This window comes from Pipistrellus kuhlii, unplaced genomic scaffold, assembly GCF_014108245.1.
Source record: "Pipistrellus kuhlii isolate mPipKuh1 unplaced genomic scaffold, mPipKuh1.p scaffold_m20_p_15, whole genome shotgun sequence".
In the NCBI taxonomy this organism is placed as follows: Eukaryota; Metazoa; Chordata; class Mammalia; order Chiroptera; family Vespertilionidae; genus Pipistrellus; species Pipistrellus kuhlii.
The window spans coordinates 14,436,298-14,508,386 of NW_023425460.1; positions in this window are offsets into that span (position 1 = coordinate 14,436,298).

Genomic DNA, 72,089 nt, shown 5'->3' on the forward strand with positions numbered 1-72,089 from the left:
AGAAAGTTAAAAAACCAAATGTGACATAAGAAACAAAATGAATATACATTTTAATAATCCCATAGAATGTTTTAAAAGTTGTCTTACTTTATTTTTAAATACTCATATTCATAAATTTTATTTCTCACTTTGCTAGGAGAAAATAGGATAATTTTGTTTATTTTTCACCTTTTGTAGAATCAGTAACATACCCTTGTTTCAAGATTGCACCAGCTCTTTAGTCCTACACAATCTTTCAAACGCAGTTTATTAAGTCAATCCATTGTGCTTTTCCTTCATGATTACCCTGCCTTTTAAAACTGTATAAGCTTCAATAGTCCAAGTATTTTTAACCTATTTCTTATAATAGATAGCTGGCCATGCTTTTATTATATTTTAATCATACAGATTACTCTTCTTCATCTTCTTTTCCAAGGAAGATATAAAAAGTTAAGAATCCATCATTTTAATATTGCCATTATTTCCATGAATCTCCTCAATTAGAAACCAGGCTACTTGTCCTTTTGGCAGAGTAAACATTTCAAAGTTGTTCATTATTCTCATCTATTTTTATTTTATTTTATTTCATTGTTACCTTTTGACAAAGAGCATTCTTAGCTATACAAGTATGTTTTTATCTTCCGTAGATTTCTGACATTCATGTGGCAATATTCACTATCAATTCTCAAGTGTTCATTAATAATCCAAGGCAACACCATCAATCTATTTGTTCCTAGAGAGATTTTTCTACCAAAAATAAAGCAGCGATCATACTGGGAGGGTTTAATCATTAAAAATATCTCTACTTAAATTTCTAGGAAGGGAAAGACAACAAAGTTCAGAAAGAAAAACTGGAGATATTAGTAAGATGATTTGGACTTCCTAGAAAGATTCAACAAATGAGATTTTTTGTTTGTATTGTATCGCAATGTAATACCCTGGCTCTGCTCTGAGCAACTTTTTGTGTCCAACCCCATGGTGCACGTGGCAATTCCTAACAGATAGTCGGCTCTCAATAAATAGAATGAAAAGAATCTAAGTGCTTACACAGCAACAGTAAGAACAGGAACTTCTTCACAAAAACAATAGTTGAAGAAACTCAGATAATCTCCCTTTCTTAAAGTCAATTGTGATATGATCTAATCATATGGTAAAATTCATTAGATACACAGACCTAGAAAATTTGCAGGTGTTTATACCATGGGGTGGGTGGGTGTAATCAGGTCTGCCCAAGAATTCTATCATCCATACAGTTTCCTCCTTATAAACTGGGGGGAGTGGGGGGGGAGAAACCACAGCATTTATTACTATGTAATCTTATGGTAAGTAATAATGGTGTGCTTTTTGCAGTGTCTGGTAGTTAGTATACAATAAAAAGTTTTTAATATTTTTATAAACGCCCTATAGGTCTGGTGCACAAAAATATGTGCATTGGGGGTGAGGAGGCCTCAGCTTGGCCTGCCCCCTCTCTCAATCTAGGAGCCCTCAGGGATGTCCTACTGATGGCTTAGGCCCGCTCCAGTGAGTGGGACTAAGTTGCAGTCTGGCCTCCCTCTGTGGGGGGTGTCCAGGCCAATTAGGGGAAGGTGCCACCCCTATCACCCTGCTGGTGTTGCCACTGCTAGATGCCATGGCTGCTGGCCCTCATTGGCCCTCACAGCCACTGTGACTTTGTCCAGAAGGACATTTGGTCTATTTGGTCTAATTAGCATGTTACCCTTTTATTAATATAGAAATTAGTATATTATCCTTTTATTAGTATAGATTATATCAATAGTATATATCCATGGTTGGCAAACTGCAACTTGGCTCTTTGGCTCCTTGGGTGTTGCTCATCCACAAAATACCATGGCCTGGGCAAGTCTATTTTGAAGAAGTGGCGTCAGAAGAAGTTTGTTTAAAAAATTTGGCTCTCAAAAGAAATTTTAATTTTATTGTTGATATTTGGCTCTATTGATTAATGAGTTTGCAGACCATTGGTATAGATGAAAGATGGTTAAAAAAAAAAAATCCATAGGTTTTTTGGAAAGTTTCTCTTGCTTCCTCAAAGACTCAATTTTATATAAGCATTGGTATCCTGAAAAGGGTGAAGCAAGTCGTTATAAGCTCCTGGTGTGTATTTTAGAGTCTGTATTAAATAATTCAGTGATGTCCCTAGCACACAAGCTCACAAAAAGAGTATATAAAAGACTGGCTTATTTCCTCTCTGAAGTGCAGACAACTAAACAGTTGAGACCAGGAGCTAAATCTAGACTGGCAGAAGCCTTAGCAGCCTTTTCCCTATTCCATTTCACACAGGGCTCTGTTAACCCAGTGGAGGCTTTCTTTATGGAACTTAGGCCCTTGTCTTCATTTGCTTGTTTGTCTTTGCTTCCTGATGTTCTTCCTTAAGCTAGAGATCCTTATGAGAATGGCTCACATTTGCCCAAACATGAGACATTTAGGAGATAATAAACTATTGGTGCACACATAACAGAAAAAGCCTTTCTCTCCTTAGGCAATCAAGAGGGGATTTCAAAATGTCAGAAAACAGAAGTCTGCTTATAGAACCAGAAAACTTTTGATTACATCCTAGCTAATTTAACACATTAATCCATACTATAATCTAATTATATTTTATGCCAACGCCTATGCTGGTATGGAAATTATCTTTCAACACAGTCCAAAATATTTTACTCAAAGATGACATTAAATTAGAAGGAAGTAGGGATGGTACATCTTGAAATCAAAATATAAAGAATGATTTCTCAACTCAAACTAGTATGTTGTCTCTGACATTATTAAAATATATTTGTAAAAAACACGAAAGAGATCTTTGTCTTACATTTAATTAGATACTCTTAATGGTTCTCATGATTTTCCACATTAGATACACATGCACATGATGGAAACCACCTTGTCCTTTTCCATAATTTCTGGATATTCAACAAAGTCTATTGTGTGAGCAACTCCTGGTGTAGTAGCCAGAATACCACTATTTCCACTATCTTATACTTAATGATAATACAAGTGTATCCATATATCTAAATTAGAAAAAAAAACTATTTTTGCCCTGGCCTGTGTGGTTCAAGTGGTTGGAGTGCCATCCCATGGACCAAAAAGGTCGTGCATTCAATTTCGCATCAGAACACACAGCTAAGTTGTGGGTTCCATGCCCAGGTGGGGTGCTACAGGAGGCAACTAATCAATGTTTCTCTCTCATATTGATGTTTCTCTATCACTCTCTCCCCTCTTCTCTCTCTAAAATCAATAAAAAATATATCCTCAGGTAAGGATTAAATATAAGTAGATAAATAAACAAACAAGCTATATTTTCTTTTCTAGGGCAATGATCCATAGGAAAATAATCTCTCTAGACAGATTTCATTCAAATAAGACCTCAGTAAAGAAAATAAAAATTCAAGGTGCCAGATAACCAGAAATAATTGACTCAGTACATGATTACAGAGATGATTAAGAGTTGGAAACATTATCACAATTAACTTTATTATATAAACCTTCATTAGACTAGAGGAATAAAATAATTAAAGCTGACTTGGGCAGCCAACACCTGAATGAATTCTATAGTAACCAATTACTTTGCTGCTTTTAAAGGCTTTTTCTGATTGTAATCTACTCAAACATTATATTCACCATGTATCCTTACTCAAAAAGTGATAGAGCGTCACCTGGTTTCTCACATATGATGTTCACTTCTGATAATTGTTTCCCAAAGATAAACATAGGTTTGGAATAAGTCATGTGCAATTTATACTCCATTCTAGTTATAGATTTATAGTATAACCAGGGAAAGATGTTAATGGCTGAAAACATGTAAAACTTAACGTATCATGGAGAAGGTTTTGATTTTACCAGTATGTTTACAAATCTGGTTACAGGGAACATTTTCCTTAATGAATGCTGAACAAAATGGGCTGTGTCTTCTGTATAACAGCAGTGCATGTGAACAACTGAAAATACATTATATCTGACATGCATCTGAAGTTATGGCTCTGAATCTCATGTAAGAGCATCCTTCCTAAAGGACATCTTCTTATTTGCAGAAAACGAGGTTCCATGAATAGTGGCCTGTCATTCGCCGAACATCTCATGGTCACAGCTTCTTGTCTAGTGCTAATTCTAACAATATTAGTGAGAAAATAAGCCATTTTCTTCCTTATTCTTTATTTAAAGGTAAAGCATGAAGGGCTCTGCTAACTTTTAAGCCAACCATAGTCATTTATAGTGTGATGAGAATGGCTCTATTTTTCTCCTTAAATCACATTGGTAGTGAACAGAATGTTAGTCTATGAACATTAACCCCAAATGTTTGAAAAAAAGTGAAGTAGAAAAAATATGTAATGGCTTATTCAAAAACATAAAAAATGACATGCTGAATTAATTCCTTATTCTTAAGTTTTTAATTGTTATTTCTCTTTTTATTTATTATTAACTCTTATTAAATAATATTGTCCCTTAGCCCACTAAACCAGGGCCTTTCCAAAGATGAGATGTGAAGCTGGTAACCCTTCAGGAATTCATTATTGGTTTGTTTCCATAAAGGAATTCATAAATGGATTGTCTTTGCTATTTCTATGTTGTTACCAATATTTTTTAGGTTGTTACATTGGTAGAATGGAAAAATATTAAACCTGGTAGTTTCTTCAGCTGATCATTCTGCAAATTTGTCACTTAACATTTCTACCCCAAAATTTCATCTGTAAAATTTAGCAATTGAAAACTATATAACAATCAAAATGCTTGCACTAAAACTATATGTATGAACATAAATTTATTTCAAAAGCATAATGTTGAGCTAAGAAGGGAGGGAAAGAAGGAGGGAGGAAGACAGTATGTAAAAAATGAATGACATCACTTCCCTAGATTATAAAAGTATAAGACACACCATGCATGAAAATATATACATGTGGGTTCATAACCACTGGGTAATTGGAGAGAAGAATGGAATTGACGTCACAGATAACTACAATTAATTTTTTTCAACAGAAAAAAATTGTGATACAAACATAACTAAGTCTTAAATATTTTAAAACCTGTGTACTATATTTAAAAATAATGGAATTTCATATTATTGAGAATACCAGTATACTAATGTAGGATTTTAATATTACTGTTTTAATTCATATTAAACAGCCACATTGTTTCTGTATTATCTCATATAGCCATGAAAAAAAAAATTTGCAAGTTATTTCTTTCTTTGGCACTTGGTTAATTTACTAAATGTGCCTGTCATAGGAAACAACCTGAGACAATTATATGGCCAGCGGCTCATAAAAAATTGAGCTGTGGTTTTATGAAGAGTGTGCTCATTTTCTTCTAAAGAAAACAAGACCAGCATTCAGCACCAGTTTCTCCTAATGTTACAGTAGTTAGTCAGTAGTTAGTTAGTTAATTAGTTCGTTATTAACAAAGGAAGGGAGCCAATGGAATAAGAAATTAAGACTAATTAACCCAGAGGCTATAACTAGGAAGCTTCAACCCAGAGGACTATTGCACCTTAAAGGCACAGACCTTAACCCCAAAGCAGACAGGAAAAACCAGTTTTCCAGTCTTCCCAAGGAACAAATAGGGCCCATTCCTCCAGATTCACAGGGGTGAGGGGAGAGAAACAGTGATGGGGAAATTCCTCTGCTGAGGCAGGAACAGTAGAAGTCAAATGCAGAAGCACAACTATGAGGCAGGCTCAGTAGAAGCCAAAAGGGTGATCAGAAAGGGGAGGAGTCTAGCCTGGGAAAAAGGATCCAATAGGATTAGGGCGCCTTTACCATAAATGGACAAGTTCAAGGTCCACCAATTAAAACTTGCCCCACCAACACTTCCACAAACCTGTTCCCCTTAACTGCTAAAAACTGCTTAACCTAGTCCAGCTAGCAAGATGGTTTGGAGGCATGGCTAAGCCTCCCATCTTCTTGCTTGGCCCCTCCTGATCAATAAACCTTTCCATACCCCCAAACTCTGACAGTTTGAGTTGGGCTTTTCACAGTGTCAGACTTACAAACCAGAATTCAGTAACAGGTTCAGTCTCTTCTTTTGCCTGAAGTTAAAGGAAATGACATAGCAAAGTATAAGAACTTAAGGAGATAAGCACCACTGGGAAATATCAGAAGAAAATTCAAACTGTCTCAGAATATATGACATTTTCTTAATTACTTCAAACTAAGGTTTCCCATAATTTTCATCATGAGAAGATCTCCTAGATGCCAATGTAAGAATGTGGTGGTATGTTTTCTTATTTTCTTGTATTTATGTAGTAGAGCACTTTCATATAATTTGCTGAGTTTAAAACCACTGCCTTACCTTTACCCTCCCTCAAAATTCTGTAAGGATAGTTTTTAAGCATCTTTCTGGTAATGTGACTCTGACTCCTGACTCAGCTGTCAGGGCTTCTGACCAAGCTGAGCCAATATGAGTGCCTTCTCTGAGAATTTCAAATGAGAGTAAAAGACAGAATTACATTTACACCATAGACCCAGAATAAAGCATGTTAACTTGGGGACCATCGGTAACCATTTACCCTCTATTGCTGGACCTCAGGCCCAGAGAAAGCCAGGCTGCTAGGGAAAACAAGAGAAGCAGTTGTAAATGGGCAGAAAGAAGACAAGGTCAGAGTATGAGAGAGCTACCTGCTTCCCAATTGTCTCTGATGTGACCCAGCTGCATTCCTCAAAAATGCTGGTTCTGCAGGGTAACATATTTCTGCAAGTAATGATGTCAACTAATTGTTTCTTAAGCTTAGCTTATATTGATTTCAGTTACTTGTAACAATGGCCTCAATGGAATATTAACCTACCAAAGTGTAGGGCAAAGCAGTCTCAACCAATCATTTTGTGATCTCAATAAGAATTCTCACAGATAGATATCTAGATTGGGTGAGCCATACTTGAGCATTGGAGTTAAAATCCTAGCACTCCTTTAGCCCATGTTGTCTAACTAATATCTATTTTTGTCTTTATCCAACATATTTCACTCTTACGGAAATGTAGTTTAAGAACATTTCAGGCTATACTCTGAGAACTCTAGATTACAAGTGCTATTAGCTATTACCGCCAAGTAAGTCTGTGGACAAGTAAAACAGAGATCCCTGTGAAATACAGGAAGGCTATCATTTCCTCCTGATTTAAAGCATGACCCCAGAAGGCCTCTGGAAGGCAGGAAAGTTAACTTTTATTTAAAAAAATAAATATTTTATTGATTTTTTTACAGAGAGGAAGGGAGAGGGATAGAGAGTTAGAAACATTGATAAAAGAGAAACATCCATCAGCTGCCTTTTGCACACTCCCTACTGGGAATGTGCCGGCAGCTAAGGTACATGCTCTTGACTGAAATTGAACTTGGGACTCTTGAGTCTGCAGGCCAACGCTCTAGAGTAGGGGTGTCGAACTCAATCAGAGAAGGGGCCAAAATCTAAAATCCAGCCTAAATCGCGGGCCGAATGGTTTACTGAACAGTCATAAACTGTCATTGTGATGGAAACGCAGCAGAGTGCAGTGATGACAGCGCGGTGCGGGCCACATTGCAAGGCCTGGCGGGACGGATTTGGCCCGCGGGCCTTGTGTTTGACACATGTGCTCTAGAGCCAAACTGGTTAGGGCAGGAAAGTTAACTTTTATTAAGAGGCCAAGAATTGCTTTCTAGATATTACAATAATAATTTTATAGACTGAATGTTTGTGACCCCGACCCAGCCTCCCCAAATTCATATACTGCATTCCTAATTCACAATGTGAAGGTAAAGGAGATAGGGTTTTTGGAAGGTAATTAACTCATGAGGGCTCCATCTTCATGAATGGAATTAGTGCTCTTATAAAAAGGAGTCTTCAGAGAGCTCTTTAGCCTTTATTCTGCCACGTGAAAACACAGAAAGCAGACTATCAGTAGACACCCAATCTGTTGGGGCCTGGATCTTGGATTCCCCAGTGTCCAGAACCATGAGAAATAAATATTTGTTTATTTACCCGCCCAATTTGTTATAGCAGCCTGAACTGATTAGGATAACTATCATGCAAATAACAAAGCTACTTTGGGGCAGTACTTAAAAAAAAATTCTTTATGTGTATTCTGGTTATAGCTGTTAAAGGAAAAAATGAAGAAAACCCTGGTAATTCAAATGCAATTGAAGTCCATGACAAAAGACAGACAGACAGAGAGAGACAGAGAGAGAGAGAGAGAGAGAGAGAGAGACAGACAGACAGACAGACTATTGCAATATACCTATCAACATGGAACACTGAACTTAAAACTCAGGAAAATATCTTTAATCTAGGCATCTATCATTCTGGCTGATCTATCATTCTGGCTGTAATACACAAAAACTGAGAATAATGTGGTATTAACCAAGTTAGTAAAATTTCTAAATAACCAATAAGCTGTTCAAGAGAAAATAAAACCCTATGTAAATGTAGAGTTTAATAATCACTCTAGCTTAGGGAAATGCAAAGAGAAGGGGTGAAGCATACCCATGCTATGAATTTCTGGGGAACAGGCACTGGTATTAGCAATTGGAGGAAACAAGCTACAATTATGAAGCTCACCATCCGTATCAGAAGCAGAGCTCTGTGGCCAGATGCCTGTTTCAAATCAAGGTCCATATCTTGGCTGTTTCATAATTAAGGCACAGTACACTGTCTCTCACAGCCTGTTTCATCCTCTAGAAAGCCATGTTCATGGTAATTATATTACTGAGAATTTTTTACTGATCACCTGAAAGTACATGTAATGTGTTTACTGTAATATGTGGAAAATAACAATTGCCCATGGATGTGAGCTATTAACAGCCTCGTGCTTGGCTCTTTACCACTGTTGAAATAATATAAAGCAGTTCTCTTTAGCTCTTTAGGAATATAACCACCCTATTAAAAAAACAAGCCAATATATTTGACATGAAGGAAAATTAGTGGTGAACAAAAAAAAAAAAAAAAAAAGGAAAGGCTGAGCAACAAAACACATTTTTTCTCTCATGCAGTTTTAAAAATAGGTGATAAGAAATCAAATGTAACACTATATGCAGTGATTCAAAGTTTATATTCATAAGTAATTAACTTTGATTACATGATTTACAACAGTTGATGGTTTTTGCTTTCTATTTTCAAGATTCATAGAAAGTGTGTGTGTGTGTGGAGAGGTGGAGGCAGGAAAAGAGGAAAAAAGTAAGCAAAGAAGAACCTTAGGGACATTTTCATGTTAAAATCATCCCACTGGAATCACTTCTTACCCTCTTTTACTTTTTTTTCTTTTGTAAAGAATGGAAAACACATTCTAAAAAAGGAATAAAAGGTACAGGTGAAATCCATTGCCCCAGAATTTACCTTCCTATGAGCACAAATATGCCTCATTTCAAGTAATACTTCAGATTTCAAGCCATCTTGAACTCAATTAGCAGGATGTCTAGTATTTTCCCAGAAACCCCTCCTATCTTCTTATAGCATTCTCAAAAATCTTAAGAATGGTCACTTCAAATCTCTACAAGTCTCCAAATCCCAATTAGAATGTGTTTTTTCCTCTCTAAGATGGAGGAGCAGAAAGATGGAAAGATCCTGGATCCCTAAACACATCAATGAGCCATTCAGTCTTGAACTTTAGAACCCTAGACTACTCATTGTGCTGGTCCAACAACCTTTTCTTATTTGTCAGGTTTTTCTATTGTTTGCTGTCAAGGACCTTTCTAATAGGCAGAGCCTTGAGTGAAAACATGTATTCTTTCACGCCAGAAACCTCTCCTTTCCAAAAAGAGTAGCTCAGTCAGGTGGATGTTCAATCACATGGTCCCAGCAGAAGTCAAGGTATGGTTAAGCACAGCTCAACCAGTTTGTTTCCAGAGAACATTCCAGGCCAGGATCTGGGCCTGAGTCAGTCTGCCATACTGCTTTCCTCACTTGAGGAAATTTTCTGATAAATCTCAACTATCCCTCTAACAAATGCTGTCATCTAGGACTGCACTTATATTAAAACAGATTTTTATAAATGAGTCACAAATCTGAAAAATATTCAAGAAGCATCCTATGAGATTCTGAGGAATATTACTGGGTAGCTGTTTTAAGGATTCCTGAACCTCCCATCTTACATAAGCCGTTTTCCAAGTTTCTCAGGTAGTATTATTGGCTTGTCTCCTACAAACACAAAAGATTTAGGGGTAGTGTTAAATGACCTACCCAGACCAGTCCATCAGAATTTCAGTGTTGATCTTGCCTAATGCTATTGCATCAAGTAGTCTTCTAGGACTGGTAAGATGGGGAAAGGCAGATAAATACATTATTAGAAAAATGTTTTTATTATAAGATTCCACATATTTTTCCATTCACAGATTTTCATTATTTTATAATTTTATAATTATGGTTATAGCAATGCGGTTTGCTTATATTTGATTTCACTTAATGTTCTAAGTTCTACACATTTTTTTACAGATGAGATTTGTTTATCTAGATTAATACCTTTACCTTTGAAAATGAAAAGGGTATGATTGAATATAAACAGTAAACTTTTTAAACAGCCACTTTCAACCTTTAATTTCTTCCTCTAAAAAAAAAAAAAAAATACCCTCACAGAGTCACAGAGTCTCCCCTGCACCATTCCCCTCCCCCCTCATTTTCTTATACAAGTGATCAGATGTTCCATTGCTCAGATAGTTGGATTTTAAACTTGTGAAAAATCACAAAAAGTCACCAGCCCAGAGGGAAAGGGGGGTGGAAGAGATAGAAGAGGGTATAGGAAGGATAAATGGTGATGAAAGGAGATTTGGCTTGATGGTGAAAACACAGTGTAATAAGGAACATGACTAGAGGCCTGATGCATGAAATTCGTGCAAGAGTAGGCCTTTGCAGCCACAGGTAGCTGCCTACATCCCCTCTGCTGCAGCCCCAGCTTCATCCCGGAAGGACATCAGGAAGAACATCTGGTTTAATTAGCATATTACACTTTTATTATCATAGATGTATTATAGAATTGTACACCTAATATATATATTTTTTTATTAACCAATGTCACCTCAATGCATTAAATTAAAAAAACAAATAATAACCTTTAATTTTAAATATAATGTTAGACTCCCAGGCTCCAAATTAAGGTGAATTATGTTAATGTCATTATTATAGTGGTTTCAATATGGTATCAGTCAATATTAATAATAAAATGCAAAACTGTCAAAGTACTTGAGTTTGAACAAAAGAAAGGCAGACATTTCTTGAGTTCTTCTGTTGCACATTGTGCACTGAAAAACAGCACCTATTAAATTGGGCAGGGCTCCTACTGACTTCTGCATGAACATTCTGCTTTAAACAGAGGTAATTAGTCAGAGATTAAGAGTAATTAGTGCAAAGGAAAATGGCTTTTGTTTGTAGAAGAGCTGCCAATCCAGAAAAAAAGGAAGACTTAAGAGAAAACTTCTTTGAAAAAAAAAATCTAAAGTTTTAAGGTTAATTGATTCCAAAGTTATAAGTTCAAATCTATCAGCACAAAAGTACAAAAAAAGGCAGCGAAGTACACCGTTCCGTGTGTGGTTCCCACTGTGTGGGCCCATCTTCCTCACGTCCTCACTTGCCTGTGTCCTCATCCTTCAGGTGTAGGATTCACACATGCCTTCTCTTCAGATTGTCCTGGCTCAAGTAGATGGCAACTCTGTACTCTGCTTTCTCTGACTCCTGGTGTTTAACGGAATCTGAATCTGTATAATGATGCATTTTCTTTTTGGTTCATTGTTTCTGCCACTCGAATGCAAATTTCTTGAGGACAGAGTGTCTATCATGTCCCCAGCTCTATCTCCAGGACTTCAGTGCCTGACACACATTTGGTGGTCAGTGACACACCTGCTGACAAATGAACACCTGAGACCTGAAGGAGCTCCTTTGTTCACAAGATCCCTTTACACAGCTGTCTGAGTTTTTCAGGGAATTCTGAAAATAACGTTTAGAATCAATGTGTACTATTTACTTGAATCTTCATTAATATGCCCAAATGAAACTCCTCTCAAAAGACTTCCTGTTGCACATAATTCATCAATTCCTCAGCTGTGATCTGAAAGACATTTATTTGTGTCTTTTTGAATAGTAAACATATCAGTGTCCAATTCACTTTTAATGTGACCTTTTTTAAATTTTAAAAAGAAAAACTGTATAATGTAGGGGTACAACATAATTTTATATACATATGCATAGTATAATAATTACTATAGTGGAGAAAATTGATACAAATTCTTACATGGTTATTGTGTGTGTGTGTGTGTGTGTGTGTGTGTGTGTGTGTGTGTGTAATGAGAGCACCCTTAATCTACTGTATCATCAAATTTCCACTATTCAATACAGTACACTCTTGGTGGGAATGTAAATTGGTACAGCCATTATGGAAAACAATTCATCTTTTGTAATTCCCTCAGTACCTACTATTGCATGCAATATCAGATGCAATACCAGTGCCTAAGAATCACATTGGAAGAATAACTCAAAACATCACAGGATGCAAACTCTCTTCCCAGGAAGACATTCTTCTTTCAGGTATTTATTGTATTTATTTATTTTTGTTTAAAGTATTACAAATAATAGTGCATATGTGTTTAATGAAGACATCTGTCTAACAGTAATGTTGTTCTAACCTGAAAACCAAGTTCCTTAATATGCCACACCTTACCTTATGGCCCACTGCATAAACACATCTACACTGGATAACCAATGCAGTTAGAGTACTTTCACAATACCGTTTGTAAATTAGCAGTTGACACCTACTATATTTGCTGTCTTTTTATAAGTGTTTCTTGCTCCTACTGTCCCCAAACCAATCTAGGTAATAAAAATTATCTGGAGAGCATTGGTGAACCACTAGAAACTGCAATAATTTCCCTTCTGTCTGCCTGTCCTACTATTCTAAGCAAACAACTTTATTTCCCAGTAGACCTCAGAAGATGACACTTGTATAAAGATCTAGCAAAATCCAAACCCTTAATTAATTATGAAAACAAACCAAATCCTATGATTTTTATTGAGTTTAATATCTTCTCATAGCTATATTGTTACAAATCTGAAACAGTCACTATAATTAATAACCCTTTGCACTCCGCTGTCCCCTCTCAGGGGACATCGGAATTCTAGCATATCACTCGGATGACCCCTCTCAGGGGACATTGCAGTTTATTAGTGATTAAGGGGAATTGAGTTAATTCAACGCACGTTTTCGCTGTTAGCGTCGAGTAGCTGGTAGCCAATGTTCAGAATGGTTCGGAGTGCAAAGGGTTTTAATCTCCCACCATGACTTGCACCTCATATTAAATATTTTTAGATCATAGATGAAAATGCACTTTTTATAGTGAAGCAATTTCACATTTATAGTGTATGCCAGAACTATAGAAGAAAAGTTGGAGATAAAGTTTTCATAGATATTTGTTAATGTATAGGAGACATATTTGTATTTACTTCCTAAAAGCCACATACCTATTCTGTTTAGTGCTTAACTTTTAATTAACTTCCAATTTTTGAGAGAGAAAAAAAATGAACTCTTTCTAATTACTCAAAGCAATATTGTAAGTATATTACTGAATACATAAAGAATGTTTTTCCTAAAATTACTATTTAGAAATAAAAGAAACCACCTTTTGTTCATATTCATTTAAATACCTCCCACATAAATATTCTCACATTATAGGGACATGATCAAGTTATTACTATATTTTGAATAATATAATACTATCAGAAGAAATATTAATCTAAAAAACCTCTATTAAATCACAGTTAGGTGATTATAGAAATTTTATGTGTAATAAAACAAAAAAGTAAAAATAAATACAGCATAGAAATTTAAAACATATAATAGTAAGAGGTTTTTTAATTTTTTCAATTTCAAATGCTATATATGGTTACAGGCAAACATTTTTATTCAACTTTAAAGCAGTGTAGGACGATGGGTGCTATGCAGATCAGGGAATTTTTAAAGTCCAATTTAACATCCACTCACAAAACAACCATGGCCATACTTGACATCAGATTCACTTAGAAAGATATGGCACAGGTAGACAGAATGTCACAATACAGTGACAGACATTCAAAACCAGTGACCAATGCAGTGCACACAGTCCACAAGATTTGTGAGGGAAGACTCACCTTGGTCAAATGCAAGAGGGAGCCTGGCTTAAAAGCCTCATGCCCCACAGGAAACAATATCTCTTGTTAACAACTAATAGGCATGACATATAGCAACCCTAGAAGCACATGTCCAATTACAATAATCACCATGCTTAGGTAAGCCCCCAAAATGTAATGTCCTTATCATTAATTTATAGGTCATTAACAGTTCCCCCTCATATAAATGCTATTTGCCAACCTGTGGTCATTTTTTATCATAAACCATCTTGCTAATAATACAGTTATTCTATCTCTATCAAGTTCCTAGGAGAAAAACTTGATAAATTGAATCATAATTCAAACAGAAAAAATCAGAGAATGAAATTCTATACGTAAAATGCCCTCTGTTCTTCCACAAATAGATCATAAGGAAAATAAAGAATTATAGATTGAAAAAGGATCAAGACTAAAGTAGAATCTAGGGAATGCACACTTTTTTGATAAAGCATCAAGAAATGTGAAGTTACTGATAACTTTAAATGCCAGGATTATGGTTAAGTTTGGGGAGATACAGGTTTGCCATTGGGTTAGAACACATAAATGGGTTTCTAGGATGACTGAAAAAGTACCATTTCCTTTCTTTTGGTAAAAATATATAACAAAAATTATTATATTAAAAAATTGATTTCTGCCAAAACCGGTTTGGCTCAGTGGATAGAGCGTTGGCCTGCGGACTGAAAGATCCCAGGTTCGATTCCGGTCAAGGGCATGTACCTTGGTTGCGGGCACATCCCTGGTGTGGGGTGTGCAGGAGGCAGCTGGTCGATGTCTCTCTCTCATTGATGTTTCTAGCTCTCTCTCTCTCTCTCCTCTCCCTTCCTCTCTGTAAAAAATCAATAAAATATATATTTTTAAAAAATTGATTTCAGAGAGGAAGGTTTAGGAAGAGAAAGAGAATGAAATATCAATGAGAGAGAATCATTGACTGGCTGCCTCCTGCATGCCCCCTTTTGGGGTTGGAGCCCACAGCTCAAGCATGTGCCCTTGACCAGAAACAAACCTGGGACCTTCCAGTCCCCAGGCTGATGCTTTATCCACTGAGCCAAATCAGCTAGTGCTATTTCAACCATTTTCAAAGATACAGTTCAGAAGCATTAAGTATATTCATGCTATTGTAACGTAAACACTACTATCCACTTCTATAATTTATTATTCCAAACTATATAAAACTCTGCACCCATTAAACAATTACTTCCCATGCTCCCTCTCCCCACCCGCAGGTAACCACCATTCTACTTTCCATCTCTGTGAACCTGGCTATGTACCTTATTTAAGTGGAATCATACAGTATTTGTCCTTTTGTGTCTGGCTTGTTTCACAAAGCATCATGTCTTTAAGGTTATTCATGCTGTAGTTTGTATCATAATTACATTATTTTAAAGACTGAATAATATTCCCTTGTATGGATATACCTATTTTGTTCATTTGTCCATTGATATACACGGGTTGCTTCCATATTTTAGCTCCTGTAAATAATGCTGCTGTGCATGCTGCTTGCATAAATATCTGTCCAAATCCCTGTTCTAAATTCTTTTGGATATGCACTCAGAAGTGCAATTTCTGGATCATATGGTAATTCAAAGTTTGACGTTTTAGAGGCTGCCATGTTGTTTTTGAAAAATGCTATTTCTTGACCTGGATTTTAGTTATAAGGAGTGTCAGATGAAATTATCTTGCAGCTAGACTGGGAAAGCTTTATCAACATCTCCCGGGACACCTGGCAGTATGGTACAAAGTCTTGCCCTAGATGGTGTAGGCTAATAATTTATGAGGACAACTTAAAGTTGTAACTCGCCAGTTCACACAAGGACCAGCTTCTTGATGACTTACATTTGGTTTAACTGCTTGAACAGCTTGAGCATTCCTACAACCAAAATTATTCATGTACATCTTGGAGTTTCATAATCTAAAAGCAAAGTGTGCTCTTTGTAACTAAGACATGACCCTGGGAAACTGCACCTAAAGCCACATGGGTCCTGATATTTCTCTGCACTTACCTTCTCCTACCCTACAGTATGTTTGCCTTTCATGAGTGGGCTCAATAGTCTTGAGTCCTTTCAATTATCCAACCCTGTATAGGCACTGAAAAAGAATACTTGCTATATATCCCCTTGTGTAATCTTATTGATATGGTTTGCTAAAAAAAAAAAAAAAAAAAAAAAAAAAAAAATTGATTTAAAACAGAATATTTCCACTAACTGGAATTCCTTATCCCACATTCTCTCTCAATCACTTCTCCCATAAACGTTAGACTTGGTCATTACGTCTGTACCTATTGATTAGATGTGCTGATTTCTAAATCTTATATATGGAATCATAAAAAATGTACTCTTATGTCTTGCATCATGAATATTTCATGAAAACTCCTGCTGTACAGTATTCAGTTATGTGAATATGAGAAAATATATTCACCTATTCTACTGCTGATAAACATTTGTGTTTTTCCCAGTTTTAGGCTATTATGAATAGTGCTGATATGAACTGTACATATCAATTGGTAACATTTGTATACATTTTTGTTACATATAAACTTAGGCTCACAGTTGCTGGATCAAAGATATGCATGTATATTCTGCTTTTTTAATATCCTATTTAAGAAACCTTTGCCTATATTGAAATTATTTTCCTTTGTATTCTTCTAAAAGCTTTTTGTAATTCCTTTTACATTAAGATCTCAACCTATCTGAAATTGATATGAGATGAAATTCAAGATACATTTACTTTTCTGTATGGATATTTAATTGACCCAAAAGAACTTAGTGAAAGACTACCGTTTCCCACTGCATTTTTATGATACTTTTGTAAAAATCAAGGATAGATAGAAATAGAGATAAATCATAGGTAGAAAGATGGATAAAGATAGAGAGATAGATTATAGAATATATGGGATAATAAAATAGCTATAGATACAGATATAAACACAGATAGATATAGACTATTTCTAAAATTTTTATTCTGTTCTACTGTTCCAAATATTGCATTATCTTAATTACTAGAGGCCCGGTGCATGAAATCCATGTACAGGCATGTGTGTCCCTCAGCTCAACCTGCACCCTCTCCAATCTTGGAACCCTTGAGGGATGTCCAACTGCCCATTTATTATCCTGGGATTGGGTCTAAACCGACAGTTGGACATCCCTCTCACAATCCAGGACTGCTGGCTCCCAACTCCTCACCTAACTCCTACCCAATTGCTCCTAACGGCTTCTGCCTGCTAGTCTGATCAACTACAAACCACTCCCCTGCCAGCCTGATCGAAACCTGTTTCCCTGCTGGCCCAATTGCCCTTAACTGCCCTCCCCTGCTGACTTGGTCACCCCTAACTGCCCTCCCCTGTAGGCCTAGTCACCCCCAACTGCCCTCCCCTGCTGGCCTAATTGTCCACAACTGCCCTCCCTTGCAGGCCTGGTCCCTTCCAACTTCCCTCCCCTGCTGGACATCTTGTGGTGGCCATCTTGTGTCCACATAGAGGCAGACATCTTGTGTGCTGGAGAGATGGTCAATTTGCATATTACCTCTTTATTATATAGAACTAGAGGACTGGTACACAAAATTCATGCACGATGGGTGGGGGTATGTGCCTGCCTTTTTCCCAGAACCTTGTTCCTTATATCTTGGATCCTCTAATAATTCCAAATATGAATATTTCACTCTATGGACCTATGGTATCATTTAAAGCTCTTCTGGTTTTTCTGGTCCTTAGCCTCTCTGTCCATGTTCTCAGCCTTCTGAGTGGTGCCATGAATTGGCAGATGCCCTGAGAGAATAACTACATTCAGAACATTAGATTTGCCTTGTTTGGGATTGCCAGCTAAAACTCAGAATTCCTGCAACATCTGCGACATTCTTATCCTTATGAATTGTTCATTCTTTATCTGAAACTCAAATGTAGTGGGGCATCCAATATTTTTATTTGCAAAATCTGTACATCCCTTTTTATAGAAAATGAGTCCTTAAGATATAGCTTCCTCAGCAGTTCTCTGATGCCATCAAACCAATGGTGTTTTCTCTTACACATGTTAATTTTATATCTCCTTCCCAGTTGTTATGAGCAGAGGTATTAGTCTTAAACAAGCTATTCTATCATAGCTAGAATTGGTAACTAATAATGTATGCTAAAATAGGAATACGGGAAACTTTATGTACTTAACATTCAGTATTTGGGAAGATGATTATTAATTTACATAAAAGGATACTAATAAATGGATGTAGAAAATATTTCCCAGCCCCTATACAGGATCCTGTTATTACAAATTTAGTAACTGAAATCTTAACACATGTTCTTGAGTTAATAGTATATTTGATTTTTGTGTGTATGTGTAATCTAATTTTGGGACAATGAATATATATTGCTCACATAATAAATTAATTCTAATTACAGAAAATACAAAAAGAAAGCATTACTGAAGCATTTTCAGTTTATCAAACGTGCAATGTACTTATTCAGCTTCAGGGACTTACTGATTTATTCTCATTGTTTTCTAATCTAGAGCCCTTTTTTAATTATTGATTTCAAAAAGGAAGGGAAAGGGAGATATATAAATATCAATGAAGAGAGAGAATCATTGGCCCTCTTGCATGCCCTACATGGGGAACCAAGCCCACAACCTGGGCATATATATGCTCTGACCAGGAATCAAACTGTAACCTCCTGGTTTATAGGTCAGCACTCAGCCATTGAGCCATGCCAGCCAGGTCCCATAGCCCTTTTATTACCCTCCCTTGGTCACTTACTCTATCAGATGACATACTTCCAGGGATGCTTTCGCTGAAATCCCAGTTTGTATTAGTTGGGTATATATTTTAGTTTAGTTTAATGGATCATATATTTTTCAATAAAACCCTGACCTTTGCCTTAATGCTTCCAAATTACTTAAGGTTGACTAATATATTCCACATAATCGATGTTTAATATTTAGTAAATATTTATCAATAAGTATTTGTTGAATGAATAGTATGAGTTTATTATTTAATGAAAGAAAAAGAAAGTCTGAATAGTCAAGACTGTTTATCATTCAGAAAATTCCCCATAAAAATTATTTCTTTCAATCCACACTTTGATACATATTAACTGGCAGGGAGATGGAGGTTCTGAGAAATTCCAGAAGAGCAGTTATTTTATTTTGCCATTTCAGTTTCGACTTCATGTTTTAGCAAACTGTGTTCCCAAGGGCAGGATTGATAAAGGTTTATAAGCGTTAAAGGGCTTTACACACATCTAAGTAGAAGGTCACCCAGTGAGACATGACATATTTATGTTTTTTTTTCTTTGTCTGTCTTGTCATGCCTATTACTCATTTCTGGTGTTTCGTTTTTTAATTTAACTTATTCATAAGAGCTCTCTCAGTATATGTGGTACACTTCCTTCTTAATATATTAATTACTGATTTTTTTTTTTTCAGTTTGCTACTTGAATGGAAATATATTAAATTGGTTCTTTAAAAATCAGCTTTAAATAAAGGGCATTTAGAAAGAGAAAAAGCATGTATTTTAAAATATTGATTGATTTCATATTAATATGAACACAAATACTATGTGTTTGGCAATGGGAGGAAATGACAAAGAGGGGTATAGCTCCTGTGCTTACATTAAAAAAAAAAAAAAAACAGTATAGGTTTAATACACATTTCTTAGAAAACATTTTGTACTCTGCAATTATACTTGGGAGAATATTCCTATATGTCTGTAAGCTACAAATACTAAAAAAAATACATTATTTTTACAGAGAGGAAGGGAAAGAGAGACAAACAAACAAAAGAAAGAGGTAGAGAGAGAAACTTTGATGTGAGAGAGTAACATAGATCAGTTGCTTCCCATATATACCTCATGCCCAACTGTGTATGTGCCCTGACTGCGAATTGAACCACAATATTTTGGTGCATGGGACCATGCTCCAACCAACCAACCCAGGCTAGCCAGGGCTTTTAATTGTTTTCTTTTTCTTTTTCTTTTTTTTGTGGGGAGAGGGGCTTTGCTTTAAAATTTGGGCTATATTTAAATATATAAAATAATAAATTATTTAATATGTGAATTTTATATTTACTATCAACACTGCCCTGAAATATCAGTATGAACATGCATGTATTAAATGACTTGCACCTATTTAAAATTATCCTGTCCAAAATGAGACCTTCAATAAAATTTACACGATATTTCGGATTCCTCAAGGGAACACTTCAAAAGAATCAAAGAATTAAGATTCAGATTCCATATTCACGGCCTATTCAACATGAATTTTTAAAAGGCAAAGACACATCTTTAAAGGAATGTTAAGAGAGTAGGAGAAATGAAATGTGCTCAACTTCAATAACATTATTGGAAAACACTATTTCAAAAACAGCTTATCTGTTGGAACCTGACAAACCACCATGACTTTGGTTGCTGTAAGCAATTTTAAAACTAAAAAAATAATTCAATTAATTTCAGCCACAAAGTAAGACTCATCATCTTTTCCAAATGGAGTATCTTCTGCAATATAGTTCCCAGTACTTTGTATTAGTGATAGGAATTTGTGAGCAAATACTGAATTCCTGCCTTGACAAGTTAATCATTAGATTTTGACTGATACCTGGATTTTATTTATCCTATCTTTTGACCTTCAGCAGAACTGGGCACCCACCTACACACATACACACAGGTGTCAATAGAAAATCTCCCTGTACTGTTATTCATACAATAGTCTTATTTGTCATTATAGGACTATAATTTTCCTAAGTAGCAACATATATACATATAAAAGCTAGTTCTAAAATAGCTTAATTTTTTCTATCTCATTTAGGGGAATGAAATGAGATACTGCTACCCATTTTATTTCTCCAATCAAGTTCATGCCCTTTTTAAAAATATACAATTTATTGATTTCAGCAAGGAAGGGGAGGGAGAGAGTTTAGAAACATCAATGATGAAAAAGAATCATCTGCCTCCTGCATGCCCAGGAATCAAATCGTGACCTCATGGCTCATAGGTCAACGCTCAACCACTGAGCCAACCTGGCCCGCCAAGCTCATGCCTTTAAAACAAGTTTTGTAAGCCTAGAATTCTGGAGGATAGGATGCTGAATAGAGTGGTTATGAGTAAGCCTCAGCAGAGAATAACGCAAACAGTGGGGAATTAATGAGAGAGCCACCAAAAAGCAGTTGCTCCTTAACTCCAGAGACTTTTGCCGCATAAGAACTTAAGCTCAGAGCTGCCTGTTTGTTTGTGTGTTGTTTTTTTTTAATATATAAATTTATGCAAAACCTCCAAATGTGTAAACACTATGCCAAATAAGACACACATGTGTTCCACCTGACCCAAGTTCACAACTTCTCCTTTAAAGTGAATCAAGAAGTGGGTAAGTCTGCTTCAAATTGAGTAATCTCTTGATCTTGTCTTTGCTGTATTCTTAACCTCTTAAAATCAAATATTGTAAACCTTATCAGTATAGCTAACCAAAAACACTGCATACTTAAAAGTCTTCAGTGAAATTAGAGATGTGTTACAAATAACAGAATAAAATGAGAAAAGTAACTAACCAAAAAGATATTTTTTTACATATTGAAGATAACTAGGATCATGTAAATGACATAATCAATCCCCTTAGAAAATGAGGGAATGCTAGCCCAAGATAGTAACAAATTGTCATGTTTTAATAAGGAACAATACTTTATACACTGACTGAGGTATGTGGAAGCTATAGTAACTAACAGAATCTTTTGATGATAAAAATTATTGCAGTTTTTTCCTCAAGGCTGTTAGTGAATCCACTCAAAAAACATACTTGAAAGTGTGTTTGCTTGTTTGCTGTTTTGTCGGATCAACTTTAAAAGTTCTGTCTCCGGCACTGCTTTAGGGAAGCTACCAGACCTAAAAAAATCAATCCAGTGATTCATTGTTTCCTGGAACCTCTACGCACTTCCAGAGCTAATATCACAGCAAATGATTACTGACTGTTTCTGTGATAAAGAGAAATTTGAGGGAAATGGACAGCAGGTGAAAATAAGATCTACTAGTTTGAAAAGGACAATATCCTTGATAAGTGAAGAGACATACTATTCCATGTACCATGACACAGATATGTAGGTGCCCCTTACATACCAGTTTGCCTGTGATCTTTAGAAAGTCTTCTATAAGATATATATGTTCTTCATGTTTTACAAAGATATTATGTACCAAAAATTTTATTTCACAACAGAACTTTTGAAATATTTCTTACTTTTTTCGAGTATTTTTATGCTATGTAACTAAGAGATATCTACCATAACCTCTTAATGCTGAGATAAAAACAAAGAAATATAATAAATAAAATCATGACCAGAGATCAGGGACTCTTAGAGATAAAAGTAGAACTGCATTTCCAAACAGTAAACTAAATTCCTTTTCCATGAATAACTCAAGTGTCTCTTCTTAGCAATTACTTATTAATGCTTAACATCAGACCAAAAACATGACTTCTTAAAAAGTAATAAATAAGTAAATTGTGATTAAGATCTAGAATATGTAAAAACTACTGAAGTCAATATTTTAAAAAAGCAATGAGTTAAAGATAAAACATGCTTTTCAAAAAAGAAAGAGAAATAACCAATAAACAAAATAACAGATTTAAATAGCAGAATTTAGAAAACAAGCAATAAAACCAAAATGTATTATTTTATACCCACCAATTTTTCAAAATAAAAATTTTAAAAGATTCTTCTAAAAGTCAGAAATTCATTGAATTTACAGTTATAAAATCAACTTGGATGTATTATATTTCAGCAATATTATATTGAGCAATAAAGTAATTTTTAGTTTGTATAAATTATTGTCCTAAGAAAAAATTATTTTTTCACTTATGCTTGGATATCAAAAACAAATGAACAAAAAACCTTTGTGCACATAAATTATTTTGCCCTTCATTTAAATATTAAAAGCTAATACTTTAGGATAAAAAAAAGTAAAGATATGCCTTAAACTTAAAAATATGCATTTCATTCAAAATCATAAATCCTAATTATGAGATGAGAAGAGTTTGATCACCTGCAAACTTCTGGAACCCTAAATGTTATTTCTAGGATGTAGAGAGCAATCACTGTTACTTTTTTTAAAAGTATATTAATTTTAAAAAATATATATATTTTATTGATTTTTAGGAAGAGAGAGGGATAGAGCACTAGAAACATTGATGAGAGAGAAACATCAATCTGTTACCTCCCGCACAAACTATACTGGGGATGTGCCTCAATCAAGGTTCATGCCCTTGACCTTAATAGTACCTGGGACTCCAGTTTACAGGTCAATGCTCTATCCATTGAGTCAAACCGGTCAGGGCAAAAATATATGAACTTTTTATTGATTCCATAGAGAAGGAAGAGGGAGAGGTAGAGGTAGAAACATCAATGATGAGAGAGAATCATTGATTGGCTGCCTCTTGCATGCCTCCTACTGGGGATGGAGCCCAATATGTGGGCATGTGCCCTTGACCAGAAATGAATCTGGAACCCTTCCGGTGCACAAGTCTATGCTCTATCCACTGAGCCAAACTAGCTAGGGCATCACTGTGTTTCTATATGTCATATTACTCAGTGATTTTTTTTTTTTTTCCAATTTGGAGAGTTACTTTGACAACCCAATCACTGATTCCTATTCTGCACCTTGATTTATTTCCAACCTCAATACTATTCTAAAAATTGTTTTACTTACAATACTAAAGATTACTCTTTAATTAAAATTGTAACCCTTTACCCCTTTCCAAATATCTTAGGAGCATTTCCTATATTATAACCAATTCATAATAAAAGTTTTTGTTTTTTTAATAATTGCAAATGTTTTAATGGAATTATTTCCTCAAATGTGTTTTTAAAATCATATATTCATATATTAGTGGAACTTGGCCTCACCCTGAAGTACATTTGTGTAAATTAATTTGCAACCATGGAATGTTATTTATATTGACTGAATATGGTTAACCTGAACAAATTTAAAATATAAGCTTAACAAATAAATACAACATGACTCCCCTTGACATCTAAAAAATTCCTCATTACTTGTTTTTCTCTTAATCAGCTTTACAAATTCCCAATTTCTTAGACATGCACAAAAGTTGAAAAGAAAAATGAAAATAAGCTATGTTATGCAAGTGTGTATGATGAAAATGCCAACAGTTTAAAAAAAAAAAACACATTCCAGTAATCAGCCCAGAAGGGAACAGCATGATTACTATTTCTTAGAGGTAGCTGCGAATCATTTTTTAAAAAGAGTTTTAAAATTTAAGTCAAGTATTGCAGAGTCCGAACATTAGATGGGATGTAAGCAGATAAGTCATCTATACTAATAAAAGGGTAATATGCTAATTACAATGGGTCAACTGGCCATCTTCCAGACTTCCTTCTGGACAAAGCCACGCTGGTGGGGGCTGAGGCAGAGGCAGTTAGGGGCGAAATCAGGCTGACATTGAGTTAGGGGCAATCAGGCCAGCAGGGGAGGACAGTTGGGGGCAACCAGGCCAGCAGGGAAGGGTAGTTGGGGATGACCAGGCCAGCAGGGAAGGGTAGTTGGGGATGACCAGGCCAGCAGGCAGAGGCAGTTAGGGGCCACCAGGCATGCAGGAAGAGGTGGTTAGGGGTGATCAGGAAGACAGAAGAGCAGTTAGGGGCATTAGGCACACAGGCAGGTGAGTGGTTAGGAGCCAATGGTCTTGGATTGCTAGAGGGATGTCTGACTGCCAGTTTAGACAGTAGGACATACCTGCAGGGTCTCAGATTGAAGAATGTGCAGGCCAGGCTGAGAGGACCCTCTGCTCCTGCCCGTACATGAATTTTGTGCACCAGGCCCAGCCTCTAGTTTCATATAAAGATTACACTGTGGGTCACAAATGAATTTCATCTGTTTTCCCCAAAATTAGTTTAAAAATTCATTTTTAACTATCAGCATATGTAAATATAAAGTTCTGCTCCCCCAGTTACTACTTTTTTTTAACAGCAGGAATGGCATGACTTTGCTAAAAAAAAAAAAAAAAGTCAAGTCTCTGCTCACCACCTGCACACGCTTCGAAAACACAGGAGACCCAGACCCACCTGCCCCACCCCCAACAAATCCCTCCTGGTGGGGGGCACAGCCTGAGGTTCCCCTGCCCGGTGCTTGGGTGGAGGGTGCAGCCTGAGGTCCCCTAGCCTGGAGCCAGGGTGGGAGGTGCTGCCTGAGATCCCTCGCCTCGGCCAGGTGCCATGCAGTCTCAGATGCCTGATGTTTGGTCATGATGTTATAGTGTCCCAGCTAATTTGCACATTCCTCTATTATATAGATAGATGGTTTACATAGGAACCTGAATAAACCCCGTAGAAGCCTAATCTGCTAGAAAAGCACTGCTTATGAAATAGAAAAAAATTTAGATGATGCAAAAATAAATAGTGAATATGACACTACATGTTAAGCAGCATCCCATTTTTTCACCTGTGCTTTTCTACTTAATTCTCAAAATAGCCATGGCGTGAAGAATTTGATATCATATATTACAAATACATAATGGAAATGAAATTTTGAGGGGAGAGGGGTGGGAAGTAACATACCTGAGGCGTTTAGTTACTGAAGGTCATAGCAGGTATTATAATTCCAAACGGATGAAAAAAGTAAACATCCTACAATCAAACAAAAATAGGTGAGTTGATAATAAATCTAGTAAGTTAAAATTCCAGTTTCACTTATGCAAAACAGATTGTTTACTCTGACCCCAGGCTTCCTCCTATAATTACAATAAATTTAATTTTAACCATGTAAAAAAGTTAGTATTCAGAGTCATACAATTGTGCAATTTTAGTACAAATGGTGAGAACTCTGGGGGCAAGTGTTAAATGGTAGGCAGAGATGAGACCTCAGGGGCTTGGATGTGAGTTCTGCATTCCCGTTGCCAGAACACTCTGTCTAAAGCCACTGCTCCATAAAAAGAAATTCTAGATGGAGCAAGTAGATGAGTCAACACACATAAGATCCTAGATTCTGTCCTTGTGGAAATTAAGCTTATGGGAGGAGAAAGCGACAAATGGAATCAGCAAACAAATAAATATGTAATTAGAAATAGAGAAATGTCTTGCAAGTTCTTCTGATCGAGAATTCTGGAGGGGGGGGGGGAAGGGCTCCACATAGATGAGTTTATCACAAGATCTATCTGAGATCACAATCAGAAAGCATGAAAGGAGGGGCTGGTCATGTAAAGAACTCAGGGCAAAGCATTTTGAACACATAAACAAGGTGTGAAACAGCTTTAGGCAAGAAAAACTTTGAGATTTTCATAAAGCTGAAAATATTTCTCTGAGACTGAAGGTTAGAGAGACTTAATGGAAATAATATTTTAAAGGTAAAGAGTGTTAAGGTTATACAAGCCTTTATGATTGAGAAAACAGAAGGCCAATGGTCAAGTGAACTGTCTAAATTCAAAATAGCTAGATACAAAATAAATTCTACTACAGGTCTCCGAATTTGTCTTTCAGAACTTCTATTTCCTACTAGAGGCCTGGTACACAAAATTTGTGCACTGGAGGGATGTCCCTCACCCCATCCTGCACCCTCTCCAATCTGGGATATGCCTCTCACAATCCGGGACTGCTGGCTCCTAACTACTGGCCTGCCTGCCTAATTGCCCCTAACCACTCTGCCTGACAGCTTGATTGCCCCCTAACTGCTCCCTTGCTGGCCTGGTTGCCCCAATTGCCCTCCCCAGGGGAGTGTCTGGGATGCAGGGGAATAGAATTCCTGGCTGGCATGCTGCTGACAGCAAGCTGACCAACAACCAATTCCACAAGGAATGGGGCTCCCTCCTGTCAGGGTCCATTTGAAGGACAGTCATACCCCTGATCACACAAAACCCAGAGTGCCAGACGGGGTCCAGAGCTCCCTCCCGCAGCTCCCTAGCCTGCTGTTCAGTCATCCGCCCAGTAGTTTAGAACGTGACAGCACCTTTTTATATATTAGGATATTTCATAGGTCCTAGACATAGACCGTGATACCTAAAATATATTTAGAAAGAGCAGAAACTATTCAAGGGCTGATCTTTGCCTGGTTATGCTGATAACCAAGTGTTCAACACAAAAGTTGGGATCTAATTAAACTGTGGTTATATAATGATCAGTGTTTTCCAGTTGGCATCTTGACTCTTTCAATAATTTAAACTCACTAATAATGTTAGAGCCATTTAATTTCCTTAATATCAGTGTTCTTCAATTCATAAATACAACATCCGAAATAAAATAAAAATCTGTCCATTTTGATGTTAGTAACCAAGAACACAAGGACCATTACATTTGTAACAATATGCTGTAACTTTTCATTATACTTGTGCAATATCAATCAACTAGCAAGAGGCAATAGAAAAAAATCCATGCCCTTCCAGAATTTGTATTTAATCAGCTTAACAAAGCAACTAAAAAGCACTATGAGAAATTGAACTCTGTTCACATTTGCTATTCTGGTAATTCTAGTCCTCTATCAGGCTGAGAGAACCCTAGTGAACCTCAATTTTCAGGCCCTTACACCAAAACTTCAACAAGAAGAAATTGGTAGAAGAGAATTTGTCACAGAAGACTGAATAAATGTTGAGGTTCCAGGAACAGTTCAATGGTTTGGTTCTTGGACATCATCCATTCCCACTACCCGTTAAAGCATGGGAAGTCTGACATGCGTATTTCAGGTACATGGATGATATAGCTGTCTATTTTATAAAATGCTCCAATTCCCAGTGATTTTATTTTCGTATTTAGCTCTTGCTAAATATATCTTTGGAGATATAGAATTACTTACTTCTTACCAGGAGAATAAGACCTGAATTGATTTGATACTATGCCCCTGGGTCACTAAACAACCTTGAGTAAGTCATTTTTCTTCTCCAATGTTCAATTCCATTATTTTTTAAAATAGGATATTAATCTCTGTAATTCAAAGATATTTTGAGAATTATATAAAAGATCACAGGGGAAGAAACCGAACATAATTCTTGACAACTGCAGCTGCTTTCTGAAAGGCACTATTTTTGCTTTGTCTCTCAGCCTTCCATTTGGCTTGATTTGTTGCTTATAAAAGAGAGCAGCACCAACCACAGAAGTCTCCTGCCAGACAGTTTTCATTACCGTGATTTTCTGCACAGTCACAATCGCGCCATGATGCCTCAATTTTAATTTGTGCTCCAAATAACCTATTACTCAAAATATCTGTAGGGGAAATAATATATATGTGTATGGTATGTGGTAAAGTTAAACAATGGACACTGCTGCTCATTTAATTAAATTAGCACCAGAGTAAAACAATACCATGTGATTTCACAATAAGGGAGATCAGGGGAGCATTTAAATTATTTTCCATGAAAAATGGACTCAGGTGCCAACAATGTTTATATCTTTAATATTATGTAACATAAAACATTATTTAAATGTAGAATTAAAAGATACATGTTCATTGTTGATTTCTGAGAAATGAAAATCAGTATTTCGCTATGGTTTAAATTGCAATCATTTTGATTACTGCAGAGGTTAAAGATATTTTCATACATTTTATAATTTACATTTTTTCTGTTTGAATGTATGTTCATACTCTATTTTTTGGGGGGTGTTTTTAAAATTTTTTCTGATTTATAAGTCTATTCTTATTATAGTAAATACAGAAAAGGCAAACATTTTGGCATTATGAGTATAGCTCTGTTAATTTTATTATTTGTATTTTGATAAATAAATTATTAATTTTTATTTGCTAGGATATAAAATACTGTGATCTTGCTAATTTCACTTATATAGTTTAGAATATAGTTTTAGAATGTTTTATAGATTCCTTAGGATTTTTTACATATATAATCATGTGACCTATAAATTATAACATTTTAAATTTTTATGCAATTACTGATAGCACAACTGAAATACAGAAAAACTTCCTGAGTAATCAATGGAAAACTCACAGCAGAGAACCCTGACACACTTTTTATCTTCTTTTTATAGTTTATTACTAGGAACTCCAAACAATACTGAATATAAGTGATGAAAAAATATTTTTGTGGTTTTCCTGATTTTTGGGAAAAGAGGTTTCTCTCTTACCACTTAATAAATGTGACTTTTACATATGACTTTTATCGGGTTGATGAAATCCCCTTCTATTCCTATTTTTTGGAAATGTATATCAAAATTGAAATTGAATATTTATTTTTCTCCTTCCATTGAAATGTCCAAAATTTTCCTCTCTTGTTCTGTGAAGCTTTGCAATGAAGGCTTTGTGGTTATTAATTAACCATGGATTCCTCTTGAATATGATATAGTATTCTTCTATATGTTGAAATTAATTTACTACATTTTGTTGAGGATGTTTTCCCATATATAGCTGTATTTTTAAATTTTTTGTCATCAGGTTTTGGTATTAGGGTTATTGTAGCCTAATAAAATGTGTTAAGGCAAGTTCCCTCCTTTGTTTTTGGAAAGACTTATGCAATTTTGGTATTATTTCATCATTAAATGCTTAATAGAATTTAGGAGCAAAACCATCTATGAAAAACATTTTTTTTTTTTGGTGTCAAACACTATCCTTTTTTAATTTTTATCTTTAAGAAAAAGGATTTTAAATATAATAATGTTATATGCAATAAACATTAATATCTCAAGAAAACCAGTCTCTATGTGGTCTCCACATTCAGTCCTTGGGTGTCAGGGTTCTCTGCTGTGAGTTTTCCATTGATTACTCAGGAAGTTTTTCTGTATTTCAGTTGTGCTATCAGTTTGTTCCTGGGAGCATGTCTGTGCAGCATCCACTTACTCTGTTGTCTTTTTTTTTAAATATATTTTATTGATTTTTTTACAGAGAGGAAGAGAGAGGGATAGAGAGTTAGAAATATTGATGAGAGAGAGACATCCATCAGTTGCCTCCTGCAAACCCCCTATTGGAGATATGCCTGCAACCAAGGTGCATGCCCTTGACTAAAATCGAACCTGGGATCTTTCAGTCCACAGGCCGATGCTCTATCCACTGAGCCAAACCGGTTTTGGCTCTGTCACCATTTTTAATCCTCTCCAAAAATTTTTAATTAATTAATCATGTCCTGAATGCAAATTTTCTCAACAAAATTTATCTTCCAATTACCTGTAAATATTGTGGCTTTGCCTTTACTTTTAGAGTATATTTTTTACTGGATATACAAAGCTTAATTATAATATAGTATGTTGGGGGTTTTTATGTTAGAGATGTCTTATAATTGTTTGTTGTCCCCCATTTTTTCTGATATGTTTTATTTATTTTTGATAGTGTGATTGTTTTTGAAATATATTTTTACTGAATATAGAGAAACTGCCCACCCAGATAACCTACTATCTAGATGACCATTTTTCATACTGTATGACACTTTTATTACCTCTTTTATTCCACCTCAACCCTTACTGGTGTATGGTACAAATGATGGTCCATGACCTAAGGTCAGCAAATCCATAGGCTTTCAAGAAACCTTCATGAAGTTATAAATGAAAAGTGAGGAGAAAGTGTAGACAATGGATGTTTGGGGAGTCCAGTGGTAGTATAGACAGGAGAAAAATATACCATAAAGTGGAATCAAAGTCTTAGCTAGTCAAAATTCATGTGCAAGCTGAGCCATGAATGCAAAAGGAAAATATAGTAAAAGTTGTAATGAATGCTATCGTTGTATAGTGATTAAATGTTTTCAGCAACTGTTCTACATTAAACATATTAGTTGATATAATCTACAAAACAACCAAAGTAGTTTGTTTCTACTAATAGGCCCATTTACAGAAACCAAGACACTAGCTGTTCAAAATCACATAAGCAGGGATTTTAATTTTAGGCATTATATTTGGTTGAACTTTAGGGTATTGCCCACACTTTATTTATTTATTTTTTTTACAATAAGAAGTGTTTTTATATGATTTCATTGAAAAACCTCAAAGTTGATGCTGTCTCTTAAAGGCACAGAAAGAAAGCCATTTATTGAGGAGAGATTTGGAAGCCTGGAGGAAACATCCATGTGCCTGAACTCTATTTCCAGTGACTCCCATTTCACTGAGATTACCATCTGAAAATTCCAGAGTCCTTTTTGTATTCTTATGACAAACTCCACTTTGCTAGCTGATTGAAGTGGTCTTTTTCCTCCAATAAATAGATTCCTAACCAAAAAGAAAAAAAAAATTGAATAAATAGGAAATTCATAAGCGATGGTGAAACAGATAGTAGGGATGTTTTGCAGAAACAAACAACCCATATATTATGTGCTAGAGAACAGGAGTAAGAAGAAAAAAAGAGAAGACAGCTGTATTAGGATTAAAGGATACAAAGTAATCCAAAATCTAGACCGAGAAAAGCCTTCCTTGAGCGAAGCAGACTCTATTTAGATCCTAAATTTTGGTGTCTCTAAAGGAAGTGATCAAAGATTTGTAAGTGATCAAAGATATGCCCAGATTTTATCCTCCTTTACATTGAGATCCCTTCATTGGAACCAGATATGACCTTTCATTTAAAACAATCTAAAGTAATGAGTGAACTTAATTATTTTTTGCTCTGCTCGAAGTACATACCTGATCATTTTTGTTTATTATTTGGCAAACAAGTACATTTTAAGATGTAAAGTAGCATACTATCCTTTTCCACAGACTGTGTCAGGATGATGAATAGCAGCACCATGTAATAGGAAGTATACAGAATTAGGAGCTGGCAAAGCCAGCTTTGAGCTTAGATAGTGTTTTCTGGCAAAACTAGCAGAAACATTTCTGAAAGTAAGGCTATATTGCTGAATTTCCACACCTTTGCTCTTAAATTTCCAGGGATAATCAGACAAAGTGAATGACTATTAGTAACTAAAATAAAACAAAGAACACAAATTTTAAATATTTACAGTAAGTAATTACTTACTCAAGTTCAGAATATTCTAAGCCTGCCTGAACTTTTCAACATTTAGGCAAAATTATAGTTGATGTATTATAGAATTTTACACCTGAAACCTATATAATTTTATTAACCAATGTCACCCCAATAGATTAAATTAAAACAAAAGAATATTTAGGCAAATTTACTTGGTTAGGTAAATTATAATCAGTAAGTTCTTTTTTTTTTAAATATATTTTATTGATTTTGTACAGAGAGGAAGGGAGAGAGACAGAGAGTTAGAAACATCAATGAGAGAGAGTCATCGATCAGCTGCCTCTTGCACACCCCCTACTGAGGATATGCCCTCAACCAAGATACATGGCCTTGATCGGAATCAAACCCAGGACCCTTCAGTCCCCAAGCCGACGCTCTATCCATTGAGCCAAACCAGTCTCGGCTACGTAAGTTCTTTTTGAACATAAAATAAGGAAAGTAATATGGATGGAATATATATTGACATTACACTAAGATGATCTCATTATCCCTCTCATAATTTGGATAGTTTTATCACTCAGGATGAAGTACTTAACTCCATCTACTAAAATTCTACAATATGAATCTACTTACCTCACTAAGTTTGACCTTGTTCACAAAACAGTAACAGTTCAATGATTAAGATTTTCCTGAACATAAATATTGTTTATCTTTATGTCTAGTCTTTTTCCAAGTTCCCATCCTGACAATCCCTTAATAACCACTTCTAATTGATACATGTTTTATGTAGATATCATAATTTATTTTAAAAATTTACAGTAAAGTTCTAATTGACAAAGAGCAAATATATATGCATAATTTTCATATATGTGCTTTGACCCATAATTTTTTTATTCCGATGATGAACCAAAAGAACAGAGAGCCTTACGAAAGGCTCACCTAATAGGAGGTTTTTTGGGGGGTTGGGTATCATGGACACAGTTTAGAATCATGGAGCTCATAATAATAATAATTGGAATGAAATTTAGCTAATTTTATAATTGTTTTTCAATTATGTACTGACAATGCAAGACACCCTGAGATGGCTGCTCCCATCACTCCACTCTTACTGTATCACTGGCTGATTCTTCTATTATGATCATTATTTTAATTTCACTCTCTTTTCTTTATGAGAACTCTCCACATTTAGCCATACTATTCATATGTAATTCTATCTGCCAGGACTCTGTCAGGAAATGAGCAGTCACTTTATGCACTTGGGATTAACACAGAATTAGGGACTTGCACAGTAATAGGATACGTTGAGGAAGTCAGGAAGTTTCACCAAAGGTCAGGAAAGCTGGCATGAAGGTCAGATAGTCCATGTGAAGAACTCGGTCAGAACACTGGAATGTGGGCAAGGAAGCCTGAACCCGGAAGAGTCTGAAAATACGCATGTGCCTATGAAGTCAGAGCTGATGGAACATCTGTGATGGAGGGCACGATGACTGATGAAGCCGCTGTGGTTGATCCACACAGCCTGCCCAGAATGCTGGCTCTACTTCTTTCTGCTTCAACTCTCATCCAGTTCCTCTTGACAAATAAAAATCCTCTGGTAGGAAAGGGGATTCTGGCAAACACAGTTCCAAGCCCTAGATCAGTAGTGGGGTGGTGCCCAGCTGATAGCAAGGTCCAGCACAGTCATTTAAAATAAAATATATGAAAGCTATTGTCAGCTCTGTATTCGGTTATTTTTCCCTAAGGTATTAAGGTAAACAATTCTTAGAAAGCGTGGCTAAGGGAAACGTTTTGTAGATTTTAGACCCAATTTTACTTGAGTCTCTAATTGTAACTTCAAAGCACTTATTGTTGAACTCATAGTTATCGTTACATACTTGCTTAAAATTTCAGTTAGAAAAAAGAAACTTAATTTTCTTTTTCCTCTTCCTCTTTATCTTTTATCTCATTCCTTCTTATCTATCTCCCACTCTTATGTTGCCTCATCTAATCATTATCTACCTGAGGTATAAAATGTTCACAATATGATATGTTTTAGTTTGTATGTTTCTCTGTATTTTCATAAAGGAACTAGAGGCCTGGTGCCTGGATTTTTGCTCCAGTGGGGTCCCTCCACATGGCCTGCAGGGATCGGGTAGAAACCAGCAGTCCAAAGCCACCATCTTAGACCTGCTGTACCAGCCCTGAGCTCGCACCCAATCAATCCCTATCTGGAGAGGCTCTCGCTGCTGCAGAGGCACTCACCAGCTGTGAGCCCTGCCTCTGGCACCCACTGGTCCGGTGAGCTGTGCTCCTACTGTGGTAGTGCACTGACCACCAGGGGTAGCTCCGGCTTTGAGCATCTGCCCGCTGATGGTCAGTGCACATCACAATGACCAGTCGATGGTTCTTTCAGTCATTTGGTTGCTTAGGCTTTTACATATTTATATATAGACAGATAGATTAAATATTTAAGTATGATATATAATATCTACATATAACATATAAATGTGCATACTAGTATAAATACAAAAGTTATATATTTGTTTCATAAAACTCTATTTTATACTATAGTTCTCTGTATCTTGCTTTTCTTTAGCAACTTTGTATCCAAGCCAGCTATTATTGATCTATACCATTCATAGTAATGACCTCAATATTCCATGATATGAACAGACTACAAAATATTTAAGATAATCCCTATTACAAAACAGTTACCTTCCTTTTTTTGTGACTACAAACATTACAAAGACATCGACATCCAGTGACATATGCTGATACATGTTGGTGTTTTCATTCTAGAAATATTCTGATCATGTTCTTTCTTCCTTCCTTCCTTCTTTCCTTCCTTCCTTCCTTCCTTCCTTCCTTCCTTCCTTCCTTCCTTCCTTCCTTCCTTCCTTCCTTCCTTCCTTCATCTTTCTTTTATGTTTAAGTTCTAGAGATCATCTTTACAATAATTCAGTGCTATGATTTTTATACTTTTTTTTCTCTCACAAATATAGCTGAAGTGAAATCTCCCCCAGAAGCCCAGCATATAAAACAAAAAGTCAAAAATTGTTCTGATTAAAGAAGGTAAGGTTTGGAGTCTGTAACTTCATTCATTATACTTCCCTCTCCTTTTATTGTAGGTGGAGAGAGGAGATTTTCAAAATTCCTTTGGAATATAGCACTGAACCTTTATTTTATATATGAGGAAACTAAGGCCCAGACAAATGGATTTTCTCAAGTATAACATTAAATTATATTACTATTTCATGTAATGTATTGAATTGTATTATAGGGAAAAATGAATTAACTTTTAAGTAAATGCATGCTGTGTCTTGGTTAGAGAACCTGTTATTTTAATTATATGGGTATATATGTTTGGAAATATTGTATATATTAAAATAGTAAAAATGGAAACATTATATCAGTATGAGAACAATCCTTTGGGAGACATATGAATGTACAGAGAGATAAGGAGAACAAAGGTGCAAAATATATAGGTTCTGACAACCAAAGTAGTGGGATGAGCCATAATCCAATGGAGCAGAGAGTCCAGGTTTCACAACCATGACAGACATCATGGCAATGACACTGTAGCAAACCAGCTTCATATCAATGCAATGTATTGCAAATGAAATAAATACTAATAAATGAGAAAATAACATGGCCTTAAGGGATTCAACTTAATATTGTGAATATTGGGGTGAAATTTAGCAAGTGTTTGAGGGGTAGGCAAAAGTTAAGACCATGGAGAAAAGGACATACAGAAGAAATAAAACAGATGGGTTGAGCTGGAGTACCCAATAGTTTCTGAAACAAGGAACCAATCTGTGCTCTCTCTCACTGGTGTCATCTGGAATACCTAACTGTCTATTTTCTATAGTTACTTTCAGAGGAATAAATAGGATTGTGACCTGTCTCCAAGGACCTTTCTTTTACCTCTGTAACTTGTTTACTGAGTCCACACAGCCCAGCTGGCTGACTTCTTCTGCCTCTGTGGCTTTCTTTCTAAGGAGCCAAGGCAGGCTTGCCTAGACCCACTCTTGTTGCTATAATCTTACCTCTTCTATCTTATGCCTTTCCTTTGTGTCACTGTCCCCAGCTTTAAATAAAGGTACTCTCAAAATCACCTAGACTTGAAGTATAAAATCTTTTCTGCATGAAGTCAAAAGCCCACACATTCCAGACCAGGCCTTGCTGGGGTAGACCAGCCTTGGCCCGATCCCAAGGTTAGGGTTCTGATTACATTCGCAGAAATGTCCCAGCATACCCCCCTCTGCATCTCCCTCAATGCTGGTTATCAATTCAATGCCACCTGACTTACAGAGCACACTGTTATTTTCAGGAATAGGAGTCCTTTTAACTGCATGCCTCCTGCATGTAAACTTGTTTCCAAACCATATCTGATAGTTTAAATTAAGTTCATTCTTTCCTTTTTAAAAGTGAACTTTCTATGAAAAATTCAGGTACCAGCTTAAGTATAGAAATTTTTGAAATATAAATTAACTCTGAATAATGCAAACTCACACTATACTATTCAAGATGAAGCCTTTCCATTTAAATTTCATGAAAGATTAAGGCAGCTGAAAAAGAAATGTGGATGAATTTGACAGTCTGCATGCAGTTGTTAGAAAACACTAAGAGAAAAGGTTTCATGTTTTTTTCATTTACATATATATATATATATATGGATATAAACAGGAGTAAAGATTAAAAAAATATGATCTCTGCAATGGCACTTCAAAAAAACAATCTAGTGACTAACTTTGTCCCCCCCCCCATATATGAATCAATTTCTTTTTTCTAGTATTTCTAGATAAAATATGACAAACCTTACTTCCAACCTCATGCAATTTTAGGGACAGAAAAGCTATTTTGAAAAACACCTATGTGTAATCAACTAGATGTTAGCTAGAAAATAAAGTCATCATCTCTTTTTCATAACAATTCAATTATGTCTCAATTTTCAAAGCAATAGACAATAGCATTGGTCTTTCTTTTAAATTAAAATCCAACAGCAAACCTTTAACAAATAATACAGTATGGTAACTTTAAAAACATAAACTTATAGGATGAGCATTAACTTCACATGTTTTATTTTAAAATGCAAATAAAGTATAATCAGCTAATATTAATGATCCTCATCGAATGGTACAGTTATAGTATGTTTTTGTTTAAGTATTTTAGAATAGTCAGATCCTAGAATCCTAAGACAATTTCTCAATAATTTCCAATATCCTTTCTTTCACCATCCTTCCCCATCCCTTTTCAAACTCTGCTAAATGGCAACACAAACCAAAAGATGTGAAAAATATTTTTCACAATTATTTCCAACAGTTACTGTGAGGCTGCCTTGAAGGTAAATCTAAAAAACTTCCCTGACATGAAATGGTTATTTTCCAATGGATTTATATAATCTTGCACACAGAGGTATGATCACCTCATTTTTTAAAATAACACACTTTACAAAAGAAATTGGTGTTCTTCTTAAATAACAACTCCACAGACATTAAATGAACATATATTATGCCCATGTCGCTGTTATATATCAAAACAGGTTCTTAACAGGGGGAAAATGAATAATCAAATCGATTATCTGTTAAGTCATATACTCAATTCTCAAACAAGCATAACTGTATGTCTTTTTAAAGGGTCAGAAGTCACTAGCTCCCATACCATTTTACTCAATTATCTTTTCTACTGATAGTACAATTTGAACCAGTTTGACCAAGTTTAAATGCAAGCCTTAAATAATAATGAAAGTAAATGAAACAAAAGAAGTTTCAGTGTTATTCCTAGTATAATCTGAAGATTTCTTATCATAGTCTAAGCAAACACTAAGTCATTTAATAGGTTTAGGGAATAATTGTCCCATGAGAGACATTGAACTTAGTTTCCTGAATTCAAAAGTTTCTCCTAAAGCTCCCCACATATTGTAATTTTCTAGTCCCAATGCATGTAAAACTGTCCTATCATCATTACCACATATGCCAATTTAAGTGAATCTCTCATTTCAAGAAATATTCCTGAAATATCTGCCACATTATCACAGTGGTCTATCCATATTAGAGCAAATGCTTAGCATCTGCTTTGGAGACAGTGAAAAAGCAAACAAACACATAAAACAAGATATATCTAGATCATGATCAACTCTGCCACATATATAGTTAGGACATGTCACGCTGCATAGATCAGCATTTGGGAATTGTTTCATTTCACAGTTCCTAATATGCCTGAAGTGGCAACATATACAGGACATGTCTAAAAATTAAGGGGAGAAGGACCAAATTTGTGTTAAATTATAATCTAATGTCCAGATTAGACATTACACAATTTCATAAGAGCTTTCAAATCTTCTTAATAAGGGTAGGTTAGAAAGTAGGCATTTTTGTCAGGTTTCTTCAGGGAAACAGAACCAATAAGGTGTGCGTGTATGAAGAGAGGGAGGGAGGGAGGGAGGGAGGGAGGGAGGGAGGGGGAGAGAGAGAGAGAGAGAGAGAGAGAGAGAGAGAGAGAGAGAGAGAGAGAGAGAGAGAGAGAGAGAGGGAGAGAGAGAGAGAGATTGGCTCATACAATTATGGAGGCTCTGAAGTCCTATGATCTACTGTCTTCACGCTGCAGAACCAGTGAGGTTCGTGGTGTGATTCAGTCCGAGTTCACAGGCAGGAGTACCTGGGTCACCTCTAATGTCCACTGGCAAGAGAAGAAGGGAGTCGCAGTTTAAACTGAAGTGAGCCCACTCTATTTATTTTGTTCAGATCCACAGTGGATCAGATGATGCTCACCCACATTGGGGAGGGCTATCTGATCTAGCAGCCTACCAATTCAAATGCTAATATCTTCCAGAAATACCCTCACAGACACATCCAGAAATAAAGTTTTACTAGCAATCTATGCAGTCCTTAGTCCAGTCAAGTTGGCACATGAAATTAACCACCACAACAGGTTACAAATTACTTACAAATAGTTCTCTGAGAAGTCTCAGACTGCTGAATGGTTCCCTATTATATTCTACACAAAACTACTGAATATAACAGTGTCTGTATTGTTTTGTTTTTCTGCCTCCCTTGAAGCTCATTCATTCCTATCTTCATCCCTTCCTCAGTTAAAGATAACTCTAGAATGTTTCTTGAAGTAATGCGGGGAGTAATGACTGGGGCTCTTCCAAGGACTCTCTCACCACTGGGGTGAGACAATTATATTTTTGTAACTAGAGTCGCTTTTACTTTCTAGTATATAGTCTTAAAATACGGCTGCCATTAATTCCTTCCCATCTTGACACACATTCTGTTCTACCCATCAAAAAGCAGAGTCTGCTTACCCTCCCTCTGGATCTGGGTCGACCTTGTAACTTGCCTTTATTAGTAGACTGTAACAGAAGTGATGTGGTGCCACTTGCAGGCCTAAACTATAAAAGCCTGGCATGGTCTACTCTCTCTAGAGAAGCCAGCCATCATGCCATAAAGATAACTGTGTTGTGAAACTGAATGAGGGGAGAACAGATAAAAAGAGAGCCCAAGCAGAGAGGAAGTGAGCAGCGAAACATGTCAGTAAAGCTTTATTACACCTTTTGGTACAGTCACAAGGTATAAAAAGGTGATTGAGTGATCTCAATCAGTGCCACAGAGAGAAGAAGAGCTTCCCTGAATTCCAGAATATAAAATCTTAGGGAATAATAAATAATTGCTTAAATCAGTTAAATTCTTAGTTGATATTTTATGTAGCAATAAATAATTGAAACATGCATCTACATCAGAGAAGCCATTACTTAAGACAATGGTATTCCAAGGTTTTATCTGTATGCCTTGAGTCAAGATAGGCATGCTTTTATTTCTGGAATGAAAAAGGACAAGGAATTTGAGAAGATAAAATACACATGCCAAAGCCCAGATGTGGAAAAAACAAACAAACAAAAAAAAATAGTTGGAAGGCCATGTTAAAGGAACATTCTTACTTAAACATAATTAAATAACTCTGAGATTTATATTAATTTATCCATCCTTCCTTTCTGTTATCTCTAATGCCATAGCTCACAGATACTTCCCACGCAGGACTCTCTGAGGACTATAATTTCCCACAATCATTAAAAATCTCTCAAGCCAAGATGTTTCTCTTGGGATTCTGTTGCATTCCAAAGTGCAGAAGGGCTTATATGCCATTGAACTAACACCTCTCTCCCTGAAACATCCTGTTCTTTTGATATCTCTTTAAATATTTATGACAAAAAAATTAATGCTTCAAACGTAGGTGAGATTCTTAAACATTACTGAAATTCACAAGAATTCTTCAAAGATCTGACTCTTGTTAAATGCTTCTGTTTTCCTCAAGCCGCATATGCAAAAAGCAAACCTCCTTGTCATGGGTAATGGATCCCAGCTTTTCTCCCCAACCTTTTGTCTCACCTACCCCACCATAGCTTTTTAATCATGACAATCTGAAAACAGAAATAATAATGAGAGCAATAAATTCCATGGAATGGACTTAGAACTTTGAGCAGGGTTCAAACATGAGGTCCAGGATATCTTCAGAATGAGGATGGATCAGGAGAACTGGCAGCCCTCATAATTCATAGCCACTATTTTTGCTTTACATAATTATTTTATCTTTTAGAGCAATTAAAAATTTAAAAAATACTTTTCATATCTGAATGTATTTATTACATTTTTAGCACTCTTGATTCCTTTGTGTAAAATAAAGTTTCTGTCTAAGGGTGATGTAAAAGTAGGTTTTCAGTTGTGTGTATGGGAAACACAGAGTTTATTCTTATGTTATCATAATTTATTAATTATTATATTTTCCATATGAACAACTGTAAGCCTATATTTGTCCCATCCTGTATCCCTTCTGCTAGAAACAATTCCTTAAAGACTTCTAGAAGTGCACATCTACTGCAATAAATTATCTTCACTTAGTCTAAAAAAGTATGTTTTTTCTTCTTCATTTTTGAAAGATATTTTGCTGTGCTTAGCATTCTGAGTAGACTTTTTTTTCTTTAAAAGATTATTTCATTAATAATCTATGGTCTGTGGTAATATCCTTACCTTTCTCTTTTGTTAACTTGTTTTCTAGTTGTCTAGAAATTTCTAGTTGAAATTTTCTTGTATCTATGGTCTCTGGAGTTTTTATATTATGTTGATACTCCACCCTTGGCCTTCTGTATTTGTTACGCATTTTAGCTGAATCTGCCTGTCACCTAGTGCAGTGGTTGGCAAACTGCGGTTCACGAGCCAAATGCAGCTCTTTGGCCGCTTGAGTGTAGCTCTTACACAAAATACCATGGCCTGGGTGAGTCTATTTTGAAGAAGTGGCATTAGAAGAAGTTTAAGTTTAAAAACTTAAGCTCTCAAAAGAAATTTCAATCATTGTACTGTTGATATTTGGCTCTGTTGACTAATGAGTTTGCCCACCACTGAGCTAGTGGATATGATCCAATCCCTATGTCTATCCTTAGATTATAGGTTAGTTGGTTGTCCTGTGACTTTAGCTCTTTAACTGGTTTAAAAATTTGTGAGTATTCAGACTATTCTGAGTTGTTGTTTTGGCAATTTGGAAGCAATGATCTTTCTAACTTTCTACATTCTATGTGAAAACTTGAAGTCAAAACACATACAATAAAAAGGAATAAAATAGAAAAACTGACTATAGAAAGGTACAGTCAGAAAAAAACACACACTACAATACTTAGATGAACGAATAACAATTAATGCAAATATGCAACATGTAGTATGTAAACAAAATCATAAAAAAATTTTCAACTCTCACCCAAGGATATATTTTTATTGATTTTTTTTTTGAGAGAGAGATGAAGTGAAAGAGAGAAACTTCAATGTAAGAGAGAAACATCTACCAGTTGCCTATCATATGTGCACCAAGATGGGATCAAACTGCCACCTTTTGGTGCACAAAATGACTATCCAGCCAACTGAGTCATCTGGACAGGGCAATCATACAGAATGTTTAAACAGTTGCTAAAAGGCTAAAGAAACAAAAAAGGAAGCCCCAAGGCAATACATAAAGAAAGAGGACTACAGGAAACAGCCCCATTACTCTAGGGGTGGGAAATGGACAATGAATCAGGAGATATCAGAACTGAGAAGTGTGGAAATGAGGGCCTGGTGAGCTCACTGCCAGGCTGCTGATGGTCCTTCTGAAGGATGTAATAGGCTGATTCTGGAATTGGCAGGGAGAAAAGATGAAGATTGGAACCAACTGCTGTTGTTCATACGAAGGCCCTTTACTGTGATGACTGCAATTAAAAAAAAAAAAAAAGCAAACTAGGAGCAGCAGTTTCTTCTTTCACCTCCTGTCTTTTGGTCTCTCTGCACTCGCCAGTGTATTCCACTGGCATAATTTAACAGTTCCTCTGAGAGTAGAAATAATAGTTTTCAGAGTCCCAGCCCCAGCTTCACAAATCACATAAAAGGTATGTTTGGAACTGAAAGACAATAGCTTAATAACTACCCCAGTGGAATCTATTTTCAACATGATAAGTAAATTGTAAGTGGAGATTTTAAAGTATTTTCAATTTAACAAACTATTCATCATTAGATAACAATATCTAAATTGAAAAAAAATATTCATCTAAATAAACTGACTTTTGTAGAACTGGTATTTTTTTAAATTACTATTTTCAGAGAAATGACTTTCAGTTCTAAAGCCTTACAGCTTAATATCATTCTTATGGACTGCATAAGCCTGACAGATATAGAAGAGACCACTTTTATTATCCCTTTGTTTTACCAAATATCAAATGAGTTGACAGTTACATTAACTAGGAAATTTCCACTGATTATTCAAAAAAGTATTTATTTAAGGAATGCTTGGTGAATTTATAAAAATAAAAAAATTACTTGCCATAATAAGCATATAAAATATAGCATCTCGAGATCAAAGTCTACCAAAAAGAAAGAAATCAATATATAAAGACAATGAAAATAATAACAAGTATTGGAGAGCTTGTGAATAAAAAGGAACTCTCATTCATTGCTATAGCAAAGCCAAGTGATATTGCCACCATGGAAAACAGCATGATGGTTCCTCAGAAAATTAAGAATAGAGTTGCCATATGACCCAGAAATCTCTGCTTCTGTATCTCTACTCAAAAAAACCTTGAAAAATATTTATTCACAAAGACATATGCACCCCTATATTCATTGCAGCATTATTCATGGTGGCCAAGACATGGAAACAACCAGAAGCTATATATATATATATATATATATATATATATATATATATATATATATATATATATATATATAGTACCTATATATACTATGGAGTACTACTCAGCCATAAGATGGAAAACTACCATTTGTGACAACATGGATGGACCTTGAGAATATTATGGTAAGTGAAATAAGTCAGTCATAAAAAGTTAAGAACCATATGATTTCATTCATACATGGAATACAAAACTGAAACTCATAGAAACAGACAATAGTATGGTGGTTACCAGAGGGAAGGGGGGTGGGAGCATAGTAAAGGATAAAAGCAGTCAAATGTATGGTGACTTTGGAATGGTGGGCACACAATGTAAGGTACATATCATTTATCACAGAAATCTGTACTTGAAATCTACATGATCTTATTAATCAATGTCACCCCAATACATTTAATAAAAGATAAAAAGAAAAAGAAGGGATTGCACTCTTAGGATAGACAATTTTATATGTAATAGAAAGTGCCATCCTAATAACTAGAAGTCTTACCAACCGCTCTCTAGTTGATAGATTTTTATGGTATACATGGAAAGATCATTTTAATTTCTGTATCCTATTATAAAACTAAGGTCCTAGTAAATAAGAGACATTTAATACCTAATGTTTTAAATTGCTACATCAATGAACTGAAAAAAAATCTAAGAAACAAATCAATAAAATTACCCTCTGCTCTGAGAAATTTTTAGAAAGACTAATTCAGCAAGTAAATTCTATTCATTATATACATATATTCATAACCATGCTGCTTAAATTGTTTTCCATATAAGAAACCTAGTTATAATAAATATTCACTGTCAAAAATATTACCTTTTCTTTTTGAAAACTTGCTTGTTAATGTGATTCATAGCAAAACATAATTTTTAGATAGACAGATGCATAGATGGACAAAGAGACAGACTGAGTCAAGTTCCCTGATTCTTGAATATTCCTAAAATTCTGACTTGGCATAGATACAAAATAGACAGGTTAGATCTGGAGAGGATAATTTGAAAATGTGACTATGTGTAGCTCAGAGTGATAAAATGAATTATCATAAATACATAAGTTCAGTATAGATAATAGAGCATATGCTCTTGAAAAGTAGAAGGTAAATTGGAAAGTGATATTACATCAATGTTGAAAACTTAATTATAATGAATTCTCCTTTAGAAGATTTGCTAATACTCTCTACAGTAATTGATGCAACTTTTCTTTGTTGCTTTTATTCTATTTTAGAAATATATCATCCTTTCTCTGTGACTTTTTTTTTGATTCACTGAAAGCCAGAATAAGCAGGAAATTGGGTTCTTCCACTGAAGACACTTATCAAACAGACTGTTTCAAATTGCTTTGGCTTGGAGACAGAGATAGCCAGTTTCAGTAAAAGTGCTATTTACTTTAAAAGAAAATATTCTTTTTAAAAAATCCTGGTCAGAATTCATTTCTGAGACCTTAGAAAATGTATCCAGAATCCAAAATTGGCACCACTATTTTATCTTAATATTTTTAAAACATTACAAATATATATACACATGCATAGTATTCAGAAATATTTTGTCCTATCATTTATCACCAAATAAATTTCATTCTGAGTAAAGGGCTTTCTTCTGAGTACACATAGATGCATTTTTCTGTTTTGTTTTATATTGTTAAGATAAAATAGTGATGCCAATTTTGAATTCTGGATACATTTTCTAAAGTTTCAGAAATGAATTCTGACCAGGATTTTAAAAAGAATGTAAGTCCCAGGTAGAGACTTATACAAATTAGGTTATAAATTCATTGCAGTAATTTCCCATTTCAAATCAAAGACTTAATAACAAATCGTAATTTTATTTGTGGAACAAGTGGCTCAATATTAATTATAAATTTGAATAAACTTTCACTTGAACCAAAATGAACCAACCTATAGATAAGAGCTCCTATGTTATCTATCAAAAAGAATGTGCCTATCCTATCACCTCTCAGATGTGTTCAAACAGATGTTATTTTATTTAATTTTTAATTTTTTTATCCAGCTTTTATAGTTATCCTCAGTGAGAGGGTTGGTACAGGTTACTTGTTTGTTATAATGCGAGTAGGAGTCCTTTGATTTATTTCTTAAATATTTCCCCCTGACCTTTCTCTGTTCTTTCTCTAGAACTATTATCAAAAGGATAATTTATATTTTGAGCTGATTTTATAATGCTATTATGATTTCTCTGTCTTTTCAAACTCATTCTACTTACCAAAGTAGAGGCCACAATTTTATTTTTCAAACTTTTTATTCTCTCTCTCCTCACCTGCACACATTTTTATGCATAACATTCTAATTTTTAAAGTTCTTTTTTAATGTTCATGTGTTCCCTGTAATATACTTCCTTTTCATAAAATGACTTTTAATGACTTTTAGAGAGTGAAGAAGGGAAGGGAGGGAGCGAGGGAAGGGAGAAGGGGGGAGAGAGAGAGAGAGAGAGAGAGAGAGAGAGAGAGAGAGAGAGAAACATTAATGTGATAGAGATACATCGATAAGTTGCCTCCTGTACATGCCCCAGCAGGGGAATGAACCCCCCACCTAGATATGTGCTCTGACCTGGAATCAATCCCGGGACCTTACAGTGCATGGGGCCATCCTTCAACCAACTGAGCAATACTGGCTATGGCATAGGCTTCTTCTTCTATTTCATAGATGAAACAGTCAACATCTCATTCCTGATGTAATGACCACTATGAATTCATGATTTTTTCAGATTTTTTTTACAATACATATATATATATATATATATATATATATATATATATATATAGGAGGTATAAATATAGTATAGTATATTTTAAAAATCATGAAATTCCTTGTGCAAAACACTTTCTAAATTCATCTAATATGCCTGTTCAGTGCAGTTTCTGGGGTTGTGGCAAATTATATATATATATATATCCTGAGTGGCCAGATTATTCTGATCTCTGAACTCATAGTTATCTGGCCACTCAGTGTATATCCTATATAATAAAAGGCTAATATGCAAATTGTCCCCTTGACTAGGAGTTCAACCAGCAGGTAGACCGGCCAACCACCCACCCATGCCCCCTCTGCTTGGCCAGGCTGGCTGGATCCTATCCATGCATGAATTCATGCACCAGGCCTCATATATATATATATATATATATATATATATATATATATATATATATATAGAGAGAGAGAGAGAGAGAGAGAGAGAGAGAGAGAGAGGCCAGATCATTATGTGTTCAGATATCATAATAATCTTAGTGTGTGTGTGGCCAGATTATTATATATATATATATTGAGAAACAGATACCAGGATAGGATCAGAAGTCTCAGATATTTATTGAGGGACGTGTCTATGAAAAATAAAAGAGATAGAAAAGGAAGCAGAAATAAGTAGGGAGAGCCTCCAGACCCAGATGCAAGTCTAAAATTTATAAGGAGAGAAAGGAAAATTAGGTATGAAAGCTTCAGAAGGCAATGCAGTTCACAGAAATTCTCAGCTATGCTAAAAGGAAGTTGCCAAGAATAGGTTGCCTTTTGGAAGAGTCAAATACCTGGCAGGAATGGCTGGGCTCTAGCACCTACACCCGGCTCAGTCCTTGACTTGGAGAAGCGCATGGGAAGCATGTCCATGGAGTGAACGCTGGAGGATCCGAAGGTGCTTCACCTGAAGACCATTAGCCAGCAGCCCTCCTCACGGTGGGCTGCTGTAAAGGACACCTGCGTGGCAGGACTCCATGGCCACCCTACAGAAATTCTATGCCTTCTAATGAGAACTGCATGGTGTGTAAACAATTTTAGCTCTCAGAAGTACTTTTGATGCAGATTAACATTTTTAAAGAAATACAATAAATTTCAATTTAGTAATTTCATTTACATAATACATCTACTGATAGGAAGTATGACCTCAGTTCCAAGGGCAGTGCTTTGGTAGACGTTTAATGTAAGTTTGAGAATAAACACATGTAGTTACTCGTTCTTATTTTAGAAAACCCTTTACCGATTTCATTCTCTTTTCTAGTTCACTCTAATTAGGCTTTTCTTTGTTGATTTAGTTATAGTCTTCATATTAACCTCCTTAAGTTTTAAAAGTACATGGTCAATATTCTTAAAATACCACGAAGTGTGTGTTATAATAAATTGTTATAATGGTTATTAAACTCATTGGTCCTAAACCAGGCTATGTAGGATTAATGCTCAACTTCAACACTTCCTAGCTTTGAGATTACTAACCTCTCTCTGCCTTACTTTTTTTGTCTGTGAACTTTAATTCTAATAATATCCAGTTTATTGAGTAGTTATGAAGATTTTTTAAAAAGTCATAATTATTTAGAGCAGTGTCTGATACATATAAGTGCCCAGAAATGTAAGATGGTATTATTGATTGTCATTATTATTAACATAAATCAATAATTCTACCATATGATCAATAAAGCACTAGAAATGTCTCCACCAGTAGAAAAAGACTTGGTAACACTTTTATAACTGGCTCAGCAACTGTGCAAATTTATTGCATAAAATGATAATACAAAAATCCTGGGAGGACCCCAATGTATAAATAAAGGCAATATATACAGAAAAAGTATGATAATAATAAAGAATTGATGTCTGACCTAAAGGCTCTCATCACATTAATAATTCAGACACAAGCCCAGAGAAGAAGCTCCTGATGGTAATGTGCCTCTGTGCTCAGGTCTTTCCTGATCAATATCAATCTCCTTGGCTTTTCTATAACTCTACTCTTAATTGGCAACTCAGTTAAGACAGTCTTCCAAGTGTTGCGATTGACATTTTCTAAAAAGTTTCTCCATGCACCTTACACGAAGTTTCATAGGACTATCTAGAAAAATGGTATTGATTCTGATCTCCTAAATATTTTGGAAATATCAGCTGAGTTTGAGAGTTATATTGGCATTTTTAGCTTAGCATTATTATTCAAATCAATCAATTAATGAATTTATACGTTTATGCATGCGTGCAACAAATATTTAAGTAGCTTCTATATGCAAAGCAATAGAGTGCAAAAATAATGATGGATAATATAGGTGTGGAAAAGTATAGTAAGTTCATATTTTCATAAATTTTATAGCTTTCTTGTGAGAATTAAATCTCTTTCAGATCAAGTTTTTTTCCTGCCAAGATTATTATCCTTTTGTCAGACATTAAAGCCTTTAAGTCCTATGCTTGACTGATGGGGTAGTGGGAATGGATCCCATAAGTTTTGCAATAATGATATTGAATAGTGATGAATATCAAAAACTTCAGTTGACTAAAGTCTCATCTGCTATACTCCAAAATAAAATAGAAATTTCTCTCTATATTAACAACTTGAAACATGATGAAATCAAGAATGGGATATTGAAGGATACTATTGTATTTCTTATTCACAAGAAAAGCCATACTTGTTAGTAAATATTGATTTCTGGTAATAGACCTAAGAAACTAATGACAATTTTTAAAATAACTTCCATGTGTATTCCAATTTAGAGTTTGCAAATACCATCTGATTCACTACTTCATTTAAATATCAAAACACCCAGAAAAGTTAGTAGAGTGAGTGCTATTATCTCCATTTTATAGATTAGGAAGGGAATCTAAGATTAAGTGATTTAAGTTTACATGACTAAAAATTAAGAGATTTCCTTAAATCCAGATTTTTACCAAGCCTATGATCCTTAAATATCTCTGTTTTCTAAGTTATATTTAATATAGTATTCAAACACAGGATCAAAATTCACTTCCTTATAAAGGGATCCTGCTTTCTTACTAGTCCATGTAATTAAGTTTTTATTTATTCAACCTAATTTGCAAATTTATACCTCCTTTCAGAGTGCAAACAATTGAAAAATTGGATATTTAAATAATAATCTTTTGTATAGTTCACTATATTAAGAAAATATAATGGATTGTTGCATATATTCTAGATTCAGTCTGCAAACACCTATTAAACATCTACTCTCTTAGAAACCATGCTTAGAGCTCTAGGAGTGTCACAAAAGAATAACCCATGGTCCCTACCTTAAACTCTTTATGCCCTAATAGGGAGACAATTTATAAATACAAATGATGATAAAGGCAAAATAAAGTAAAATAATTATAAACAGGTCCTATGAGATAACAGTGTGGAGATATTTATTTCTCTGAGACAGTGTTTTAAGAGTACTTAATCATACAAAAGGTGACATATAGTCTATGCCAGCGTTTTTCAACCGCTGTTCCGCGGCACACTAGTGTGCCATGAGATGTTGCCTGGTGTGCCATAGGTGCAGACAAGACAAGAATTTTATAATTTTTCACTATTTTGTTTACTTAATATTTCATAATAAAGTAATTATAAAATACTTTCTTTGTGTTTATTTGATTCCTATTCAAGAGAATTACTTTATATATAGTCAATATAGGCACAGAGTTAAATTTTTTAACATTTTCTAATGGTGGTGTGCCTCGTGATTTTTTTCATGAAACAAGTGTGCCTTTGCCCAAAAAAGGTTGAAAAACACTGGTCTATGCTAAATTGTCTTATAACAGGTTAGATAAAAGTGAAGAAGATATCTCAAAAGAGCTAAAACACAGAGAGGAAAATGTAAGTTAATAATAACTTCTGATTTAGGTGGAAGATCACATGTGTGAGTAAATACTAAAATAACAAACAAACAAACAAAAGTCTGCCTCTTCTAACACCAGGCAGAGGACCTTGGATAACATGCAAAAATATCAGAGAGGTCTGTGTCTTATCCTGTATAGATTAGGGCTAGGGTTTATACTTGGATAAGCAAATGGCAAATCCAGAGATGTGTCTCATGAAGAGTGCTTGGATAGCAATATCCTATATAATAAAAGGCTAACATGCAAATCGACCAAATGGAGGAATGACAGATTGCTATGATGTGCACTGACCACCAGGGGGCAGACACTCAATACAGGAGCTACCCCCTGGTGGTCAGTGCACTTCCACAGGGCTAGCAAGCACAGCCAGCACTAAGGTCTCCTCGTGGGGAGCGGGCCTAAGCCAGCAGGAGGTCATCCTCTAAGGCAGGGGTGTCGAACTCAATCAGAGAAGGGGCCAAAATCTAAAATCCAGCCTAAATCGCGGGCCGAATGGTTTACTGAACAGTCATAAACTGTCATTGTGATGGAAACGCAGCGGAGTGCAGTGATGACAGCGCGGTGCGGGCCACATTGCAAGGCCTGGCGGGACGGATTTGGCCCGCGGGCCTTGTGTTTGACACATGTGCTCTAAGGGGTCCTGGACAGCAAGAGGGCACAGGCCGGGCTGAGGAACTAGTACCCCCTTCACCGCCCCCCCTCCATGCACGAATGTCTGAGCCTCTAGTGAAAGATATAATAGGAAGGGATGGATAAGAGAGACAAAAAATGAGATAAGAAGTCTCATGTAAATGCTCAAATAATTGCTTATGAAGAAGTAAGTTAGCTTTGTGCTTGAGAATGAAGTTGTCACAGACAATAGAGTTATAGGTGCACCTCATTTTATTATACTTTGTTTTATTGTGCTTCAGACACTGTGTTTTTCATACATTAAAGGTTTGTGGCAACTTTGCATTGAGCAAGTTTATTGGTATCATTTTTCCAACAGCATCTCCTCACTTGGAGTTTCTGTCACATTTTGGTAATACTCACAATATTTCAAACTTTTTATTAGTAGTATATATGTTTGGTGATCCTTGACCAGTGATCTTCAATGTTACTGTGGTAATTGATTTGGGGCACCACGAACCTTGCTCATATAAAACAAGTTTAATCAATAAATGTTTTTTTATGTTCTGACTGCTTCACTGACTGGCTGCTCCCCCATCTCTTATTTCTCTCCTTCTCCTTATGCCTCATTATTCCCTGAGACACACCAATATTAAAATTAAGCCAATTAATAACCATACAATGGCCTCTGAGTGTTCCAGTGAACGGAAGAGTTGCACACCTTTCACTTTAAATCAAAAGCTAGAAATGATTAAGCTAAGTGAGAAAAGCATGTGAGAAGCTGAGATCAAACCAAAAGCTAAGCCAGTTAGCCAAAGTGTGGATGCAAAAGTAAAGTGCTTGAAGAAAATTAAAAGTGTAATCAATATACAGATGATGTATCATAGAATTATATACTTGAAATCTATATAATTTTATTAACAAATGCCACCCCTATTAATAATTTTTTTTTAACTTTTAAGAAGTGCTACTCCAGTAAACACATGAATGGTAAGAAAGTGAAAGAGCCTAGCGCTGATATGGAAAAAGTTTAAATAGAAGAACAAGCCAGCCAAGACATTCCCTTAAGCCAATATCTAATCCAGGGCAAGGCCCTAACTCTCTTCAGTTCTATGAAGGCTGAGAGAGGTGAGGAAGCTGCCAAAGAAAAGTTTGAGGCTAGCAGAATTTATCAACTAAATTCAATATTACATGAACTTAGTTGATAAAGCAGTGACAGTGTCTGAGAAGATTGACTCCAACTTTGAAAGCAGTTTTACTGTAGGTAAAATGCTATCAAATAGAATCACATGCTACAGAGAAATTGTTCAGGAAAGGAAGAGTCGATCAATACAGCCAACTTTATTGTTATCTTAAGAAATTGCCAAGACTGCTCCAGCAAAAATACCACTCTGATCAGTCAAAATCCACCAATACTGAGGCACAGTCCTCCACCAGCAAAAATAGTATGACCCACTGAAGCCAGAGATAATGGTTATCATTTTTAACAATAGAGTATTTTTAATTAGGATATGTATATTGTTTTGTAGGCATAAAGTTATTTCACAAAATAGACTATAGTATAATGTAAAAATAACATTTATATACACTGGGAAACAAACAAAAAAAAAGTGTGTGACTTGCTTTATTTAGATGTTTCCTTTATTGCAGTTGTCTGGAGCTTAACCTGCAATATCTCCAAGGTATGCCTGCATTCCAAAAATAAAATCAATAGACCTTGGGGGATAATTAGATATGAGAGACAGAAAGGAGTCATTCATTCATTTATCCCTGTACTTACTCCTCAGACATTTGTCTATTTTGTGCCAGACAATGATCTAAGGTCTGGCATGTGGTCTTCTTCAGAAAGCATAATCTATAAAGTATAAAATAAAGAATGATCATTGCTATACAGCAGCGATTTTCAACTTTTTTTTATTTCATGGCACACACAAAGTAATTACTAAAATTCTGTTGCACACCAAAAAATACATTTTTTTGCCAATCTGACAAAAGAAAGTAGTTCTAGCTTTAATTCATTCACACCAGATGGCTATTGTTGTGTTGGCTTTTGTCATTTTTTAATTTGACAATCTAAGGGAAAAGAGGTCAGTGCCCTTGAATAAATAGTCAGGTATTGCATGTTTTAAAAATTCTTGCATAGATTGAAAATCACTGCTGTACAGTTATGAGTCACTTAATGAGAGGGATACATTCTAAGAAATGAGTCATTAGACAATTTCATCGTTGTGTGAACATCATAGAGTGTACTTCACACAAACCTGGGTGGAATAGCCTACCACACACCTAGGCTACAAACTTATGGAGCACATTACTGAATACCATAAGCAACTGTGATACGTTGCTAAGTATTTGTGTATCTGAACATACCTAAATATAGAAAAGGCACAGAAAAAGTATGGTATAAAATATAAACAATGATAGACTCATGTAGGGCACTTAGCATATATGAAGCTGCTAAACTAAAAGCTGCTCTGTGAGTCAGTGAATGAGTGGTAGGTGAAGGTGAAAGACTAGGACAGTGGTCAGCAAACTGCGGCTTGAGAGCCACCTACAGCTCTTTGGACCCTTGAGTGTGGCTCTTCCACAAAATACCACATGCGGGCGCGCACATACAGTGCGATTAAAACTTCGTGGCCCATGTGCAGAAGTCGGTTTTCAGTTCTCAGAAGAGATTTCAGTCGTTGTACTGTTGATATTTGGCTCTGTTGACTAATGAGTTTGCTGACCACTGAACCAGGACATTACTATGCAGAACTGTAACTTAATAAATACTGTACACTTAGCCAACACTAAATTTATTTTAAAATAGTTTTCAATAATAAGTTAAACTTAATGTATTATATAACACTTTTGCCTTATAAACATTTCAATTTTTAACACAGCATTTTTTATAACGATAACACAACACGTTCCACGGTTTTACAAAATATCTTCTTTCTTTATATTCTTATTTCATAATATGTATTTTTTACTTTTGAACCTTTTTGTTCAAAACATGAACACATATGTTAACCTAGGCCTACAGGGTCAGGACATCTGCATCGCTGCCCTGATCTCCACATCCTGCTCCATTTGAAGGCTTTCAGGGCCTGTCATCAGGAAAGCCTATCATAGCAATGTTTCTTTGGGAACACCTCCTGATAGACCTCCTGAGGGTCTTCTTTCTTTTCTTTCCTTTCCTTTTCTTTTCCTTTTCTTTTCCTTTCTTTTCCTTTCCTTCCTTCCTTCTCTTTCTTCCTTTTTTTCTTTCTTTTTCTTTCTTCCTTTCTTTCTTTCTTTCTTTTTTTCTTTCTTAATATATTTTATTGATTTTTTACAGAGAAGAAGGTAGAGGGATAGTCAGAAACATTGATGGAGAGAAACATCCATCAGCTACCTCCTGCACACTCCCCATTGGGGATGTGCCTGCAATCAAGGTACATGCCCTTGACCGGAATCGAACCCGGGACCCTTCAGTCTGCAGGCCGACGCTCTATCCACTGAGCCAAACCAATTTCAACTTGAGGCTCTTCTTGAGGAGGTGTCACTCTTTTCAGAAATATGTCTATGGTGGTTTATTTGGTTTGCTTCTTTTATTCATTGTAGATTTTCTAAAAGACAATAATGCAGCAGGAGCATTCCTCTCTTTTAATGAAACATTTTTGTGCTGGGGGTTCCATGTATTCAAACTTTTAAGGAGCTTGCTGAGGTCTGCAAAAGCCACTGCTAACCTCCTCCCTGTGAATTTCCTCTGATATGCTTTTTCTCCTCCTGCAGTTTCCTTTTCCCTTGCCTCTTCATCAGCTATGCATTCCTGTTTCAGTTCCATCAACTCCTCGTTAGTCAATTCCTCAGAAACCTCCTGCAGTAGCTCCTCAATGTCATCCTCTACTATACCCAGGTTGAAGTTGTCTGCTGTCTTGATCACAGCTTTGAGGGGTTTTTGTAACCTCTTCATCCTTTGGCAAAGCCTTTGAAGTCATGGACAAATCTCTGTCTTCTTCCAAATGCCATTTATACACTCCTTGGAGACATCACTCCAAGCCAACTTCCTGATGCAGTCATAGGTGTTATAATCCTTCCGGAATTGCATCATTGACTTCTCAGTGATTTTCTCAGTTACAGCAATAGCTTGGGAAAAGTTTCTTTTCAGGTAGTAGACCTCAAAGGCTGTTGTAACTCCTTAATCCAATGAATAGATTAAAAAATCATACTTGGGGGAATAAACACCACTTTGATAGTGGGATGAAGATCACCAATAAAAGGAGGATGTTCGGGAGCATTATCAACAAGAAGCAAAATCTTGGAAAGTATGTTATTTTCTGAATAGAATTTGTTGATTTCACTGGCATAGCACTTTAAGGGGGCATTTTGGGAGAGGACCTGGGCTATCCATGACTTCTTATTACTCTGGTACATGCAGTGTGTGCTTGTTGATACACTTGAAGGCCCTGGGATTCTCACTGCGCCAGATCACAAAGGGTTTCCATTTGTAGCCTGCAACATTGTACCCAAGAAAGACTGCTGTCCTGTCCTTAGAAGCCTTGAACCCTGGCATTGACTTGGCCTCTTTTTGGATGAAAACCCTTCCAGGCATCTGTTTCCAGAATAGGGAGGTTTCATCCATTTTGAGTATTTTCTCTAGCAATTTTTTCTCCTCAATTGATTTCGAATTCCAAAAAAAATGCTTCAGCTGCCTTCACATCAGAACTTAGAGAGCCACTACAGACTTCCGACTTGTGTGATAAATAATGGTCCTTGAATTGTTATCACAGTTGGGTCCAACCTTTTATTTTTCACATGGCAAAAAAACAGTTTGCTTTGGCCATTATCATCATGATGCTGAGATGGATATTCTTCTGTGTCTGGTCTTCAATCTAGATCATCAGAAGTTTCTTAACATCTATGAGTCATTCTTAAATTTATGTTAGTCTCATTGCGCTTAATGAAGAAGACCCTTTCAAAGCTTCCATCACTTTGTTCCTGTTCTTCAAGATCACAGCTGTGGTGGAATGGGACATGCCTGGATGGCCCGCAAGTAAAAACAATCACCAATTTTCAACTTTCATAGCCCCCCGTCACTTTTAATTTTGTTTCCAGGTTAATGACTCAACATGCCCTCTTACTGGCAATATTAATAGTGGGATGTTATCAAGTTAGGGGCCATAATAAACAAAACAACATGAGTAACAAACACTAGAGAAAATTATGCAATCAAGGTATGTGATAAACATGAGATATATGGCCGAAACCGATTTGGCTCCGTGGTAGAGCGTCAGTCTGCGGACTGAAAGGTCCCAGGTTCGATTCCGGTCAAGGGCATGTACATTGGTTGCGGGCACATCGCCGGTAGGGGGTGTGCAAGAGGCAGCTGGTCGGTTTCTCTCTCATCGACGTTTCTAGCTCTCTCTCTCCCTTCCTCCTCTCTGTAAAATATCAATAAAATATATTTAAAAAACAAACACTAGAGAAAATTATGCAATCAAGGTATGTGATAAACATGAGATATATGAGGTGGCTGCTGCAATAACACAGAATATTTTTCATAGCAACATTTTTTTAATAAATAGAAAGAGTAGCCTATACAATATTGATAAAAAGTATAGTATGGAAAATACATAAATCAGTAACACAGTATTTTATTATCAAGTATTATGTGTGGTACATAATTATATGTGCTATACTTTTATACTATTGGCAATGCAGTAGTTTTGTTTATACCAACATCATCACAAACACTTGAGTAATTCATTGTGCTACAGGTTATGATAGCTACATCACTAGCTGATAGGACTTTTTCAGTTCTATTATAATCTTATGGACCATAGTCATATATGTGATCCATCATTCACCAAAACATCACAGTATGGTGCCTGACTGTGATAGACACAAGACCCAACACGGAAGTAATCATCACTGTGGCTTTAATCTGAGCAACTACACAGATGATGATGGCATTGAAAGGAACAAAGAATGCAGAAGTGGGAGGAAACCAGTTTTGGAAGAGGTAATGAGGAGTTTGGTTTATATGCTTTATGGGTGTCAGCAGACCAAATATGGAAGCTCAAGTTAACAATCCACACCACTGATGCTTGTGAATAAACATTTTTATCCAAATCAAACAAGTACATTTAAAAATATTTGATTGATTGATTGATTGATTGATTGAGAGAGGGAGAAAATAAGAGAGAGAGAGAGAGAGAGAGAGAGAGAGAGAGAGAGAGAGAGAGAGAAACATCTATCAGTTGCCTCCCATACATGCCCACCAACAAGGATTGAACCCGCAACTGGGGCACATACCCTGACTAGAATCAAACCTGTCACTTTTCAGTGCATGGCATGATGCTCCAATTGAGAAACACCGGCCAGGGCTTGGAAATATTTTAATGCAAACAATGACAACTGTAACACACTCATATGCATCTAAATTATTTTCATAAATATCACTGGTTCAAAAAAGGACATGCATTTCAAAGGGTCTTCTAATACCAAAAATATTTTCATTATTAAAAGATGAAATATTAATCTAACATTTTAAATGCAACAAATATTCTAATATATTATCTGGCTGTTTTTATTAGCTGTGCTTTTGTCCTTCAAAATAAGAGGGAGGGAAAAACACTGAATATTATGCCAGTTAATCTTTGGCCACTGCCTTCTCAACCAATCAACTGAAAGAGAATTAAAGTCTCAGGAGAAGGAAAGTAGCTGCATTAAGTATTCATCTCCTTTCTACACTGTGCACTAATCACTTTTACCCAAGATAACACCAGGCTTAAGTTAAAATCTCACTCCATTTACAGCCATCACACTCTAAGAAAAATAGAGCTTTTCAGATACTTTAAAACAAAATCCAAAATTTTGAGATATATCAGAAAACTATGTACTTAACCAGGTAAGAAATCATGCATACCAATGTAAAAATAAAAATATTACTATGGCAAAATAAAAGGACAGTAACTGATAATTGTGCCGACTAAAAGATAGCTGACATCATGAATAAATCCTAAAAATAAAAAACTGAAAAGTGCCATAATTCAACAAATAAAGAATGCCATTAATAGATTACTCTTAAACTAATTATCTAATTAAATTGTGCTTTAACTCTAGATTTTAAAATGAACTGTACATTTTTCTATAGCAATGATGTGATTAAGAAGAAAATCCATATTTTCCTCTGAATTATTTCCAAATACCAGTAGGCAATTAGTTTATATGATTTTAGACTTTTTATTCATTCAAAGGATGAATGAATAAAGTTTCTATCATACAAAAGTCTAATCAAGTTCAAAAAGAAATTCAGCAATCAGAAACTCCATTTATTTAGTTCTCAGAACATGGATAAAGATCTTTAATGAATTATCTCTGCTTATTGATTTCAAAAAAAGAAAAAAGATCCTGATTTTTATCCTATCATCTTTTGTGCCCATTTGCCAGTCTTATACACCTACAAAAATCACCTTCTTCTATATTAACCCATGGCAAGCACACATTTTAAAATGAGATTCAAAACCATCTCTCTTAGGTATTCCTAATTCATTCCTTTATCTTCTCTTGCATCTATATTATCTCCCCCTTTCAAATGGAACATTCTTAAAAAGTGATAAAAAGGAACTGGATTTTATTTTCTGCTGAGTTTGTATCATTTATGTCATAAGAAGTATCCAATTTATATATTTCATTTTCACTCATTGTTAAACTATTTGAATGCCAACTGAGGGCATAATACTAGGAATTAGAATTAAAGACCTGCCCTTGAAAATCTTGAAGTGTTTATTCATTCCACAATTATTAATCTTATAACTATATCACCAAATATTTTGCTATGTATTTAGGATATTATATTTGGGTTATTTTTTTAAGGATCTCACATAGATGGATGTATATGCAGAAAATAAAGTGTAGTTAATGACAAGTATGTGCAATGTGGGATCCTAAATAAGATTCTGTTTACAGAAAGGAAATTAGTGGATTAACTAGAAAAATATGACCCTATAGATTAATTAATAATATTGTTTTAATATCAATTTCTTCATTGAGCTCATTATACTGGACTTATGTAAGGTTAACATCAGGGAAGGTGAGTGAAGGTACTTAGAACTTGTATGTATTATTTTTTTAACCTTCTGTAAGTTTAATATCACTTCAAAATTTAAAGTTTTTAAAAGTAGTATAAAATATACTGCAAGATGTATACAGAAATGTCTATATCATGCATATTCAAGCATTATTCCCCCTTATAAAAACAACAACTCTGGTGTTCAACTTCAGGACTGTGGTCAGTGGAGAATTCCCAGCTGTCAGCTTCTTTAAGACACGCCTCTGATGCAGAAAGCCACCTCACCTGAGCCTCACCCTTCAGACTGCAACCTTAGCTGGTGACTGAGTACCAGGTGAACACAAATGGAACAAACCTACATAACCACCAGGTCAAGAAAAAACATTCCAGCACTTCAGAAATCCCCACCAGTGACCCTTCCAGTTACTCACTGTCAATGAAAACCACTTCCAGTACCCTTTAAATCACTTAATTGGTGGCCCTTTGGGGGCCAGGAATATTAGAGGGAAATGCTGATTTAGGAATAGCTTCTTGACTTCATTGGGAATAAGAAGATCCAAAAATATCAGAGATCAAGAAGATGCACTTAACTGCCAGAGATAAATGGGCATGATTATCATACTAAGCAGCAGGGCCATCTTGAAAAACAAAATGATCTGACCCACAGGGATCTCTGCTACAGTAGATTGACTATGGAGCCTCTAGAACTGAAATAGATGGTTACATTCTCATACTTCAGTTCTGGATAGCAGGAGCCTTTTCAATAGACCTTTATCAAAGTTTTTATCTCAATCCTCAAATGACAGGTAGGTTGAGGAATAATTCTGGGATATCAATGGCATGTTCAAATGTGGACATACGCAGAATCTTTGTTCTATATTTCACAAAAAAGATCTGCAATTGTTTAAGATTTCTTTGGACTCAGGGAAGGGAAAGACCCAAACCCAGACCCTGAATATGGCTGGACTCAATGCTAAAACATTAATGTCACTCAAAATTTATGGAATCAGCAGAAAGAGGAAATTTGGCTTGTTAACTTTTCCAATACCCCTACTGGATGCCCAAATTTTTCCTAGAATAATTTTTCTAATTTGAGTTTCATTTAATGCCTTGAGTACATAGTTGAAATATATTTGGCCATGAGACTGAATTCTGCACAAGAAAATATGAGTATTCTATTTCACGTCCTGAGACATAAAATCCTCTGGCATAATCATTTCCCCTCCCTCCTTGCCTGCCTGTCTTCCTTCCTTCCTTCCCTCCTTCCTTCCTTCCTTCCTTCCTTCCTTCCTTCCTTCCTTCCTCCCTCCCTCCCTTCCTCCCTCCCTCCCTCCCTCCCTCCCTCCCTTCCATAAGATTTGACATTTATCTATGTACCTTTCTTCTTTTCTCAAATGCCTATTAAATAATAATAATAATAAAAAAGGATCTGATAAGAGAGAGAACTGGTGGTTGCCAGAAGGGAGGTAGTGGGGGATCTGGGTAAAGATGGGAGGAAGACTGAGGGGATGGGTGAAAAGGTGAAGGTGTTAAGTACAAACTGGTATTTACAGAATAGTCATGGGGATATAAAGTACAGCAGAGGAAATATAGTCAATAATATTGTAATAACTACATATGGTGTCAGGTGGGTACTAGATTTATCAGTGATCACTCTGTAAGTTATATAATAACCAATCACTGGGTTATACACACAAAACTAATGTAATATTGTATGTCAACTATAATTGAAAAACATAAAATTACTTTTAAGTGTCTAAAGGAGAGCGGAGTCACAAGGAAGAAAAAGTTCAGGTTCTTATGGGAAGCATCTGATTAGTAACACCTTCCCTGGACTGTGACATGAGTGAGAATAAATAATAATAATAAATAATAATAAAAAATAATAAATACTTCCTACTGTGATACAGCCTCCTTTCAGCAAGGGGGTCATTTAAGTTTAGAAGAACAAAGCCAGAAGGATAAGTACCAGCCTGGATGACACTTTATATATCAAGATTATGCTCCTCAGTGACTTAACTTTTAAAGAAGGATTTACTGGGATAAGAATGGGGAAAACAGTACTATCTCCCGCTAACAGCTTCCTGTAAACCAGTAGAGTAAGATGCTATGATGATAATAATTGACACCATATTTAAAATGTTAGCAAGTGCTTCCATCCATATTGTCTACTGTGAAGTAGACCTAAAATTAGATACAGTAAGTATAAAAATAGATACAGAACTGAGTATGAAATTAGACCTAAATAACTACTTCAACTTCTAAATTAGTGTTCCAAAGTTCTTTTAAGATAATTTTCTAGGTACACAATAGATATACTCCTTTTTTATCTTATATAATTTTAATTTGATTAAAGATAATATTCATGTATGAAGAGTACAGCTCTCTGAATAAATGTAGAAAGATGAGCTAATATTCTATCATCTATAATAGATAATAACTAATAGGAAATGTATGAATTAGAGCCCCTATGTGTGTTTCCTATGGTGTTTATGAAATCTGATGCTGACTGAGGAAAAAAACGATGTGCTTCAAATATAGGGCATGCATTTGTGGCACAGTCAGTCACCAGAACGTACCATCTCTGCCATACTTTAAGATTAGAGGACATTTGGTCCACACCAAAAGTTCATTGAAATTTGGTCCTGTCCAAAACGTCCATGAGCAGTATGGTCCACACCAAATGAGCCTTGATATTTGGTAGTGTCAACAACATCCATGATTAGAAAACATCCCTGGGGTCAAATAGCCCCTAACACTTATTTCTACTTTTGGTTTACAGGATTAATACATTAAGAATACTATCATGTTTTATTGGTCCAGTAATTATGTTGTGGCTGTATTGCCAATAACAACTTTGCTTGCTTCAGTAGCCTAGCTGGTAAGGTACATTGGAGTTAGGTATAAAGTTCCTTCCTGAAAGGTAGTTTATTAAACTAATAAATTTAGTCTAATATAATAAGTAGTAAGCTTGGTATAAAGTGAATATTATCAGAACAATTTAATAGCTAAATAGACATTTCCTATTTACATATACAATTTTGTTCCTAAAATTCTATCAAGTTATTTCCCATTGCATTTTAATTTTTTAAGTGTCACTTTGTATTGTGGTAATGCCTTAATTCACCTTTTAGATTCTAAATTGATTAGTACTGTAGCCCCCTATGTCCAATACCTTCCTCCATTTGTATATACTCAGTAAACATGTACAGCTACTCAATAAATATTTTTGCTATTTAATAATTAGGTAGTATCATTCAAGGCCTACATCCTCCTTTCCCTAGCCAGTTACAACACTCTCCCTCCCTCATTTTCTGTAGACTTTTTAATATTCTCTTATATGATCACCATGGTCCTATAAATTTCTAAGTGTAAGCTGATGCAGTTTGTTCTACAGAAATCTACTTTCCTGTATTGACAGACATGAAAAGCAAGCATGATTGATTTTAGAAATGGGTTAAACAAAGTTGAATGAGTTTTTCAACCACTGCACTTCTCAGGTGTTTGAACATACCAGGTAAGTCTTTAAATGGGAATAAAGGATGTATTGTTTCTCCTACCTATTTGACCTTCAACTAGTATTTTAGGGACACATTTACATTAAATAGATTAGAGCTTATAAGATCTTCACACATACACATCTCCCTTCATTCAAAATATTTATATATATCAGAGAGAAGTCCTACTGCATTCCCTATATTTTGATAAAAAAAAATTTTGGCAAAGATCATGAGGCTAATAAATAATGAGTCCAAGATTAAAACCTTCAGGGCTCCTGACTTCCAGGATCTGGAGCTCCTGCTAATTTCTCTATGTGTGCAGCATGTTTGCTTCAAGACTCCTAACAATCCTTGAAAATAGCCATGTCTTCCTCGGCTCTGCATTTTGCAGAGCTGGGATTCAAAAATGCTTATAATTGTAGTCACTCATGCAAGGTGCCAATTCTAGAAGGAATTACGTCTCTGAAGAAATTACTTTGTGACTCTGCCGTGGATATATTTCTAACTAAAGCTAAATGAGCAACAAGAAGTGTGTTACAGTTTTCTGTATTAATATTCAGAACTGAACGGATAGAATGGCTTATAATCTGAAATTAAAGTTCTTTTGTGGTTTTTATTGCTGTTTCTATTGTTGGTAAAATATCTAACCTCCCAAGAGTTACACAACTACACTTCTGTGTGTTTTTTAAATTAAAATATAAACAGCCTAATTAATAGCTCTTATAAAAGGAATCACATGGATATAACTTGCTGATTTGGAAACTTGCTTTTTTCCTTGAGTCTTAGTTATTTAATCCTATGTGCTGGCTTAAAAGTGGTTCCCTAATTAAGCTCATTAAAGAAAAAGAATCTCAAGTAGTGGATTATATGTTAATCTTCAAGCACACAACCGTTAGCATATTGTCACCATAGAGTGCTATATTACCTCTGTAAAATACCTTATAATCTCATTGCTGCCTCAGAAGCAGAGAGGCAATCAGAATTCTTTCACAATTTACCTGCTGTCTGAATTGGGAAGCAAAGCTAATACCTGTGGTTCCAACAATTAATTTATTTTCTAAAGCCCTTGTTTCATCTTGGAATCACCTAAAAAGCTTTACAAAAATACTGTTAAGTAGGTTTCATTCCGGGCAAATTAAATCAGAATCTCTTACCAAGTAGCCTCCACATATTTTTTTTTCTTATTCCTCACATGGCTATAATGAGCAAGAAAGACTGAGAACCACCACTCTAGAGGCAACGGAGACTGGAAAGAAATGTTGAGCAACGTTCACCAAAGCCTGACTATGCACATCAGAGCAGCCCCTGGGGCTCTTTACAGATGCAACTTTGCTCCTAAAATTTCTACGGCCCCACAACACATTTCTAAGGCTCCACTGGATAGGAATTTCCAAACTCGGGATCCCAGTGGACTCCTCCCCTGTTGGCGTTTGAAGACCACTGCTTTGGAGGGTTCCTAATCTAACCTCCTAACACATCAGAAGCCCCAACAGCATTTTAACACAAAACACCCCTTTCCAGCTACCCATATTAAAATTTCTTCATGTCCCTTTTCTATAAAATATTATGTTTTTTTTAAAAATAAGAATGTGCCAGAGACAAAGCATGGAACAGACTGATGTATCTCAGAGTGAAGGCAGGGGTGGGTGAGCAGAAGTTAGTATCTAAACTTAAATCACAGAATTTTAATGATCAAAGGAGTGAATGAAATAATTCCCAAGCCTGATAATCAAAATCTTCTGGAGAATATGGGGGAAATAATTATGTAGGTGTATTGGCCCTGTCCAGGAGATTTTGCTCCTCTCTATGTGAAGTGTGGGTTGGACATGATCAATTCTCTTTTAAAAAATCTGCAAGTGAGCATGATAATTGGCCAGTTGTACAGAGTTAACACGCACCATGAAGAGTGAGGCCTGCTGTCAGCATCAGGGACTCTGAGATTTCATTCACAGCCATGCACACCACCTCTCAGGCAGCTCTCAGTGACACAGATCACTCACCTCTCAGCACATGCTATTTCTGGAAGAGAAGCTCTCAGATGATTTGGTGTAGGAGATGGGAAATGTATAGCATACTCACTGCCTTATGAGTACCTAGACTAAAGAGTTGCCCAGGGTATTAGTTCACTTGTTAGTGTGTTTGTCTTTCCCTTTTTACTTAAAAAGAGACAATACAGAGCAAAGGGAAATGAATAGAGTGAAATCAGATCTAGGTTCTAGCAGGCTCCTTTTTACACGTGACCCTGGCTTTGCTACTTTGACCTATAGGGGTCTCCTTCTCTATTTTGTTTTGTTTTTGTGAGCTTTTTATGTATTTTTTAAAATTAATTTCAGAGAGCAAAATAGAGGGAGAGATAGAAACATCAGTGATGAGAGAGCATCATTGATTGGCTGCCTCCTGCATGCCACACACTAGGGGTCAAGACCACAACCTCGGCATATGCCCTGACCAGAAATTGAACTGTCACCTCCTGGTTCATAGGTTGATGCTCAACCAATGAACTATAGTGGCAAGGCTCCTTCTATGTTAATTGTAGATAATAATCCCTGCCTTATGTGCCTCACTGGGGCTTTGTAGGAAATAACTGAAATAACATATATTAGCATTTCTGCATAGAAATATTTTACAAGAGTTTTCTAATGCAGTGTGAGCTTCTAGAAGTTAGTCTGTGACTCTCATTAATTTATTCGTTTGCTTATTTGTTCATTTAACAAATATTTACTGAGTGCCTAATATATACTAAGAATTATATTAAGAGAGAGAGATATGGGGACACCTAGCAATAAATAAAAAAGACAGATATGGTTGATGCTCTATAATGCTTAGAGTCATGTTATGGGTTTTAATTGAATAGTTATACAAATAATTATTAAATTACAGTCAAAATAAGTGCTAATAAATAGGAGTAGCTCAAGCCAAACGAGAATGCACAAAGAGAAAGCTCCCCCAGCAGCTCCCCGTCATCTATGGGCAGTAGCATTTAAGTTGACAGCAAGTTGAATTATCAGTAGGCCAGACAAAGGAGTAAAGCAATGGTGACAGCACTCCTGGCAGAGGTAGCAGCCTGTGCAAAGGTCTGAGGAAGGAATGTTGTTAATGGCACCTGAGGAGCTGGATCAGGGTCCCAGTGACTGAAAACTCAATGAGCAGTTGGTGTGGCAGCAATGAAGATGAGGCACCAGAGGGCTAGCAATATTTGGGTCATGTTTAGGCTCCTTATTTTATTTGTGATTAACAGTAATTAAAAGGATCGAACAGAGGAGTGAAAGAATTAGATCAGCTTTTTAAGTACACCACTCCAGTTGCTGTAGGAATCATGTTTTGGAGTGCCTGAATGTTTGGTTACTAGGAAGAATTCATGGGGAAATTGGAAAGAACTGTACCTTAGGCTGAGATGAAATAGGATTGAGGCTATTGGATGGACTCAGAGATGAGGCCAGCCAGAGATTGCATTCCTCTCGTGTTTGTATTTTCATGACTAGAGGGCCTGGCACACACAAAGCCATCACTAGCATTCTCGTTTGTTTGGTTGTTTGTTGGACTTTCTCTGTGTTTATTTTTAGATGGTAAGAATAATTAACGAGCTCTACCCTCAAGAAATATTTACCTATAATACTGAATTTTTAACTATCGGCACTATATTGTACAGGACACCTCTAGAACTTATCTTGTATAATATTTTAAAAACTACTTATGATGCTTTTAAATTTTTAAAAAAATATGTTTTTAAAAAATAGTTATGACGCCCTATTTCCTGAATCTTATCCACAAATAAACTTTGATACGTGACTGTTCCCTGGCCTTCTTTACCCGTCAATGATTCTGGACTCAGGTTTCCATATATATTTCAGCCATTCTCTTCTTCATAATACTTTACCTTAATATCCTGTATTTATGGACCTTGAAATGGACCATGGATCTTTACACTGGTCTGACTGGTGCAGAGCCCAGTGACTAATGTGACCACATCAGCCAGCTTGTCCACATAGAAAGGCCAACATCCCAAGAAACTCCAGGCAAACTAAATGTGAGGCCATGCTTTAAAACAAGACATCTGTATCTACAGTCTTTCCTTATTAAGATCCCCCCCTGCAGAGACATAAATGTAATGTGCTGCAAAGGTTAACTTTTATTTAAACAGTTTATAAAGCACATTCACATGTACAATTTCATTTGTGTCTCAAAATCCCTTTGTGAGGCAAGATTTATTACTCAAGTTTTAAGGATGAGAAACATGAGACTAGAGACGTTCAGGGATTTGCTTATGTCTACGTGGCTTTAAGAATGTGAAAGCCATATAGTTTCATCTTCCTTCATCTATTTAAATACATTTGTGATACAGTAGGCAGAAAATATAGTCAGGTATTAATTTGTGTCATATTTTCTTTTTATTCCTTCCAAATCGGTAGTCAGGCCTTACCCTAAAGGACATTATAGGTACCAAAGCAGAAGCTGTTCAAACAAAACCCTCTTTGTGACTACCCACATTCATCTATTTATTGATTTATTCTTTCCACAATTTTTAGTACCTGATATCAGCCAAGGTCTGCTCTGAAATAAAATGGAGGAAGATAGGAAAAAAAGCCAAGCAATCCAGTACTAAGAAGAATATAAGATAACGTTGAAAATTATGCAGAGAATAAAAATAGAGAAAAGTCTTAGCCAAGACCCACGATGTTATATTCATTTAGGGCAGTGATTTTCAACCAGTGTGCCACAAGAATTTCTCAAATATAAAATGCGTGACTATTCAATCAGAGGCACTGACTTATTTTCCCTTAGATTGTCAAATAAAAATTTGAGAACAACTAACACAACAATAGTCATCTGATGTGAATTAATCAAAATTATACCTAATTTTTTTTCAGATAAACAAAAAATATAAGGTGTGTGTGTGTGTGTGTGTGTGTGTGTGTGTGTACCGTAGAATTTTAGTAATTAGCTTATGTGTGGCATGAGGTAAAAAGGTTTAAAAATCGATGGTTTAGGTCATTAAATAAAGCCTTTAGGAGATGATGACATTCAAGCTGGTATTTAAATACCAGGATGGTGGCAACTCTTCCATGCCGAGACTGGGGAAATAATCTTCCGGGAGGTGGAAATCCCTAGTGTGAAGTTCCTTGGTCAGGAAGGAACTACTACTATGTTTGAGGAACAGAAAGAAGTTCAGTACTTGAAGCATAATGGACAAGAGATAGAGGGACCCAAGATGAAAGACACAGAAGACAAGGACAAGATCATGGAATACCAAATGGACCAGAGTAATAAATTTAGGTTTGTTTTTTTTTCCTAGATGGGATAAGCCTGAAGGATTTCAAGCAAGGGAGAGAGATATATAGTCTTATTTATGCCACTTTGTACACTGTGGGAAGGCCAATCATGGAAAATGAAGTGATTAGAACAGTTGAGACAAGAAATAAGAGAAATGGGTACATTAGTTTTAAGTTTCAGAAGAAAAAACAATACTTACTGATATATTGGACTAGAGGCCTAATGCATGAATTCATGCATGCGTAGGGTTGGGCCAGCCTGCCCTGATTGGTGTCAGAGAGTGGGTGGGACTGATGGGGAGTGAGGGAGGGGAAGGCTGACCAGGGGGAGAAGCCGCAGGCAGTAGACCTACCAGCTCTACCGAGCTTCAGGTCAAGGGGACAATTTGTATATTAGCCTTTCATTATATAGGATATGTTTCAGAGTTGAAGAATGAGGGCAATAGAATCAGAAAATGTCCCAGTATTTAGCATGAACAATTCAGGACTCAGGGTTGGGAAGGAAACGGAGATGTCCATGACATCTGGCAAAAAGTTTGAAATGAGAGAGAAATAGTGAAAAGTTTTATTTTGTCCAAATTATATTTGAGACCTGATAGACACAGAAATGTCAAAGAAGCAGTTTATATACAGAAGTCATTAAGAAGATTTTGCTGGATGCCATGAATGATGGTGGCAGAGAGAAGAAATGTATTTGAGGAAAAAGAGGGTAGGTTTTTTAGAAAGAAGAGATCATCCCTAACCTAATGAGGGAACATAACTCTGCAAGTCCTGAAAATAGTGAGAACCTGAGTCCCAGACCCACTGCTTTGCAGCACACTGGCGAGGTATTTAGAGAGTCAAATAGTGTCCACTTAATGTCTCTAGGAAGGCTGGACCCTACTTTTGAGGGTTTTCAGTCTTAGAAAATATTTTCATGTCCTTAAGCAGAATGAAAGCAACTGAGGGTCTGGACCTCAGGCTTCCATGTGGACCTAGAAAAGGGATGTCTCAAAGAAAAACCTTTTGTGTAGCTCAAATAAAGAATCCAGAGACATTCCCAAATGTTCTTGGAGAAAAAAAAGTTTGGGGGAAAAAAACAAAACAATAGATCACCTAAATAGAGCCTAAGGAGGTCACAAGACAAGCAACCCTTACAGGAGTCTGTGTGCCAGTGAGGCCAGATGTGGAACCATGTAAGCATTGCTGTGTCATGATAACTGAATTAGCCGGACACAGAGAGGGCCAAGGCATAGCCTGCTTCATGACCATGACCATGACCACCCCTCTACAGGAGGTCTCATGAAGTACATCCCTCTCATGAAACACGCTGTAAAGGGCACAGAATTTCAAAAGTCTGGGTAGTTTTCTTTATACTCAGAATAGGTGGCACCTTGGAGACTTTTCAGTCAGACTAAATTTTTAAGCAAATATAACTAAAATATAATTTGCTTCTAACCAGCAGATGGGAGTCTTGGGAACTACAATTTCTCTGCACGTCTAAGGGATAGCATGAGAAATTTTATGACCCTGAAACATTAATAAAGTCTATAGAGTGAGAGGAAAACTGAACTAAGCCAAGAAAGGCATGCATTTAAAGAATCAGAAGGAAGAAGAATAAAATAGAAATACCTAATAGTGGACACATTTCTTTTGTCTTCCAAAAAATAAAAAATGGCTTAATAAATAAAATAAATAAATATTATACCCTACATAAAAAGGAGACTAAAACTTTTTGAAGAAAACTTCTGAGCGTCAATAGTGCAATGACCTTACTGGTCTGTGTTTCTTGCTGCGAAAGTATAAACTGTTCATTTAGGAGACTATTAAATTGAGTGGAAAACAAGTTAAGCTTAACGAGAGAAAAAATAATGGCCTCAACTAAGAACTCAGTGAATATTTCCAGAGTCTTGCTTTCATAAAATATGGTTGGTACACCAAATTTGACTTTTTAGGCCCCGTTTCACCCTAACTGATAAGATTTCTCATTTTTAGGCACTTTGACCAAAAACAAACAAACAAACAAACAAACAAAAAAAAAAAAAACCACACACACATATGGGATCAAATTTGAGATATTCATCCTTGGAGCTTCCTTTACTCATCCAGTTTAGCCCACACAGAAGGCATGTTATCACACATGTGACAAATAAAATTTGGTTAAAAAAAATATATATATATTATATATATATATGTATGTATGTGTGTGTGTGTGTGTGTGTGTGTGTGTATGTATGTGTATATATATATATATATATATATATATATATATATATATATATATATATAGTCTATAGGTCTAATTTTATTTTTAAAATATTGTCAACAGCTTAAAAAATCTTCCTCTCACAAATCTTGTACTTTTTTAAAAAAAATTTTACTTACTGATTTAAGGAGACAGAGAAACAAAGAGCAGAGAGAGAAACATCAATTTGTTGTTCCACTTATTTATGCACTCAATGATTGATTCTTGCATGTGCCCACACTGGGAATTGAACCTGCAACCTTGGCATATGGAAACAATACTTCAACCAACTGAGCTACCCACCTAGGGCTCATATACTTTATTTTTATAACAATTTATTTTGTCATTCATATAGAATAGAGACATCATTGCATTTTATTATAGATTCACGGGGGGGGGGGGGAATTCAACCACTTTGATATTATTTCCCCAGACCTAGACTTTATATGGGAATACATGGAATCAATACCATTTTTATTCAAAGTCTCCCTTATTTCAAATTTTCAGTTTGGTTTCTGCTAGTACATAGGCAGGCAGAGAAAGCCTGCCTCAAAAAATAACTGTGTGCTTGGTATTCAGATAAAAATTTGTCTGTGTATTCTCCCCAGAGGCATTCATTCTGGAGTGGCTATTGACAGGTCAGAGTAGCTCTTCAACCAAGAAAGAATTTGCTCAATATCTCCTCTCTCTGCCACCTGTGACATTCAAGGCTCTTAATAGAATGTCACTTGTGATCAGATGCCTGTTAGGCCTTTCTTTCCCCTTCAATCCATCTGTCCTTGTTAGCTTTATAAATATATACTCAGATTTCCCCTCCATGCCTATTTCACACTCTTTCTGATGAAATTAACAATCTTTTCTCTTAGGACTTCAGTTATTGTTTTAGAAAAGTGCAAAACAGAAAAGTGCTCAGAAAAAATAATGGATAGACCATTCACAGAGAAAGAACTGCACAGGGCATTTCAGCATTTCACTGTTCATTCTCATTCCCATTGAGATAAACACACAATGACTAATATCAACACGTTGATTACCATCCCACACTGGAGAAGGCATGGGGAGCAGGTATTGCTTGTAGAAATTTACAAAGGCCCGGCCTTAGTGGAAGACAACTTGTCCATTCTTATCAAACTATAAAACACGGATCTTTGGGGCACATGCACAAATTGACACATACATACAAGGCTGTTTGTAGCAGCTGGTTGCAATAGAAAAAAAATTAAAAACAACCTAAATTAGGATTTCACTAAATGAATTATTTTACTTGCATATAATAGGGTATTATGCAACTACATTTTAATTATGGTCAATCTCTCTGTATATATACTGAGATAAATGTATTTCCCAAACATATTAAGTGAAAATAACCTGAACAAAACAGTATTATAGTGTTCTATCCATCTCACTTTTAAAAGTAAACAATAAAAATAAAAAAATACATTAGAGCCATAGCCAATTTTGCTCAGTGGTTAGAGCATCAGCCTGCAGTCTGAAAGGTCCTAGGTTTGATTTTGGTCAAGAGCATGTACCTTGGTTGCGGGCACACCCCCATAGAAGGTGTGCAGGAGGCAGCTGATGTATGTTTCTCTCACTGATGTTTCTAACTCTCTTTCCTTCTCCTTTCCCCTCTGTAAAAAGCAATAAAATATATATTTTTTTAAATCAATGTAATAAAAATAAAAGTTTAAAAAATGAACACAACCAAGCGTTAGTTTTTAAAAAAAAAAAAATACATTAGATATTTCCTGAAAGACACTAGGAATCTCAATTGCCTATAGATACGGGGAGAGGATCTGGGGGTTGAGAAATTGGTGTAAGGAGAATGTTGTTGTTTTAAGTAGGTTTTGTGGTACTTTTTGAATTATTTATCACGTGCACATAATTCTATTAAAATTAATAAATTATTTAATAAGGTATAAGGTACTTTATGGTAAGCTAAGGAATTTAGTATTTAGCTGAAGGAGGTGGTGAGCAATTAAATGGTCTTAAGAAAGAGAATAGCATGATCAAGATGCTTATAGAAGCATCTCCTTGACAACATCATTAGCATCTGAGTCAGATATCTAGCATTTGGTGCATAGGGCTGTTTACAGCAGTGATTGTTTATATTTACTGCACATTAGAACATCTGAACTCCACCCTCATAGATCCTAATGTATAGGTATGTGGTGTGATCAGGGTGCCAGGGGTTTTAAAAACTCACTAACTGAATATAGTGTATAGTCAGATTAAGACCCACTGACATTGAAGGCTGCTGAAGTATATAATCCTTATTAAGAAAAACTTAATTGAAAAATGCCATAGGAAATGAAAAGGAATAATTTTAGGCCTTTTAAGAATATTAGCTTCATAAAGAAGAACTCATTGATCAATTAGATGTGAGGTATAAAAGAAAGAGGAAACAAAGACTGGCAAATAGGTAACATCCTTAACTGAAACATGAAAAACCAGCTTTGTGGTAGGAAACAGAATGGATTTATAGATATGCTCAGTTAGATGCTTATAAAATATGCAAATGGAGGGATACAAAAGAAACTTGACTATAAGGGTCTGAGGTTAGAGAATGAGCATATTGGAGATTTGAACATTATAACTGGCAACAAAGTCAATTATTTGAAACTAGAGGCTCGGTGCATGAATTCATGCACCAGTGGGGTCCCTCAGCCTGGCCTACATAATCGGGCTGAAAATTGCTTTCTGACATCTCCTGAGGGGTCCCAGATTGCGAGAGGGCACAGGCCAGGCTGTGGGACCCTATGGTGCACAACTGGGGCTGGGGAGGGGCCTGGGAGGTTGGCCAGCCAGGGAGAAGCAGCGGAAGGGC